General features: G+C 42.7%; 1 non-coding gene across 1 annotated transcript; it reads right to left on the reverse strand.

The window, feature by feature from the left end:
• Positions 1 to 25,995: 25,995 nt before the first annotated feature.
• TRNAC-ACA lies at positions 25,996 to 26,067 on the reverse strand. Its single transcript has one exon. It is a non-coding gene; the product is annotated as a tRNA-Cys (tRNA).
• Positions 26,068 to 72,089: the final 46,022 nt, after the last annotated feature.

Below are 72,089 nucleotides of genomic sequence, written 5' to 3' on the forward strand. Positions count from 1 at the left end.
GGACACAAGCTGAAAGCTTTGAAGTGCTAAGCATGTTTGCTGGTGTGCAAGATGAAAACCTGCCCTCTGCTCCACAAACTCTTGAGTAGACAGCACATTCCATCCCAACACCATTATGTTATGCGCATCGAGGTCTCAGCGAGCAAGAGCAGAACAGCACAAGGGGTCACATGACCAGCGATGCGGGCAGACTGGCATCCGGTTACAGAAGCAAAGCAAGAAGAGCCTGCAGATGAGTCCGCTCGAGTGCCTCGTGCCTTCTGCCCTGCTGTTCATTAAGGCGTTTTCCTCATCATTTGCAGCCACCAAACTGCGTCTACCCGCTTCATACATAGCACATGAACTTTAAACACATTTTTTAGAGAAGGCTTCTAATCCATTCTTTGCTACAGAATAAAGTTTCCTAAGATACATTCACAGAAAATGAGTCCTGTGGAACATGAACGGCTCATAGGTGAACAAAATACTCTATTCTGTGGTCGAAAAAATTTGGGAAATCTTAGGTTAAGTAGTCTCTTCACTATAGAACTTTCCAGAAGCTCTTTTAGGTTAAAATGTGGAAGGAGAGGGTGGGACAGATGAGACAGCAGCATTGACATTCACACACGGCCACGTGCAGAACAGCTGGTGGGAAACTGCCAGAGAACACAGGCAGCTCAGCTCGGCACTGCGTGGTGACCCAGGGGGCGCGATGGGGCGGGTGCGGCGAGAGCTTCACGGGCGAGCAGACGTATGCGTACTTAGAGCTCATTCACATCATAGTACAGTGGAAACCGTTGTAAAGCAATCATCCTCCATTTAAAACCAAATGTAAAAATTATACATACATTTTCTGTTGTGCAGAGGGTAGGTGCCTCTAATCACCATGTTATTCAAGTCAAGTGTTGTTTAAGACAGTGACGTTGCTATTTTCAGTCGCTAAGCTGTAGCTGACTCAGAGACTCCAGGGACCACAGCACGCCAGGCTCCCCTGTCTTTCACCATCTCCCGGAGTTTGCTCACACTCAAGCCCATTGAGTCGGTGGTGCCATCCAACCACCTCAGCCTCCACTGCTCTCTCTCCTCGTGCTTTGAATCTTCAATCTTTCCTCAAGGTCTTTCCCAGTGGATCAGTTCTTCACATTAGGTAGCCAAAGTATAGGAGCTTCAACTTCAGCATCAGTCCTTTCAATGAACATCAGGGTTGATTTCTTTTAGGATTGCCTAGTTGATCTCCTTGCTGTCCAAGATAGTGATGAGCGGAGAGTAATGTCATAAAATTCCTGAAACTTAAAAAAAAAAAAAAACTCCTAATACTTGCTTTTTTATGTTACTTTAAAAAATAATAATATATCCCTGATAGCTCAGCTGGTAAAGAATCTGCCTGCAATGCAGGAGACCCCAGTTCGATTGCTGGGTCTGGAAGATCTGCTGGAGATGGGATAGGCTACCCACTCCAGTATTCTTGGGTTTCCCTTGTGGCTCAGCTGGTAAAGAATCAGCCTACAATGTGGGAGACCTGGGTTTGATCCCTGGGTTGGGAAGATCTCCTGGAGGTGGAAAAGGCTACCCACTCCAGTATTCTGGCCTGGAGATTTCCATGAATTGTACAGAGGCAGACACTACTGAGTGATTTTCACTTTCAAGGATGAGAAAAAATATACATTGTGAATATCCTATAAAAGGCCACTGTGTGTGCAACACTTTCGTAATTTCTTTGACCACAGAATCCTTTTCTCTTACTATCTTATGGAAATGATATTGAGAGGAACCCTTTCTTAGAAACACTGCTTGAACAAAATCACATCACACATTCATATCTTTCAGCAGCAATAGCTAACACTTAATTTTCCTTCTCACATATAAGGAATCTGTAACTTAAATATATCAAGTAACTTGGCCAAGATAACAAGCGTATTCCTTGGCTTACAAGGAGCACTAAGTTTTCAAGCCTTCTTGTGAGATTTGAGATGTCTGCCCACAATACACTAGCCTAAAATGGGTTCCAAGGACAATAAAACATACTGATTCTAGACACATTAAGTCTCCAAAAACTTAGTACCTTCTGGAATTTATAGCTACCACCACCCTTTTAATTTCATACCACCGTGAACCAAAGGATCTTAAACACCTGCAATTTCCTTAGGTCAGAAAGCAGAGCTACAGGAAGGACAAGTAGTGGGTAACGATTTTGAAACTGAGAAGATCAAGTCATCTGGTGGAACTTGAACATCTTTGGGTTCAATCTTATTGAGGAGGAGGAAGACTGGTTGATAATAGACCCTGCCCCAGAGGTCTGCTGGGAAGCAGGAATGTCTGCAGAAACATGGCTTCTCACTGAGCTTGTGCACTTGGTTCTATTTTTTGCACTGCTGTACACACACATGCAGACATGCATGCATGCACACACACATGCAGACACACACACACACACTGCTCTGTGTATTCTTTCTCAGTCAGTTGATACTGGAGCCACTGCAAAGTATTAAAGATGCAACAAATGAATAAACATACCATGGAAGAAGAAATCATAGCTTTTAATAGATAGAGACTGATTCAGTTCCGTTCAGTCCAGCTGAGTCACTCTGTCCTGTCTGAGTCTTTACGACCCCATGGATTGCCGCACACCAGGCCTCCCTGTCCATCACAAACTCCTGGAGTTTACTCAGACTCATGTCCATTGAGTCAGTGATGCCATCCAACCATCTCATGTGCCATCCCCTTCTTCTCCCACCTTCAATCTTTCCCAGCATCAGAGTCTTTTCAAATGAGTCAGCTCTTCCCATCAGGTGGCCAAAGGATTGGAATTTCGGCTTCAGAATCAGTCCTCCCAATGAATATTCAAGACTGATTTCCCTTAGGATTGACTGGTTGGATCTCCTTGCAGTCCAAGGGACTCTCAAGAGTCTTCTCCAGCACCACAGTTCAAAAGCATCAATTCTTTGGCACTCAGTTTTCTTTATAGTCCAACTCTCACATCTGTATGTGACTACTGGAAAAACCATAGGTCTTTGATTAGGTCTGTCTTGACTAGACGAACCTTTGTTGGTAAATTAATGTCTCTGCTTTTTAATATGCTGTCTAAGTTGGTCATAGCTTTTCTTCCAAGGAGCAAGTATTTTTTTAATTTCATGGCTGCAGTCATCATCTATCTGCAGTGATTATGGAGCCCCCAAAAATAAAGTCTCTCACTGTTTCCATTGTTTCCCTGTCTATTTGCCATGAAGTGATGGGACCAGATGCCATGATCATAGTTTTCTGGATGTTTGAGTTTCAATTCAACTTTTTCACTCTCCACTTTCACTTTCATCAAGAGGATCTTAATTCTTCTTCACCTTCTGCCATAATGGTGATATCATCTGTGTATTTGAGGTTGTTGATATTTCTCCCAGCAATCCTGATTCCAGCTTGTGCTTCATCAGCCTGGCATTTCACATGATGTACTCTGCATATAAGTAAAATAAGCAGGGTGACAATATACAGCTTTGATGTACTCCTTTTCCAATTTGAAACCAGTCTTCTGTTCCATATCCAGTTCTAACTGTTGCTTCTTGACCTGCACACAGATTTCTCAGGAGGCAGGTCAGGTGGTCTGGTATTCCCATCTCTTTAAGAATTTTGAATAGTTGGTGATGATCCACACAGTCAAAGGCTTTGGCATAGTCAATAAAGCAGAACCTTCATGGACCTAACTCTGAATATCAACATTTGCCTATCCTAATTTAAGAAATTAAAATCCTAAATTAAAATCCTAAATCAAATCCTAAATTAAGAAATTAGGTCAAGTTAAAATAATCATATCTCAGGGTTCACAATATCATAGCCTGAAAAGTAAAGATGCTGAGGATGGTGAGGCCTGGCATACTTCGATCCAAGGGGTCACAAAGAGTCAGACACGACTTAGTGACTGAACCACAACAATGAGTTAAGACATTCACAAAAAGACTTTGAGATAATGTTTGGATGAGTTTTACTTCCATTTTCATGTGGAAAACGTTACCAAAATAAAGTTTTGACTGGCAGAGATAGTTGCTTGTCACTGAATTAATCAAGGAGCTTCTACCATATGCCACCCCTGGTGTGTGTGTGTGTGTGTGTGTGTAGGACTGGGCTACAGTGATGGTGGTGATGTTACATACAGTGGCTATCACAGTAGGTGCTCATAATATCCCACTCAAGAAAGGAATGTCTAGAAATTCCAGAACAGCCCTGCCTCAAGTACCTCCTGAGGGCCCACTGCATTCAGCAACACCTGAATCTCATCAGAAATGCAGCTCTTGAGTCCCGTCTGAGACTTGGAGAAGGAGAATTTCCAGGGCAGAGCCCAGGATTCGGTGCTGGCATCCATGAGTTCTCCTACCATGTACAATCAGGGTAAGTTATTGAAATATAAATTTATTTATTTTAATTGGAGGTTAATTACTTTACAATATTGTATTGGTTTTGCCATACATCCACATGATTTTTTTTAAGTTATTTTATATTGGAGTCTTGATTTACAGTGTTGTGTTCATTTCAGGTATGCTGCAAAGTGGTTCAGTTATAATTACACAGGGATCTCTTTTTCAAATTATTTTCCCGTTTAGGTTATTGCAGAACATTGAGCAGTCACCTGTGCTCTACAGCAGGCCCTTGTCGGCCATAAGTTTTATATGTAGCGCTGTGCACGTGTTGATGTCGAGCTCTCAGTTTATCCCTCACCTGACCTTTCCTTATGGCAACCATAAGTTTGCTTTCCAAGTCTGTGACTCTGCTTCTTTTTCATAAATAAGTTCATTTGTACCCTTCTTTTAAGATTCCACATGTACGGGATATCCTTTGATGCTTGTCTTTCTTTGTCTAATTATTTCACTTAATATGATGGTTTCCAGGCCCAACCATGCTGCTGCACATGGCATTATTCATTCTTCTTCATAGCTGAGTAACATTCGGTTGTGTATAGACACAACATATTGTTTTAAAATTGGGTAAAGCTGCTTACAAAGTTGTGTTGGCTCCTGCTGTACAATGAAGTGAGTCAGCTGTGTGAACACATGTATCTCATCCCTTGTGGTCCCCCTCCCACTCTTCCCCATCCCACCATCAAGGTCACCACACTGCACTGAGCTGAGGGCCCTGCGTGATACAGCAGCTTCCCAGTAACTATCTACTGTGCACTAATTATTAGAGAAATGTAGATCAAAGTCAGAACGGCCATCATCAGAAAATCTACAAATAATAAGTGCTACAGAGGGCATACAGGAAAGGAAACGCTCTTGCACTGTCGATGGGAATGTAAACGGGTGCAGCCATTATGGAGAACAGTATGGAGGTTCCATAAAAAAACCAAGACTGGAACTGGCATATGATCCAGCAATCCCACCAACAGGCATATACTCTGGGAAAACCATCGTTCAGAAAGACATGCACCCCAATGTTCACTGCAGCACTATTTACAATAGCCAGGATAGGAAAGCAACCTAAATGTCTATCAGCAGAGGAGCGGATAAAAAGGACGTGGTGCATATATACAGCGGAATAGCACTCAGCTACAAAATCTTCCTTATAACCACGTCTTTATGCATTCCTCTGTCAAGGGACGTTTAGTTTGCTTCCATACATTTTCCCAACCAAGGCTCATGTAAACCCAGACTCCCCCCAGCTTCGGAGGCGTCTAATTTCAGGCCTTATCTGTTGAGTATGCCCGATCTTTTTGTCTGACCACCTCCTTCCAGTGGCACCAGGCAGGTCTCTGTGAGTCCAGTTTGTAAGCAAACCTAGAAGCTTGGGACCCAATACCACGCTCTCCTCCTGCGCTTCCAGTCAGCACGTGGCAGTGATTCCCTGCCAACGCTAACCTCTGGGTTCTCACATCGTCCCCCGTTTGGCTTGGCACCACTGTCACTATATCTCATTCTCTGTCTTAGATTCTTCTGTTTGTAAATACCTGGCATGGTTTTCCTTCTTCCAGGCGTCACCAGTGGGTAAAGTGCTCGGTGATCTTTCTTCTTCTGGGCATCACCAGTGGGTAAAATTCTCTGTGGACTTTCTTCTTCCAGGCATCACCAGTGGATAATGTGCTCGGTGATCTTTCTTCTTCCGGGCGTCACCAGTGGATAAAGTGCTTGGTGATCTGTCTTCTTCTGGGCGTCACCAGTGGATAATGTTTCGATGGTTTTTCTTCCGGGCATCCCAGGCATCACCAGTGGATAATGTGCTCAGTGATCTTTCTTCTTCCAGGCGTCACCAGTGGGTAATGTGCTTGGTGATCTTTCTTCTTCTGGGCATCACCAGTGGGTAAAATTCTCTGTGGACTTTCTTCTTCCAGGCGTCACCAGTGGGTAATGTGCTTGGCTGTTTCCTATATTCTTTTCCATCTTGTCTGCTCTTCTGCTTAAGAATTTTTAAAAAGCTGGACGTCCATGTGGATCTTTTCGAATCCTGACTACCACTTCCTATCTGTGTGATATGTATCTACCTATGTTGTTTCTTTCTGAGCCAGTTTCTTTGACTGTCAAATAGGAATAACGTTTTCTGCATCTTAAGATGTACTAGTACAGTAGTTTAGCTCACCAAATTTATTAACACAGTGCAGAGTGCAAATCCTAGTTCCATCCATCCATTTCTAGCCATATGATTTAAGCAAGATATGTGTCAGCTTCAGTTTCCTGCATAAAACATGACTAATTAGTCATGATGGCGTGATCACTCACCTAGAGCCTGACATCCTGGAATGTGAAGTCAAGTGTGCTTTACAAAGCATCACTATGAACAAAGCTAGTGCAGGTGATGGAATTACAGTGGAGCTATTTCAATTCCTGAAAGATGATGCTGTGGAAGTGTTGTACTCAATATGCCAGCAAATTCGGAAAACTCAGCAGTGGCCACAGGACTGGAAAAGGTCAGTTTTCATTCCAATCCCAAAGAAAGCCAATACCAAAGAAAGCTCAAACTACCACACAGTTGCACTCATCTCACACGCTAGTAAAGTAATGCTCAAAATTCTCCAATCCAGGCTTCAGCAATACGTGAACCATGAATTTCCAGATGTTCAAGCTGGTTTTAGAAAAGGCAGAGGAACCAGAGATCAAATTGCCAACATCTGCTGGATCATGGAAAAAGCAAGAGAATTCCAGAAAAACATCTACTTCTGCTTTATTGACTATGCCAAAGCCTTTGACTATGTGGATCACAATAAACTGTAGAAAACTCTGAAAGAGATGGGAATACCAGACCACTTGACCTGCCTCTTGAGAAATCTGTATGCAGGTCAGGAAGCAACAGTTAGAACTGGACATGGAACAACAGACTGGTTCCAAATAGGAAAAGGAATACGTCAAGGCTGTATATTGTCACCCTGCTTGTTTAACTTATATGCAGAGTACATCATGAGAAATGCTGGGCTGGAAGAAGCACAAGCTGGAATCAAAATTGCTGGGAGAAATATCAATAACCTCAGATATGCAGATGACACCACCCTTATGGCAGAAAATGAAGAGGAACTAAAACGCCTCTTGATGAAAGTGAAAGAGGAGAGTGAAAAAGCTGGCTCAAAGCTCAACATTCAGAAAACAAAGATCATGGCATCTGGTCCCATCACTTCATAGGAAATAGATGGGGAAACAGTGGAAACAGGGGCAGACTTTATTTTATTTTTTTTTTCAGACTTTATTTTTTTAGGCTCCAAAATCACTGCAGATGGTGACTGCAGCCATGAAATTAAAAGACACTTACTCCTTGGAAGGAAAGTTATGACTAACCTAGATAGCAGATTAAAAAGCAGAGACATTACTTTGCCAACAAAGGCCCGTCTAGTCAAGGCTATGATTTTTCCAGTGGTCATGTATGGATGTGAGTGTTGGACTGTGGAGAAAGCTGATCACTGAAGAATTGATGCATTTGAACTGTGGTGTTGGAGAAGACTATTGAGAGTCCCTTGGACTGCAAGGAGATCCAACCAGTCCATCCTAAAGGAGATCAGTCCTGGGTGTTCATTGGAAGGACTGATGCTAAAGCTGAAACTCCAATACTTTGGCCTCCTGATGCGAAGAGTTGACTCATTGGAAAAGACTCTGATGCTGGGAGGGATTGGGGGCAGGAGAAGGGGAAGACAGAGAATGAGATGGCTGGATGGTATCACCGACTCGATGGACATGAGTTTGAGTGAAATCTGGGAGTTGATGATGGACTGGGAGGCCTGGTGTGCTGCGATTCATGGGGTTGCAAACAGTCAGACACGACTGAGTGAGTGAACTGAACTGAATTATTCTGAAACTGTCATAAGGCTGTTTAGATAACTAAATGAGAAAAATTCAAAACGTTTAAAAGTGAAAGTCACTAAGTTGTGTCCGACTCTTTGCGACCCCATAGACTATAGAGTCCATGGAATTCTCCAGGCCAGCAGAATACTGGAGGGGGTAGCCTTTCCCTTCTCCAAGGGATCTTCCCAATCCAGGGATCGATCCCAGGTCTCCAGCATTGCTGGGAGATTCTTTACCAGCCGAGCCACAGGGAAGCCCAAGAATACTGGGGTAGTAGCCTGTCCCTTCTCCAGCAGATATTCCCGACCCAGGATTCTAACCAGGGTCTCCTGCGTTGCAGGCGGACTCTTTACCAGAATACTCAGTAGTGTTGTCGCAGCCATCACAGTTTCTTTTTAATTTCTTTCTGTCAAGTATAATTGATTTACAATGGTGTGCTAATTTCTGCTGTAAAGCAAAGTGACTGAATTACACACACACACACACACACACACACACACATATATATTCTTTTTCATATTCTTTTCTATTAAGGTTTCTCAAGGGTGTTGAATATAGTTCGCTGTGCTTTTCAGCAGGACTTTGCTGTCTAACCACCCTATATAACACTTTGCATCTGTTAATCCCAAACGCCCAGTCCTCGCCTCCCCAGCCCCCTCTACCCTTTGGTAATCACAAGTTTGTTCTCTGTCTGTGAGTCTGTTTCTATTTCACAGATAGGTTTTATTTGTGTCATATTTTAGACTCCACGTGTAAGTGATATCACGTGATATTTGTCTCTGTCTGACTTACTTTGCTTCGTGTGATAACCTCTAAGTCCATCCATATTGCTGCAAATCCTTCATCTAGATTACTATCATAGTTGTCATAAGAATCGAAATCGGGGAGACCATTGCCCGCCTTTCCTCCTTTCTCTCTCCTTTTCACTTTTTAAAAAACATTTCCCTTCCCATTCCCACTTCCAAACTACTTGCAAACATTGTAACAAATTTGACATGCTTTTTTTTAAAACTTATTTCATAAAGCTCTTTTCATAAGATTTTTAAATTAGGCAAAGCAAAAGATAGCCTAGTAGTGTTCATAATGCCATTCATTATCCATAGTCCAAAGCAACACTTGTCACTGTAGGAAAAAAAAAAAAGATCAATGGTACATGAAACAGCAGTGAGAGACAGTGAAGCACAGCCACGCGCAACAACACGGAAAAGTCTCACGATCATAATGAAGAGCAGAGGAAACCAGATGCAGAGAAAGACACAGAGCGGAGTCCCTTCACCTAAACTCACAAACAGGCAAACGAGCCTGTGAGGTCAGAAGTCAGCAGAACAGTGGGGACTTGATGCCTAGAAAGGAGAGCAGATGGAGGCTGCGGGTGACTTCCAAGGTCAGCTTCTCCGTCTCTGTTTGCCTGTCTGCCCCACAGGTGCATTCGATGAAAATGCACGAAGCTGAACACGGATCTGTGTTTCTCCATGCATGTTTGAATTCATAAAGACACACAAAGACACACAAAGGGCAGGAAAACTGTTACTGCATCTAGTATTTCTTCTAGAAAAATGAACAACCTAACCAGGGCTCTTTTATTATGTTTATGACCTTCAGATTCTTTTCACTTCTGATATTCTCAGTAGTTACAAAACACACTTCTAACTTGACTACAGGGCTAGCACAGCTTTCCCTGGAGAAGGAAATGGCCACCCACTCCAGTATTCTTGTCTGGATAATCCCATGGACGGAGGAGTCTGGCGGGCTACAGTCCAGGGGGTCGCAAACAGTCGGGCACAACCGGCCACAGCACAGCAGTAATTCCTGCTTCCCCACTTCCTTTTGTAGCACGAAATGGGATCAGTAGCAACTTAGTAACCACACCTCACAGTTTCTGGGGAAAACACAAATGGTACAAAATGACTGGAGTATTGACCAAAGCGCCCAACCTCAAGATGGCAACACACACACACACAGTTTCTGGTCACAGTCCTTTTGCTTGTTCACTAAAAGTCTTGTGAGAAATCACAAAATCTCTCTGCACTTCATTTATAAAATAGGAATAATGATGTCACAAGGTCATTCACCCAGAGTTGCACACAGGAACAAATGAGCCCCTGTGGAAGCCTTTTGAAAGGCAAATAGGCTGTAGGGACCCAAACATTAACATAAGGAATAAACATAGGTAGGGCCCCTTATAATGTGTTGACATCAGTTTTTTTTTTTTTTTTTTTAAGGGAACACAGCTTAATGCTAACACTCCTGTTGCTCCCTAATCTTATTCATTTTACGTGTCTAATTGAAATACAACTTCCTCTCTGTGTTTTAACGAATTCCCCTCCCTACTCGGAGGAAGTGTTACCATCCTGAGTTCTTGGCCTCCCTCCTGTGTGTGCTCAGTTGCCTAGTCATGTCAACTCTTTGCAACCCCATGGACTGTAGCCCTCCAGGCTCCTCTGTCTGTAGGATTTTCTGGGCAAGAATACTGGTGTAGGTTGCCATTTCCTCCTCCAGGGAACTTCCCGATTCAGGGATCGAACTCCCATCTCTTGCGGCTCCTGCAGGGCAGGCAGATTCTTTACCACGGAGTCACCAGGCAAGCCCTTCTTGCCCTCCTAAATCAATAGAAATTGATCAGACGCCAGATAAATTCAGGCAAGGTTTTACTGGAGCCCCTGCTGCAGCAGTGGAGAGCAAAGACAGGTAACAAGTGGAGGCAGGGCAAGCTGGCTCCTTCTGGGGAGAGGGAGGGCGTGTCCAGGCGTCAGGCTGGAGGAGGGTAGGTGGTCCACCCGCCCCTTAGGTGGTGCCCTGTGCAGAGGGCGCGCGCTGCACCCTGCCTTGCTCTGTGCTCATCAGAAGTGGCTGTTGGTTTTTTGTCTGTAGCTTTTGTCCAGAATTTGCCCTAACTGCTCATGCACAGTTATTTTCAGTCTCATAACTTCTTTGCATTTTGTTGCTCAAGAAGAGGTGTGTGTCCAGGGCCAAGACTGGAGCACTGGCCCCAGGTCTCAGGTCAGTCTCAGGGGGCCATTTTCCATGTGTATCTACATTCTCTGAGCATCTTAGGTGCACTTCCATTCAGGAATGGATAACTTAATATAATCCATTTTTCATGACCTGTTCCTATGACTTTCCTGGCATAAGAACTCCAGTTTTTTATCCTAACAGACATCTAACAAAGCAAAAAACAGGGGGTTAATTATAAGTTGTATTGAGATGGTGTCAGAATTCCTCAGAGTATTACAAACACTTACCTGATTCAGCACATTCTAGTTTTTCTAATGCCCTCTCTGCTGGTTATGTGGTTTTAAAACATAGCAAATATCATGTATATTTCTTTTGCAGAAGGCATGGAATTGTGAACACTTGGCTCAACCTCAATAAACTCCCAAGGTGTTCATTAGGACGCAAGAAACCAAGTTGCCCCCACTGCACAAGCTTTTTGTTGAAGGGTAGAAAATGCTTGGAAACCCTTAGTTAGTGGAAATGTCATGGAAGTTATAATGCCCTTTGTAACAAAAAGAGTGAATCCAGTGGCATTTTGTAGCTTTCTTGAATTGTAATTGAATATTTTATTTCCTTTAAAAAATTATTTTGACCTTCATCTCCCAACTGTATGCCATATTTAGGGTTGAATGGTTTAGAGAAATTGCAGTTTCACTGAGACTTGACTTACACAGAATCAGAAACTCAAGAGTGTGGTCCCTTTGCTGAGATGGACCTGAGGTATAAACAGATGTCAGAGGCCAGTGCATAGGGTAGGCTGGAATAAAAGTGCTCATCTTGGATAACATAGCTATGAAATGGGCTCTACTGTATGTATAAATTGAGTGACTCGGCAGGCTACTGTTCAAGAACTTGGTTATGTAATGAAGGCAGGGACAGAGGGCTGGAATTCTATCCAGCTGTGATGCAAAGCCTGCACACATGTCCACTTCAGTCCAGTGAGCGCTTCAGCATCACTGTGGAAGGAGATTTGCATGATGACTCCAATTCGAGTAGCGGTTTTGACTGCCCTTTCCCTGTCTCCCTTGGGCTTCTCTGGGGGCTCAGACAGTAAAGTGTCTGCCTGCAATGCAGGAGCCCCGGGTTCAATTCCTGGGTCGGGAAGATCCCCTGGAGAAGGAAATGGCAATCCACTCCAGCACTCTTGCCTGGAAAATCCCATGGACAGAGGAGCATGATAGGCTACAGTCCATGGGGTCGCAAAGAGTCACTGAGCGACTTCACCTTCTTTCCCTTTCCTGTCTCCAGGAAGTTGCTTTGACCATGACAGGCTTATGACAGGGAATTAACTCAGAAGATTTCTGTCTCTGATTCTGCCAGCCTTGCAGTGACGGCTCTGATCAAATTCAATCCTGGACGGTGGATTCAAGGCAGGACACCCCAGTGGTGGGTTACTCCCTCAATGAAAACTGCATCATTCTCCAGAAAGAAAAGGTCTCCAGTGGTGGAAGGACAGTGCATGTAAGCTCTTGTATGTGGACTCCTGAAACTGAAGGACATACACCTTTTGGAGAAGAGATATTTTGAGATAAAACTTGATTCTTTGAAATTTTAAAGTTTTCACATAATTTGTAGTTGATTTGCATAAATATTTCAAGTGTGTGCTTCAAATAAAGGAGTGTTCTCCATTTCATGTTTTTAGTAATCTGTGTATGTTTATTATACCAGAATTATTAATTGTGCTGTTCACAGGCTCCATATTCTCACTGATCTTTTATCTGTTTGGTCTATTGATTACAAGAAAGGTGTGTTGCAGTCTCACTCTGAATTTACATCAGAGGTATAAAAATTATAAATTATTATATTTTTCTTGGTGAATTGAAGCTTTTATTAATAATTACTTTCTTTGTCATCAATAATTAGTTTAAAATCTATTTTGTCTGATAATCAGATACTTAAACCAGTTTCCTTCTGGTTAACATTTGCCTAATTTTAGTCCATTCTTTTTTTTTTTTCTCTGTAAACTTCCTTATGTTTTATGCATTTTAATCCCATTTATCTTTTAACTAGTAAGTCTATTTATGTCACTTTATATGTATACATTATTATTGCATATAATATAATACTACCCCACTCCAATACTCTTGCCTGGAAAATCCCATGGATGGAGGAGCCTGGTGGGCTGCAGTCCATGGGGTCACTAGGAGTTGGACACAACTGAGCAACTTCACTTTCACTTTTCACTTTCATGCATTGGAGAAGAAAATGGCAACCCACTCCAGTGTTCTTGCCTGGAGAATCCCAGTGATGGGGGAGCCTGGTGGGCTGCCATCTATGGGGTCTCAGAGTTGGACACAACTGAAGCAACTTAGCAGCAGCAGCAGCAGCATATACTATAAATATATTAATGTGTTAATATTTATTTTTCAAATTATTTTATTTTTATTATTTTTATTACTCTTTTTCTTTTCACTGTTTATATTTTTGCTTATTATCTTAATACTTAATTTACAAATTTAAGAAAAGGAAAATAATATGTGATAAAATAATAAATGTGAAGATACAATTAACTATTAAAAACTAAACAAAATATTGGCAATTATAATTAGATTCAAGGGCTGACTTTTAGAGGGAAAGAGGGTTGAACATATCTTTGATAAAACTCATCAAGAAAAAGAGAATTCATAAAAGGAATATAACAATAAATACAGAAGGAATTTAAAAGTACAAGGGAATAATACTCTCAAATAAAGCTAAAAGGATTTCCATGAAGTGCCGGGGTCCAGCCCCGGTGGATCCAGGGAATTTGAAGGTAGGGACGGTGTCAGCGTCCTTGGAAAAATACATATTTAATTACAGATATATAAAGAGGTTAGCAATGGATAGTGTAGTAGGAGAATTAGTGGAGAAAAGGAGGCTGAATCCAGATGGGAATTCAGCCAGAGAAACGGGAGCAAGAAAGAAGCGACACGGGGGACTCAGTCTTTCCGGAAACGGATCCGATTTCTTTATTTTTGGAGTTTGCTTATATACCTTTTGTTACACATAGGGATGAATACAGAGTCACGCGGGGGTCAGCAGTCCTGACCTTTATCAAAATCAGGTGCTTCACATAAATGTATAAAAAAAAGGTCTTAGGGATATTACATCATCTTCTGGCCATGAGTGAGACCTGCTGACATTTTATGATCCTTTCTTTCTGATAACCAAAAAGCTTATTTTTTCCAAGGGTGTTTTTTCTTAAACCAGGCACCACCCTCCAAATAAAGTTACATTCCTATAGGGTGAGGGTGTAATGAGTTACAATCAAGAAAGGAATTTATTTAACCCAAGGTTAACATGATTAATCTTAAAGGTTAATACTTATTTCTCCTATATGCTTAAAGGTTAATACTTATTTCTCATATATGTTAGTTATATTCATTATAAAGGCAGGGAATATGGAGATTTAGCAGCAAACATCAGCCCAACAAATGAAAATCCTTTCACCAATGTTACCCTTAAGATCTATCTAGTCTTAAGATAGTGATAAAGTTACATTTTTACATGGCAAGGACATGGGGATTTATAATAAAGTACAGTGATCTATTACAAAAGAGAAAGTTCATTAACTCAAAGAGTCTAGTATTGCTAACCTTAAAAACTACTATATTTCCTTTTCTATATTCCAAATACATTGATTAATATATTCCCAGATGCCTAAGGATATGGAGGCCTGGCAGCAATCATTGACTCAACAATGAGAAAAGCCCTATGCTAATTAAGACTCTCAAAATACTCCAAAACTCTCTGTGCTGTTTATGGTTGAGAGGTAGTAAACAGTCATGTGCTTAGTGGCAGGAGTATGGATAATCCTGTCACACAAGCTAGTCTGTCAGCAGAGAGGTCTGACCTGAAACACCCTTGTCACACCCAGGGTAGGGAATTAGCAGCAATTATTGGCACAACAAATGAAAAGCCCTTCACCAATATAATTCCTAACCAACCCACTATACTAATAATTTCTAACTCCCCAAAAGAATTTGCCTTTAGTAAGTCTAAAACATCTCGTGCCTCTCAGGTTGGGAGGCTGTAAACAATCACATGTGGCCGGACGAACCTATACAGGAGGGCTAGGTAACCTTCAGAGGAATTGTAAGCTGAAACACTCTTGTCACGCCCAGGAATTTTTATTGCCTTGGAGCTGCACATTTACTCCTTCTCCTGAGAGAAACGGTTATGGGGGAGAGCATAAAACAGACTCTGGTTTTGGGGTAGATGCTCAGGAACAGGGGGTTTCCTGAGGCTTGATCACGCCTTTGCGTATGCCAAGCCTCCTTCCTCATGACCTTTGCCATGGGCAGAGTTCCTCACGCTGGCCCCGGCAATGAAGTAGACAATTTCCTTAGAAAATATATCATTCTAAAATTATTCTAAAAGAAATAGTGCTCTGAAAAATTATTAGTAATATACTTAGAAACTGAAAAGTTGTAAAATAATTATCTCCAAATAAGCCTTTGGTATCAGATCATTTTGTACTGAGTTCTTTTGTATTTTAAAGGAAAAGCCAATTTAATGTAATGTAAAGTATATCAGCATATTTTAAAAGATAAAAAATATTAATTCATTTAATGTGATGGCATTATTTTGATGCCAAAATCCAGAAATAATAGCAAAATAAAAGAGAACTAACCCTTTGTCCAGCTCCCTTATAAACACAGGGGCAGAAAAACATTCAACAGGAAATATTAATAGAATTCAAAAATACTTTAAAATAAGTATTCATCCTGACCAAGCAAGATTTATTTTTAAAAAGGAAAGGCATTGTATTATTAAGAAATTTACTAAGAGAATACAATACATAAGAGAATATGCAGTATAAGGAATATAAAACAATTATCTCAACAGAGGGTAAAAAGACATCCTGTAAACTTTCATGGCAACCATGGAAAATAGCTTTATCTATTTGTGGAACTGCAAGCGTAATGACTGACAATAAGAACACAAGTTACTTTTGGAAGATGAAAGTAGAGAGGTAAGAAGGGTTCTGTATTAACAAAATCTTGATAGCCAGAGGGTACCAGGGAAGGGCACTAAGCATAGGTGTAATCTGATTAGACTGATATTTATCAGGCTGATTCCAGCAGCAGTGCAAGAGACAGACCACAAAGAAACCAACCAGAGGAAAACAAAAAGAAAACAAAACAATTCGGTATAAGGAACTCCCATTAATGCGCGGACAGAATGCCTGCATCTGAACTGAACTAGTGGCACTGGGAATGGCATCGATAGAGACAGTAAGAGAGATACGACAGTTGGATTCGCATGATGCTGTGATTTCATGGATGTGAAAAGTAACTGAGATGGAAGAATCTGGTTTCATCTACCATTGGGTAGAAAGTGGGGGCATTCACAGGGTTGGGAAAAATCAGGGGAGCTATGGTGGCAATTGGATGCCATTTGGGGCAATGTGGCAGCTCATTGGCAGGAGGAAAAGCTTGGGGGAAGCAGACATTTATGAGGAAAAGAGAAAGAGCTTGTAAGGATTTGGGAGGGAAACTAGCAAACATACAGATGCAGGCACGGACACACAAGACTGGATCATCAAATCTGCTGCTGCCGCCAAGTCGCTTCAGTCGTGTCCGACCCTGTGCAACCCCAGCGATGATAGCCTAACAGGCTCCGCCATCTCTGGGATTCTCCAGGCAAGAACACTGGAGTGGGGTGCCCTTTCCTTCTCCAATGCATGAAAGTGAAAAGTGAAAGGAAAGTCGCTCAGTCGTGCCTGACTCTCTGCGACCCCTTGGACTGCAGCCCACCAGGCTCCTCTGTCCATGGGATTTTCCAGGCAAGAGTGCTGGAGTGGGGTGCCACTGCCTTCTCCAGGATTATCAAATCTAGCTGACACCAGTTAGTGATTTTTCCCAAGATCAGGCTTTACAAATAATCTGAAGTTTCACTCCAAGAGGAGTCACAGGGAATGCAGGGAGACACCTGTAATAGTGAAGGTATCTCCATGGTTACGTCCTTCCCATGATGCACATCAGCTCCAAGAACTCCAAATGATTTATGAAGGTTATCTCACACAGTGTGCAAAGTTTAGATTATAAACATTCCCATTTTTTTAAATCTCAAACGGCCCACTAGTTATGTGATATTTTCCAGCTAGTCATCTATCTAGATTTTAAACTTGATCCATAGCAATTGCCAATCAGGAACATCCTGTTAAAAACATTTTATAAGTAAGGATTCTCTTCTTAGTAAATATCATTAGTCTATTTGACAAGCAGTCTGCTTATCATGTTTTCATGACTCGGCAAGTTCATCCACCTTATTTCCTTCCTGAGTATCCCATCTGCCTTCCTGGTAATGGAGAAAGGATGGAAGACAGGTAAAATGCTTTAATTTTTTCTTTTTCACTGAATAGGTCAATGGAAGGTAGTATCAACAAAGGAGGCAATTTAATAGTGCCATATGTTGTTCTTTTTAATTGAATAATAATTAGATTATTGGTTCCCTTAGCAACCTCAATTTCATAGTAAAATCCAGAAAACTTACAATCTGCTATGAATTGACATAAGCAGAAAATAAGAATACTGAAATATGGATTATTTTTTTAAGTCTGTTAAAAGAATGAGAAATAGGAACATAGAAGGGAAGGCAAAATCAATAAATCTTTTAGGTGGGTCAGATGCAAGTTTAGTTATTTTATGCTAAAAAATAAGGAATCTAGTAGAGAGGAAATTAGGAAGAGACAAGAAAAGAAAGGGATCATTATTACTTTGCATAAGAGAGTCATTCAAACATACAGTGAATGAGGAAATTGCTAGAGAAAAATTCATGAGTGTCTATGTTGGAGATCATCCGTTTCACCATAAACCTTTACTAGCCTGGGCAGCAGATAATTATACTTTTTAAAATATAGTATGTGTCAAGTAGGGCAAGTTAAGACACATACTTTGATTGACTTGAGACAGCCATGACAGCCCAGTTAGAAAATATTCCCAATTGACTCCTGTGTACAGTACTGAGCTCTGCAGACCACAGTCTCCTCATCTCACATTTCCAGTGTTTTTCTGAAACGCTTCTTTGTTTAAACTGTTCCAGAGTGACAAAGGTAGAAAACTTATAATCAATGAGTGGGCTTATCTAATAAATCAGTAAATTGTACAAATCTTGACTTCAAATCAGTTCAGTTCACTCGTTCAGTCATGTCTGACTCTTTGGGACCCCACGAATCGCAGCCCACCAGGGCTCCCTGTCCATCACCAACTCCCAGAACTTGCTCAAACTCATGCCTATCATCTTGGTGATGCCATCCAACATCTCATCCTCTGTCGTCACCTTCTGCTCCCACCTTCAATCTTTCCCAGCATCAGCATCTTTTGCAATGAGTCAGTTCTTCGCATCAGGTGGCCAGAGTATTGCAGTTTCAGCTTTACCATCAATCCTTCCAATTAACACCCAGGACTGATCTCCTTCAGAATGGACTGTTTGGATTTCCTTGCAGTACAAGGGACTCTCAAGAGTCTTCTCCAACACCACAGTTCAAAAGCATCGATTCCTTGGCATTCAGCTTTCTTTATAGTCCAACTTTCACATCTATACATGACTACTGGGAAAACCATAGCTTTGACTAGACGGATCTTTGTTGGCAAAATAATGTCTCTGCTTTCTAATATGCTGTCTAGGTTTGTCACAATTTTTCTTCCAAGAAGCATATGTCTTTTAATTTCATGGCTGCAGTCACCATCTGCAGTGATTTTGGAGCCCAAGAAAATAAAATCCGCCACTGTTTCCATTTTTTCCCCCATCTATGTGCCATGAAGTGATGGGACAAGATGCCATGATCTTCGTTTTTTGAATGTTGAGTCTTAAGCCAACTTTTAAACTCTCCTCTTTCACTTTCATCAAGAGGCTCTTTAGTTTTTCTTTGCTTTCTGCCATAAGGGTGGTGTCATCTGCATATCTGAGGTTATTGATATTTCTCCCAGCAACCTTGATTTCAGCTTGTGCTTCATTCAGCCTGGCATTTCACATGATGTACTCTGCATATAAGTTAAATAAGCAGGGTGACAATATACAGCCTTGATGTACTCATTTCACAATTTGGAACCATTCCATTGTTCTGTGTGCAGTTCTAACTGCTGCTGCTTGAGTTGCACACAGATTTCTCAGGAGGCTGGTAAGGTGGTCTGGAATTCCCATCTCTTTAAGAATTTTCCACAGTTTGTGGTGATCCGCACAGTCAAAGGCTTTGGCATAGTCAATAAAGCAGAAGATGTTATTCTGGAACTCTCTTGCCTTTTTGATTATCCAACAGATATTGGCCATTTGATTTCTGGTTCCTCTGCTTTTTCTAAATCCAGCTTGAACATCTGGCAGTTCTTGGTTTACGTACTGTTGAAGCCTGGCTTGTAGATTTTTGAGCATTACTTTACTTGTGTGTGAGATGAGTGCAATCGTGCAGTAGTTTGAACATTCTTTGGCATTGCCTTTTTTGAAGATTGGAATGAAAACTGACCTTTTCCAGTCCTGTGGCTACTGCTGAATTTTCAGTATCATATTCTATTTCCAGATACTCTATTTTAGTATGAATCTGAAATTGTGGTCACCATACATGTAATGTAGAATGAGAATATATTAAGTCATATGACTCCTAATTTCACTCCATTCTATTTCTGGTAAAATGTTGAGCATTCCATAAGAAACTGAGAGACTAATTTTTCAAACAATCCAGTTAATTCTTTAAAGATAGTTTAAACTTGTATGGCATTTTTTACCATACAAATCATTCCAAACTTGAAAGGAAACACAAAAGACTCCAAATAGCCAAAGCAACCTTAAGAAAGAAAGGCGAAACAGTAAATATTCACTCTCTCTGATTTCAAACTATTCTACAAAGCTGCTGTAACCAAAACAACATCGTTCTGACACAGAAACTGACAGACAGATCAGTGGAACAGAACAGAAAGCCAAGAAATAAACCCACACACTTTTGTGAACAATTAATCCACAACAGTGGAGGCAAGAGTAAACAACAGGGAAAAGAAACTCTCTACAGTAAATGGTGTTGAGAAAACTGGACAGCAACCTGCAAAAGAATCAACCTGGCCTAATTTCTTGCATCATAAAGAAGAATAAACTCAAAATGGTTAAATACTTAAATGTGAGACCTGAACCCATAAAACTCCTTAGAAGAAAACAGGCAGTGTGCTCCCTGACATCAGTCTCGGCAGTATCTAATAGATGTGTCTCCTCAGGCAGGGAGACAAAAGTGAAAGCAACAGGTGGGACTGCATCACACTACACAGGTTTCGCACAGTGAAGGACAATATCGGCAAAATAGAAAGGCTGCTAACTGAATGGGAGAAGATATTTGCAAACAATATGCCTGATCAGGGGTTAATATCCAAAATATACAAAGAACTCATGCAATTCAGCCCCAAAATGCCACCACCAACAAAACAACCCTCTTAAAAAATGGGCAGAGGTCCTGGAGAGACATTTTTCCAGAGAACATATACAGATGGCCAGCAAGCACATGAAAAGATACTCAGTATCGGTAATCATAAGGGAAATGCAAATCAAAACCCCAATGAAATATCACTTCACACATGTCAGAATGGTTATCATCAAAAAGACAAAGAATAAGAAGTGTTAATAAGGATGTGGGAAAAGGAGACTCTTATGTATTATTGGTGGGAATGTAAATTGGTGCAGCCATTATGGAAAATTGTATGGGTATTTCTCCAAAAACTAAAAACAGAACTATCATACAATCCCACAATTCCACTTCTGGGAATTTTTCTGAAGAAAATGAAAGCATTAATTCATAAATATAAATGCACACCTATATTCACTGCAACATTGTTTACAACAGCGAAGATATGGATGGAGGCAAACTAAGCGATGATATGGATGCAAACATATACAGATATATATCTCATATATATGTGTACATGTGTGTATCATATGTATGCCTATTATATATGCATGTATATATATCTATGTATATAATGAACTATTATTCAGTCATAAGAAAGAATGAAATATTGCATTTATGACAACATAGATGGAACTAGAGGGTATTATGCTAAGTGAATAAGACAGAGAAAGACAAATACCATATAATTTCACTTATATGTGGAATCTAAGAAACAAATCAAAAAATGAACAAACAAAAGCAACAGTCATAGATGCAGAGAACAGACAGGTAGTTCCAGAGGGCAAAGAGGTCAGGGGAGGAGAGAAATAGATGAAGGAGGTCCACAGGCACGAGTTTTTGGTTAGAAAATAAATGAACCACAGGGACGACGAGCACAGAGTGGAGAATATAGTCAATATTCGTGTAGTATCTTGGCACAGAGACAGATGACAGCTAGTGCTATGGGGATCATTTTGAAATGTGCAGAAATATTGAAACATTATGTTGGGTACCAGGAACTGACATTGTTTAGCAGGTCAATTATACTTTAAAAATACACAAACTTATAGGAAAAGAGATCCAAACTGTGGTTACTAGAGGTATGGGTGGGTAGGGTGCAAATTGGGTGGGGCAGTCATAATGTATAAATTCCAGTCATAAGATAAATAGGTATCAATACTAGGAACGTAATGTACAACATGATTAAGATAATTAAAACTGCTATGCATTATAAATGAAAGTTAAGAGAGTAAACCTTGAGTTTTCATCAAGAGGAAAAAAATGATTTTTTTATTTCTCTAATGTTGTGTTGGTGTGAGATGATGGATATTCATTAAACCCATTGTGGTCATCATTTCATGATGCATGTAAGTCAAACCATTATGCCATACACCTTTAGCTTATACAGTGCTCTATGTCATTTATATCTTAATAAAACTTGGGGGAAAGTGTTAACTAGAAATGTTGTCTTACCTGTTTTGCTCTCAAAGGGGCATAGATAAAAGGGGCACATAGTAGGTACTCAGTTTGTTAATTTATTTCCTTTAAAGTAATTCCAGATTTTCTGATTTTAAATACTGAGTATTTCCTGATTTCAGTACCACAAAGTCACAATTAAGATAAATCATCTAAATTATTCAACAAAGGAATCATGTCTTTATATTCAAGAAGTTGTGTTACATACCAGCAACAACCTCTTCCACAATATGACTGATAGGGAAATGTGCCATATGTTTGGACTACCCCACTGAAGATATCATTTTATCTTCAGTATATGACTAAATGCAGTCAGAGACATTTCACCAAGTTCAAACGCTAAGGACAGAATGGAAATAATGGGAAAAGAGCAGTAAGGAAAAACCTGTGCTCTTTTACACATTTGCAAGATGCATGGTCTCTTCTGCGACATGATAAAGCACTCAGAATCTTTCCTCCATCCATACTCTGCATCTTCTCATGTAGGAATCTTCTACACCTTCCAAATGTGGTACAGGTGTGAGAGCAGAAACACATTAAAAAAAAAAAAATTGTCACACCACATCGTTTCTGAAGAATATGTACTTTCCCAGAGTTAAGCTTCTCCAGTTGCTCATCTCATGGAAGATATAAGGAATGAAAACTAACATAACAGATTTGTTTCAATGCTAATTCAGTGAAGAGAAAATCTGTCTCCTTACATGGCAAACTATGACCCTGACTTTCAAATATGCTTATGAAAAGCGGTTAGGAAACTTCTGCTCTCTATCATTCCCGGTTCTCGAACAAAAGTGATAGTCAAATGAAGTGGTTTTGGTTTTGGCTGGGTGATTTGTGTTCGCCACACATGTGGTTCAAAGATATTTGATGGGCACTGCTGGTGCATCGTCCCTAGCCAATGTCGTGCCCTGCAAAGAGCACACCTAATCTGTGAGGGAAAGAACTGCAGAGTGTTTTGTGCTTCCATTTTATTTTCATTCCTTTTTTCAAATGTGAAACATGATAGGTTATTAAAGCTGTTACATATGACCAATGATACAATTCAAACGGATTGAGAAAAAGAAATCCTGCCGTTTACTTCTATGACAAGCAGAATTTTATTCTACTACTTACTTTCTCTCTGAGCTCTATGTAAGCTGGAAATCATGACCTACATGTACACTGTAAGATGCTCCATGCTGCTAAGACATATGGCACCGCAGAACAAGAGCTTTGACAGTCGAGTTTCTTGTAGATATATGACCTTGGCCAAGTGATTTGGCCTAAGACTGCATTCCCTCATCAGTTGAACTAAGAATCTGGGCAATAATTCCAAATCTTTCTCTTGTGCAATCTAGTCAAAAGCAGATTGATGCATTTCCTGAATCTCTTAAATTCTGTACATTTTCCTCCAACTCCTTTTTTGTTCCTATTCGCAATTTATTTGTTAAATAAACAAGCTCTAAGTTTTGCTGATCATATTCCTGTAGTGTTAATATGTCCGTCTGTCTTTGTATCTCCTGGCAAATGATAGATGTGGATTTGATTAAATTCAGATTTAATTTTTTGGCAAGGATATTTTGGAGGCAGTATTACTTTCTTCTCTTTGCAGGCACATGATAAATGACCGCTTTTCTTTTTGGGACATTAGCAATTGATAAACAATGCCGAATTCATAATTTCTGTAGAGATTTCTGAGTTTGTTTATGATGAAGAGTTTCAAAATATATGTTGACACTGTAAGAACCTATTTGTGTTTAACTTTATATAATTTTCTCTTCTGTTAAATAAAAACTGTAAGTTTTTATAAACTGTAGTAAATAAGTAGAAATGTCAATTCCTGCATAATTACCTGAGAAATTCAGTCTACTAGCCTTTCCAAAAAGCCCTGAGGAATTTTTTTTTTTTTTTTTGTATTGCAAATCTGAGTGACAATTTCTACCCTCAACACTATCAGGAAGAAAGAAATCTACCAGAGGTAGCGATGGCGTTAATGGGAAGACATCCTCCTGGTTAGATTCCCCAGAAAGATTCCCCAGAGGACAGAGCGCACAGAGATAAAGCACTACTCCGGGAGATTCTTGGCCCCGGGGGCACAGGAGAAGCCTCCTGACAAGCTCTCCTCGTGGTGGCGAGAGCCAGCCGTCTGCCTGGGAGGCGCGGAGGCCGCGGGCAGCCGGAGCACGGGTCTGAAGAAGGCAGGCTTGGTCATCCTGCAAGCCCAGCGTGCAGCACGGATCTGTGCACGACTCCGCAGACTGTGCCCGCTTATCTTCTGGCTGGAGGGTATGTTAGGGACAACGGGGAAGGAGCAATTTCAGCTGGGTGTCAAAGGAAGTCTGGACGGGAAGCACTGAAATGAACAATCACAGATGGGGCGGAGAACAGCACAGGTCTCAACAGAGGACTCACAGAAAGCTCTACCAGGAGAGCCCTGATAAGGAATAGAACAGCATGCCAATCTTGTGCTCCCGGGTTTATGTGAAAAAAGTGTCTGTAACTCTGAATACATTTCATCGTAGAAAGAAAGTTTCTTACCATGATGACGTTTTCGGGTAGCCCAGAAGTTGCGGCGTTAGAGAAAGGTGCTCTCCTTTCCTCCTCTCCCTCTCCCTTTCTTCTTCCTTTCCTTCCTTTCTTCCCCTTTCTCTCTCTCTCTCTTTTTTTTTTTTTGTTTCTCTCTCTCATCAAAAGTAGGATTTCCTACTATGTCTAAATACTGACGTTTGTTCATGATTAGTCAGTTCAGTCGTGTCCAACTCTTTGCGTCCCATGGACTGTAGCCCACCAGGCTCCTCTGCCCATGGGATTCTCCAGGCAAGAAAACTGGAGTGGGTTGCCATTTCCTCCTCCAGAGGATCTTGCTGACCCAGGGATCAAACCTCGGTCAGCTGCATGGGCAGGTGGATCCTTGACCCACGGAGCCACCAATATCAATTCCTAATTATGCAATAGTGAGACACCTAGGTACTGCCCAGTATCAGGTGTAATTATATTTTCCATCCATACTTCAATGAAAATGAACTATAACATACAGGGAAACAATGCTACGACGTTGGAAAACCACTCTTGGTGAACTGCTTCTGCATGGCTATCCATAAGTGGGAAAGGGAGGTTTGATGGCAGAAAGAGAGGCTTGGAGTCTGTGGTCATGTGCTGTTTGGTTGGGCTGAGGATCAGCAGAATGAGCTGTGGAAGGGCTAAGTAAAACTAGAAAGTGTCAACTTCCTGAATCTAGGAAGCAAGAGGTAATTTCTTCTTCTTGGTTCTCAAGACTCTGGAAGTGAATGGCCGTGAAAGTGAAAGTCGCTCAGTCGTGTCTGACTCTTTGTGACCCCATGAACCATACAGCCCATGGAATTCTCCAGAAAAGAATACTGGAGTGGTAGCCTTTCTCTTCTCCAGGGATCTTTCCAACCCAGGGATCAAACCCAGGTCTCCCGCATTGCAGGCAGATTCTTTACCAGCTGAGCCAGCAGGGAAGCCCAAGAATACTGCAGTGAGTAGCCTAGCCCTTCTTCAGAAGATCTTCCTGGCCCAGGAATTGAACCAGGGTCTCTTGAATTGCAGGCAGATTCTTTCCCAGCTGAGCTGTCAGGCAATGACCATGAATCTTTGAATAAAGTCACTTGTGAAGCAATGGACCAAGGAAACCAACAAACCTTCCACAGAGCAGCATTTGGGTTCCATGTGCTACTGATAACACACGGCTGCACTCACAACTGCAACTTTAGGGTGTGATGTTTTCACTCAGGACAGAATCACACTCATTCACAAAAACTCTTGCATACCCTTCCTGATATATATGTGTATATATATATGTATATATTATATATATATATATAGAAAGTGAAAGTGAAGTCGCTCAGTCATGGCCGACTCTTTGTTACCCCATGGACTGGAGCCTACCAGGCTTCTCCGTCATGGGATTTTCCAGGCAAGAGTACTGGAGTGGGTTGCCATTTCCTTCTCCAGGAGAGCTTCCCAACCCAGGGATTGAACCTGGGTCTCCTGCATTGTAGGCAGGCGCTTTACCATCTGAGCCACCAGGGAAGCCATATTATATATATATATATAAATGTCTTCTAGTTACGTAAGAGTTGCTTTTCATCTTCCTCTTCCTTGGAGAAGTGATAGGCATCAAACTGACTGAACAATTCAATAATGATTCCTTCACTATTGGATGTTAATGGTTTTTCAGTATTTTCACTGCCCACCTCACTATATCAGACCCCTTAACAAAGTCTCAGTTAGTCTGGTTCTGTCCAGTTTCCATTCACACTTTTCTCAGTAGCTCTTACCATTTCCAATTTTCCTCTTAATCTATGGGCTTTTCTAGGTCTCTTAGGCTGATCTACTTTCTTTAAGAGCATCTCCACCTGCTCATAAGATAGAATCACGTGAATATAGGAGAATAATAGTGATGATGTATGCTACATTTGAACAAGAACAAGACATTGAATTCTTTGAGAAAAACAACTAAATTAATTTCAATGCACTCTATATGATCTTATCTAGACCTCAGGTGTAACTTAAATGTTTGTAGTCATATACACATGCCTATTTGTTAAAATAGATTCTTGTGAGTGGTGAATAAATATCTAGAAAACTTTTCCATATTATTTATATCAAATTTTCAGAGGGAGAATTCAAAGTGCAAGGGAATATCTGTCCTTCACTGAGTCAGGCACAAAATGAGCCCTTTAAGTTACCCTGAACAGCTCAGAATCAGGCCTTTTTTAGTTTAGGATGTCATAACAGTGCTCATATGTCACTGCCAAAATCCATCCACAAAGCAACATAAACCAAAAAATTGATGAGCTGCCTTTATCATGAAAAACTCAGGTTCAAAGCAGTGGGCAACTATATGATGTTCATAGCAATAAACTAGCCAGCAACTGCTACACACACTAGACTTGGGGCCGCGACACACGCTGTGAGCCTATGCTGTATTAAACCATGATACGAAGGGTTTAAGTTCCCCAAGCAATGTGGGGAAAATGGAATTACTCTTTGTCATAATCACTATAATTTTAAAGATACTTAGTCTATTGAAATAATATATGAAAACATACCTTTTAAACAGTGATTTCCGTCTAAATACACAGAGTTGCTGTTATGGGCTAATTTGTGTCTCTCCCTAACCACTAGGACCTCAGAATGTGAATGTATTTGTCGATAGGCCATTTAAAAGGGTCATTAAGTTAAAATGAGACCACCAGAGTAGGTCCTAATTCAGTCTGATTGGTGTCCTTAAAAGAACAGATGAGGACCCACAAGGAGACGCCGAGAATGTGCATGCAGAGACCAGCCATGAATCTACAGGGAGACGCCGAGGGTGTGCATGCAGAGACCAGCCCGTGAATCTACAGGGAGACGCCGAGGGTGTGCATGCAGAGAGCAGCCCATGAATCTACAGGGAGACGCCGAGGGTGTGCATGCAGAGACCAGCCCGTGAATCTACAGATAGACGCCGAGGGTGTGCATGCGGAGACCAGCCCGTGAACAGACACCATCCGGGGAGAGAGACCTAAGAGAGACCCAGTGCAGCTGGCAACTTCGCCTTGGACCCTGAGCTCCAGAATGGAGAGGAGGGAAATTTATATTGTTTAAGTGACCCAGTCTGAGACATTCATATGGCAGCCTTAGGAATACAGTTACTATTATTAGTTAAGATTAAAAGAACGACTGGAGATTCGAGTCAATCCAAGCCCTATTGCTGTTGCCAGTCACTCGGGTGCAAGCTGACTCTTTTGTGACCTCATGGACTGTAGCTCAGCTGGACCCCTCTGTCCATGGGATGGATTTTCCAGGCAAGGATACTGGAGTGGGTTGCCATTTCCTTCTCTCGGGGATCTTTCCCACTCAGGGATCGAATCCACATCTCTTATACTTCAGCAGGCAGATTTTTATCACGGACTTCCCTGGTGGCTCAGCTGGTAAAGAATCTGCCCATAATGCGGGAGACCTGGGTTCAGTCCCTGGGTTGGGAAGATTCTCCTGGAGAAGGGAAAGGCTACCCACTATAGTATTCTGGCCTGGAGAATTCCATGGACTGTATAGTCCATGGGGTCACAAAGAGTCGGACATGACTGAGTGACTAACTTTTTTACCACTGAGCCACCAGAAAAGCCCCATAAGCTCTATTAAGCCAAAACAAACGTTTAATGCAACTAGTTATACATCTAATTGTTCCAAAAGGAGAAAGTTCTCCTAGAGGAGAAACCCTGATGAGCACGATTTCTTTTATATATAATGAGGGAGAGGTCATTTCTATGGGAACCAAGTCTCTGACCATGGAGAACTTCACAGGCATGCTTGGTAGCCAGGGGCTGCATAGTCTTCAAACCCTAATCTCTTAATAGATCTTCAGATGCCAGTGCTAATTTCAACAGATTTCAGAACAGGTAATTATTTCTTCAACGAATCCCATAAAAAGGCCATGGAGGAAGTTGTTTCTAAGGTGGTAAGATCATGTTAAGCTTTAGAATGAGGCTCAGGCCATAGAGGAAGTTGTTTCTAAGGGGATAAATCATGTTAAGCTTTAGAATGAGGCCCATGATGTTTACAGCCTGCTCCTTGGTTACTGAGTCACTGAACCGTTCATCTTCCAATCAACAGGCTTTTAAGGAGGGCCTGCCCTATAACTTGATAATTAAATAGTGCCTTAAAATAACTGATGGTTCATTTTCCAAGACAGATTGGGTGATAGAAATTATATTCTCTTCCAGCATATAATAACTACTTGCAGTAATTAAAGGACGTTTGCTCTGGATGTTTGTAACACACAGTATAGGGATGAGGCAGGAGGTAGATAGCCCCGCCCCCCACCAGGGGAAAGCAATTGGAGATTCATTCCCTGGGGACTGAAGCTCCAGGACAAGACTAGCAGGACAGTTAAGAGAGGAGCTGGGCCCTGCTCCGACCACATATTCCTCATTCTTGAAGTCAGGGGACCTCCCCAACCACACATGCTCAGAAAGGCTCCTTGGAGGTCAAAGGGAGTGATGAGTGATGTTAAGCTGCCCACAAGCCTTTGCAGTAGAATCCCTCTTGGCTAAGAGATGCATGTACACACAGGGGAGGCTCCACAGACTGTGACCCAGGCACCAAAATGACTGACTAAAGGAACCCAGCAGCAGTGTCCCATAAAAGTGATTTAGACCGCCACGAGGGTGTGACTTACTATCTGGGTCTGCCTGTGTGTTCATCCACACGCACTACGCTCTTTTTCCTCTTGGTATGTTACTTGCTTCACTACTTTCTTTGTGGAAATTCTTTTGCACAAATACAAAGGGCCAGGCTGCTGTTCATGGGGTCACTAAGAGTTGGACACGACTGAGCGACTCCCCTTTCACTTTTCACTTTCATGCATTGGAGAAAGAAATGGCAATCCACTCCAGTGTTCTTGCCTGGAGAATCCCAGGGATGGGGGAGCCTGGTGGGCTGCTGTCTATGGGGTCACACAGAGTCAGACACGACTGGAGCAACTTAGCAGCAGCAGCAGCAAAGGGACTGGGCCCTTGTCACTGAGCACCAGTCTAGCGGCCAGGATCTGGCGCTCTCACTGCTGCAAAGGGCCTTGGTCTCTGGGTGGGAGCGCAGGCCCACTCTGAGCCGTCGTTGAGGCCACCCGAGGTCAGGGGAACTAGAGCAAAGGAAGAGGGTTACCTCCGAGAAAAGTCAGCCCTGGGTCCTGCTAGCAAGACCCAAGGCAGGGCTTGTCGTCAATGACTTTGGTTCTATCCATTGTCATCTTCCAAACGTGGTAGTTTCTGCTCAGAGATCTGCCTTCTCTGAGATTGCTGAGGTTCAGGGCTCTTCACCTGCAAAGGACCCTCTTTCCAAGGAACCCTAGCAAAAGGAAAAAAAGTTTGATATTTTTTTGTTGTTAATGATAGTTGGCTTTCAAAAATTATGATTTGCTATGACTGCTTGATTATTCAAAGTATTCACATTTGTATCTAATTGTGTACTTCTAATTTTGTATGTGCCAAGTAAGTATCAGACAAGGAGATCCATAGATCACAGCTATTTCACAAATGATTTACTTTCGACTCAGAGAAGGTAAAGAAGTTCTCAAGCTGAGGAAGTTTTGCCTCCTGCCCAATATTCGGCAATACCATGAGACATTTTGGGCTTCCTTGATAGCTCAGTTGGTAAAGGATCCATCTGCAGTGCAGGAGACCCCAGTTTGATTCCTGGGTCAGGAAGATCCACTGGAGAAGGGATAGGCTACACACTCCAGTATTCTTGGGCTTCCCTTGTGGCTCAGCTGGTAAAGAATCTGCCTGCGATGCAGGAGACCTGGGTTCGATCCCTGGGTTGGGAAGATCTCCTGGAGAAGGGAAAGGCTACCAACTCCAGTATTCTGGCCTGGAGAATTCAATGTGTAATCCATGGGATCATGAAGAGTCGGACACAACTGAGCGAATTTCACTTCACTTCACCGAGATATTTTTGGTTTTTATTACCAAGGGGTGTGGCTACCAGCATCTTGTGGGTAGAAGACAAGGATGCTGCATACCGTCCTAAAATGCAGAGACCAGCCTCCCACATCCAAAAATTATCCCAACCAAAAATGCCAATAGAGTCCAGCCTGAGAGACTTTAAAATAAAATGTCCACTCTTTCAAAACTGCTGCTGCTGCAGCTAAGTCGCTTCAGTCGTGTCTGACTCTGTGCGAGCCCATAGACGGCAGCCCACCAGGCTCCCCCATCCCTGGGATTCTCCAGGCAAGAACACTGGAGTGGGTTGCCATTTCCTTCCCCAATGCATGAAGTGAAAAGTGAAAGTGAAGTCACCCAGTCTGTCCGACTCTTAGCGACCCCGTGGCCTGCAGCCCAGCAGGCTCGGGTGGTAAACCAGGATCTAGAACCAAATGTATGTACAACCAAGTAGATCACAGACCACAGAGCTCGTGTGGCGTCCTCTGTGTGACTCTGAAATGGGAAGCCATGCCCCACTCCTGGGGATCTTCCCAACCAGGGATCGAACCCAGGTCTCCTGCATCACAGGTGGGTTCTTTACCAGCTGAGCCGCCAGGGAAGCCCCCATGACTCGGTTGTAACAGTCGGACTCTTCTCCATCAGCAACATCGGCTTCCGTGCTCTGATGAAAATTAGTCTCAGTCGTACAGTACCTCGGTGGTCATTGAGTTTGCCTTCTTAATGTTTTGTAATTGAAAGTAACAGATGTATGTGGAGACGCACTGGTGTGAACAGAGGATGGTGGACAAGCAAGATGGCACCAGCCCTTTTCCAGTGCTACGGGTCCCCGTGAATGGCACCATCACGCACTCAGGGATACAGGCCATGCCCCAAAAGGCATCCCTATCTTTGTCCTCTCCCCTCATATTTAATCCACGATTTCATCTCTTAGAGCCCACTGCAAGTGATCTTCCACTTGGTGCACCCAGTCCACAACCCCGTCAGAGTGAGCCTTTTGAAATATGCATCTGAATATGATATCCACCTCGGTTCTGATCCTTGCACTAACTGCTCATCCCTCCATGACCCTGGGTTAAATCACACAACAAGTGCCCACTGGTCTTAGAGTAACAGCCCAGACCCCCACAGTGGCCAGCAAGGTCCTTGTCATCACACCTGTGAGTGTCATTGCAGAATCGCCTGCTGTCTTTCTCTCTCATCCCCGGTGGTCCAGTCACTGGCTCTTTTTTTTTTCTTTGACACACGCATGTCACTTTCCACTGAAAGGCCTTGCACTATGCTTAAAACACCCTGCTTCTCTGTCCTGCCTCTTTTTTATCTAATGCATTTAAATAAATCTCTCACTCCCTTGGATAGGCCACATTCTCACATTCTATGTTTCCATAGCACAACACAGATCTCTTTGTGAACATATCACAGCTATAGTTTTAAATTTACATGTGTGATCATGTTTTAAAAATGTAATTTGCACTATAAGCTTCATGAAAGTAGGTAAGGTGCTAAGTTTTGCTTGCAAAGCAAAGTATATTGAGAGTCTATCCTCAGTGTCTCCTAGAGAACGGGCACTTAATTAACAGGCAGTTAATGAGGTTCAATAAATACTTGTCGAATGAACTAGTGCACAAATAAATGGATTAATGCTTAGCTTAATAAATGCATTGTAAAGTATTTATTGTTTAGTCATGTCCTACTCTTTGCAATTCCTTGGGCTATAGTCTATCAGACTCCACTGTCCATGGAATTTTCCACCCAAAAATACTGGAGTGGGTAGCCATTTCCTCCTCCAGGGAATCTTTCCAACCCAGGGATCAAACCTGCATCTCCTGGGCATTGTATATTCTTTACTGTCGGAGCCGCCAGAAGGTCAATTCTTTGATTAATGAATGCATTATAGTAAAAAGTTAAGTAGACTTAGGGTAAATATAATCCTTAATGCTCAGTGTAACTAAGCTCTGGATTAGGTATGATACTAGGTAAATCAGAGCCAAAAAGATCTTAGGCAACTGGAGAATCTATGGCAGGACAGTCACTGTGACTAAGACAGATCAAGAGCTAAGTGGTGAACTGAGTTTTCGTATGAAATGAAGCTTTTGATTTGCACTTTCCTGTAAACCAGTTAATGATTTTTCCAGAGTGTAACATTTGATGCTTTGAATGATCATTACTAGCAAAAATAAGAATATATGACATTAATGATGATGATACCATTGGTTTCAATGGCAGGTGGCAACATAGAACAGCTTTCTCCAAAAGACCTCGCAGGGCTACCCTGAGGTGACGTCTCACGATCCAGCAGAGGAGACAGGGCTCTGGCATCAGAGCCATGCCAGGACCCTCACCTGCTCTGCCTGGAGCCGCAGGAAGCTCTGGTTCAGGTCAGGCTGAGGCTGGCTGTCCACTCCAGGTAAGAGAACAAAAGATCCAAAACTGCAACAGCATAATGCCTCCTGCGTCTTTGTGGAATCCAAGTTCAAATTCAGGAACATGCTCCCTCTGAATAGCATGTAAAATGCAAAGCTGGATTCTAAATTTGAGGCGTCAATAGTTTGTACTTGACTTCAGGACCTTTAATGTGTCTTTTTTTTTTTTTTCAATTATAGCCGTGCATTCACCAAATTGCAGGTTATCTCAACTTTGAATGACCTTTCTCTAAATCTGTCAAATATGGTCTCTTAAAAATGTTACATTAAGAATAAAAAGTGAGCCTTTGACCTAGATGAATATGCTAATATAAATGAGATTAAAATGTTTTAGCTGTAGTAGCATTCGTCTTAAAACAACTATAATTCAACAACCTAAAATTCCACTTTTCCTCTGGTTTTTGCAGTGACATTTTCCCATTCTTTACCATCATCCTGCCAACGACTGGCTATAAAACATCAAAATTGTGTTGGCTTTTGCCCAGCCTGCTCCAAAATAACTGACTCTGGGATCTGTCGGAGCCCAAAGGAAGGATATGTGGCCCCTTGATAGTTCTTGCTTTTAATTTATCTTTGTATAAATAAAACTTGTTGCCCCACCCTTTCTAAAGCTGAAAGTCAGCCTTAAATGCCTAAGTGAATGACTCAAGGCAGGACTTGACTCCCAGGAAGAGGAGAGGCTGCAATTAGAAGTGCTTATCGTTTTGCCTCACAAGCAGGCTCATCACACATTTCTCAAACACAAAGTGGGGACCACTTAACCTGACTGCCTCTGTCTCTTTGGGCAAAACAAAGGGAAAGTGGCTCTTCTGTCTCAGGTAATAGCAGCGACGGCAACATAATTGATATTCAAATGACACCTCTCACAGAAACTGCTGTGAGTCTCAACCTCGAAGACCAGCTCATCAGGAAAAATTCAAGTCAGCACTTGATTTGGACTAGGGTGGCTCAGTGTAAAGCACGTCTGAAGTGCTGGAACAGGCCTGTGTTCTTGGTACTTTCTGCATCACAGCCCCTCTTGAATAAAGACTATCAGCTTAAAAACAAATATAATTAGAAAGTAAAACAGAAAGGCAGGTATCACTATATTGACATGTGTCTTCAATAAATATTTGAGAGTCTATGCAAGATGCTGAGAGACATAAAATAACCGTGAAAAGTTCCACTCACTTTTAATAATGAGTGCTGTTTCTATGCTAGACATTGTGCTTTATAAACACTGTCTCATTTGATCCTTGTGAAAACCCTATGACATAAAGCAACGTCTAATCTCAATTATACACATGATGACATTGAGATTCAATGGTGGCTTTTGGCCAAATTCCTAAAACCCATAAATGCTGAGATAGGATTCATCCCCAGTTATGATGGCTACCTTTCATGAAATCTAATAGAAAAGAGATAAATTACCAGTTAACTTGATCACAAGGCAGGATGAAAGCTGACTTAATAAATGCTATTTTTAACTTGGGGTATATCTAAAGCTGAAAGTGAAAGTGAAAGAGAAAGTGAAGTCGTTCAGTCGTGTCCGACTCTTTGCGACCCCATGGACTGTAGCCCACCAGGCTTCTCCGTCCATGGGATTTTCCAGGCAAGAGGACTGGAGTGGGGTGCGTTTCCTTCTCCTTTAAAGCTGCAGGGGTGGATATTGTAACATTTATCTTCCTGTTTGCCTTCAGATCCACTATGGTCCTTCTCTTGCTTTACATCAGACAGGGCTGACCTCCCAGACTCTCTTTCTGCCTAGGTTGGGCTAAAGGGAAGTATCCGCTGGAGGCAATGTGGAATAAGGAGATGCAGGGTCTCTCTTTTGCTTCCTGTTCTCTGAGTTGTGTCTTAGTTCTCCAAGCAGTAGCACCTCTGACTTCACCGTTGTTCCAGCTCCCACCAGTCTGGCCCACGGCAGCTGCAGCTTCAGCCAGGAGGCTGTAACCCATGGTCGCCCCACCTTCCTCCTGTCTCTCCAGCTGATGACAGCCTCTGGTGCTGCTGGCCTCTGGGTTGTTCCTCCTTTCCCTGTGTGCTCTTTGGACACCTTGTCACCAACTTTCCATGCTGCATGTCTCCTGTTGGCTGACTTGACCTGGTGATCTTGACCTCCATGGGTACAGGTATCGTGGAATGTCGGCCGAACCAGAGAGGGCTGGGTAGATGACAAGGAAAGTTAGAAGCTGAGAAGCTCAGCAGCAGGTCTCAGCCTTGCCCTCTCTTTCTTATGCTCATGACTGTCATGGAAGTAGGGAACCCTTTTGAAGAAGGGACACACTGAGTTAGACCCTTTTCAGAGAGGCTTCTAAGCAGAAGGGGTCTTGGCAAGGTTCTTTCTCTCCCTGCTCAAGGATTATTAGTGCACACGGAAGAGGATTTTGTTTCCTCTTTAAAACAGGTGGTGAGTGCTGCTAAAGATGTGTATGGCACTGGAGTGTGACCCGGCTTCCGCATTTCCTACTTTTTGGCTCCTGAGCACCGTGTGTTGCAGGCAAATTGGACAACGGATACAAGGACACTCTGCAGTCAGAGCCTCAGTCTGTGGGAAAGATGCAGGTGGCCTGGCAAACGAGCCACGGACGCTCCATATTGGTCATGAGCAACAGGAGAGAAATACCCTGAAGCTGAAATATGCAGCAGCATGCAGACAAACCACAGTGGCAGCCCCGAGATTCAAAGCCACCTTACCCATCCAAACCAAAGGAGCGGCACAGGATGATGTATCATGCCCGATTTCATGGAGGTGGCAGGAAATGGACACCCTAAGTAGAGAATGAGACTGGCATACAATTATGGAGGAAAAAAAGCAGCTGGCATTTATAGAGTTGGATGGCATCACTGAATCAATGGACATGAGTTTGAGCAAACTCTTTGGGCTTCCCTAGTGACTCACAGGAAAGAATCTGCCTGCAGTGTGGGACACCCGGGTTCAATCCCTGGGTTGGGAAGACCCCCTGGAGAAGGAAATGGCAGCCCACTCCAGTCTTCTTGCCTGCAGAATCCCGTGGACAGAGGAGCAAGGCAGGTTACAGTCTACGGGGTTGCAAAGGGTCAGACAAGACTTAGCAACTGAACAACAACACTGAGTTCTCCTGAGGTTCGTTAGTAGAATGAACCCCATGTCCTAAGCCAGTGTGGCTTTCAGAGTGGAATCCCCAGTCATTGGCACCATGCTTACCTGGGCACGTGTTATAACTGCAAATTCTCAGCACCCCCACCCAGACTGTAGCACCAGAAATTGTAGTCATCATCTGCAGGTCATAGATTAAAAAAAGAAATAATAAACCGTGATGAGTATCGTGATTGTAGGGTTAGAATTCAAGTTGTTTGTATGGCGTCCTATGCTCTACTGTTCTGTACACACAGTCAACCTGAAGATAAGAATGGCCAAAGGGTGATTTTCCACCATGTTGGCCACTAGACAGATGTTTTGCAATGGGTGATATGTCACTGCTGCCTCCTCCTCACTCACCTAAGTGTCAAGAGTGAGTTCTCATGACCTCACAGCTATCAGACAAATGCCCCTGTGCTCTGGAGCCTGGAGCGTCCGGTGAGGCATCGGGCAAAGCCCAGCACTTCTGCCCTCCCTGCAGGCAGGGGCGCTGTGGGTGGGAGGAGGCACGGCCTTCAAAAGCAGGATTCGCCAGTCACTGAGTCAATTTTGGAAAAGTTTTTCAGCTTTCCGGGTCTCGGGTTTTTCATTTGTATAAATGGGGACATTAACATCTGCCTCAAAGGCTTGTGATGTGAATTACTCCCTTTTGTAAAAAAAGAAAGTTTATGTTTATTTTTATTTTTTCCATTTTTTTTCAAATTCTTTTCCCATTTAGGCTATTAGGGATATTGAAGCGTCCCCTGTGCTTTGCAGCAGGTCCCTGTTTTGCTGTGACTTGTGCACATTTGCTATATTTAAAATACATAATTCTTAGCTTCCTTCTTGCTCTTGTATTTTCCTTTGGGCCTCCTTCCCACCTCTGAGAAGATGGAGGTCACTCCATTGTCAGAGCATTTGTTTACAAAACCAGCCATGGAAAGTTTACATTTTGTTTTATTATGTACTACAGAGTTTCTCAACCTTTGCACCATTGACATCTGGGGACGGATAATTGTTACAAGGGGTATTTTGTGCCAGTGTAGGAAGCCAGGAGCAAACAATTCCCATCCCCTGATTTTGCCAACTGAGAAATGCCTCCAGCCCTGGCCAGTCTCCTGAGTGCAAATCCAATCCCTCCCATCCCTCAGTCACAAATCAGAAGTTGGTTTGAGGAGAATTGAATAAGAAGAGGGTTATTCTACCCAGTTGCACAAATCATCAGGGAAACTAGTTATTAAACCCTCACAGAGGATTTTCGCTAAATGGATTTATAACGATTCACATTTTGGCAGACCATTTGCTTTGACAAAGAATATATTTACACAGAAGAAGCCAGTTGGTGAACTGGGGCAAGTAATTTAATAATTGGGTGGAACAGAAGCCAACTAGTAAATAAACACTGGTGTTCTACGTCTGCCTTTCTATTTTGTCGATTTACCCATATTCTGCTATTAAATCCAACTAGCTCTACTCGGCACAACATAAGCCATCTGAGAAGTTCTTAACAGTTATTAAAAATGCCATTTTATTAATGTGTACTGTATTATAAGCATAATTAATAATCTAATTCTTCCCAGACACAATAGTCTGTGTTCACTGATCAATCCCTTAAAATAAAATACAAAGTGGTTCACATCTGTCCCTGCGAGAGACCAAGAAGCTCGTGCAAGTCTTAGAATAAATGAAAATATTTTGTCCAGCTATCCCAGTTGAGTCTTAGGGATTGGAAATACAAGAGGAAAGTATCTCGGTCCTTTCCCCTTCAGGGAACACCTTCGGTTGGACTAGCAGAGTCCCCCGGGATCCTGAGAGGTCAGGAGAAGGGACGGAAGCTGCTCTGTGGTCTGAGTGGAGAGAGCCCACACCCAGCTCACCGTGGGTGACAAGAGTGAGCCAGCGTCACGCAGCGTCTGGACGGTGTGTCTCAGCCATCCACCGAGCAGTGAGTGTGTCAGGGCTGCTGCTCAGTGCTTGGAAACACTGAGATAAGACAACCTGTCACGGGTTTAGACTAGTCTTATATAGCTGGTCCTTTCAGTAGAACTGAGTGGTCAGTTTGTCCTGAGCAGATACTCAGTCCACAGTGGAGAATATGACCGGGTCACAGTGTGGTGGGAGCATGTGCCCTCTCAGAGGCGACCCTTCTGGACTGGACCCTCTGCTTAGGGTTTCCAGTTTGGCCGAACCATCGTTTTGTCTAAGCTCCTGGTGTCCAAAGTCCTGGGGGTGCGCTCTGGACTGCATGGTTGACTCCCCCTGAAATTCATCTGCTGAAGCCCTAATATGATGACATTTGCAGATGGGCCTTTGGGAGGTGATTAGGTCATGAGGGGTGGGGGTGCCCGTGACGAGATTAGTGCCCTCATAAAAAGAGAGACCTCCCTCCATCAGTCTCTGCTCTCTGACCTGGGAGCCAGGAGAAGCCTTCCCTGAGCGAGAACCTCACCACGCTGGCCCTGACCTTGGACTTCAGCCTCCAGAACTGTGAGAAGGAACTGCGTGCGGTCCAACCATCCTCTGTGCTGCTGTTACGGCAGCACAGACAGGCTAAGGCAGGCTGTTTCTGCCACGCTCTGCTGTCCCAGCACTGCGGCTCGCTGTGATTTTCACGCATCACTGAGTACTTCTTAGTTACTGGTGTAGAAATCACACTGAAACTATAGTGAGCTTTTCTCAGATGGGAAGGCCACCAGAGATCAATTGAGTAGATATACTTCATCCAGATAGACCCAATAAAGATGTGTTCTTTTTTTTTAATATCCAAAATGATTTTTTTTGATCAAGGCTGGTAGATTTAGGTACAAAGCTGGATAACCATTTCCAAAACAAAAAAGAAAAAAAACCTCAAAACACTGCTTTGCTATTATCTGAAAGAAAAGTAAGCTCACCAAACAATACACTTCTGAATGAGAAACAAGAATCAAATGATATACAGCCTTCACCTTGCTGTTTACTTTTCTCTGCTCTTGTTCAAACAGTTATTTAGTGGATCAAATGTTCAAATGCCAACCTGGCAGGCACTCAAAAAAAATAAGCGGCCTCTTTTTAAAATTTTTATGTTGCTTCGTTCTTGTTTTTAAGACCAGAAGACCAAATGACACTGAACTGGTAGAGAAGAGCAGATGTCTGTAATTTATTTTCCTTGATTGGATTTTAATAGAATTTGCATAGGACCTTATTTATTTTCACTCTCCAATTAGGGAGTCTGGACTCAGGAATCCAACCGAGGGTCAGCACTTGTTCTGGCTGATGGATGATGGAGCTGTGAGATGGCGTTCATCTTAGGAAGTCTGATTCTGAGCAGAGACAGGGATATTCTAAAGCGGGAAACAGCTGCAGGTTCAGTTTCACAACTTTTCTCTAGGATCTCTAGGAAATATTCCTACTAAAATAATTGTTAGTAGCCTATAGTCCCGGAACATTCTACTAACACTCTACATGGAAAATCTAGTTTAATATATTTATCACTCTATGTGTGTAATACAATTCTACAACCAAACCCTTGTCCGAAATTCTGACATCTCATGAGCTGTAAAAACTACACAAAATAACTTTTCCCCACAAGTTTCTGGCAAACCTATTCATGGCAGAACATGAGCAGAACTGATCTGAAGCTATACCAGACTTATTTTTTTCACTTAAAAGAAATATTCGAGCATAGATGATTTACAGTGTTGTATGAGTTTCAGGTATACAGCAAAGTAATGCAGTTATGCATATACATATATTCATTATTTTTCAATTTATTTTCACATCTATATGCATGAGAATTATCACAAATATTGAGTGTAAGTCTTTGTTGGTGCTCTATTTGATATATAGTTGCGTGTGTATGTTAATCCCAAGCTCCTGACTTATCCCTCCTCACTATGCTTTCCCTTCGGTCACCACAAGCTTGTTTTCCATGCCGGTCAATCTGCTTCTGTTTTGTAAATAAATCCACTTGTATCATTTCTAAAACTCAGGTTCCATGTATGAGTGATATATGTATGATACGTCATATGATATTCGTCATCCTCTGACTTAGTTCACCCAGCATGATGCTCTCTAGGGCCACCCGTGCTGCTGCAAGCGGCACTGTCCCTCCTTTTCACGGCTGAGCAGCATCCGTGGTGCATGCATGCACTTCAGCTCCTCTCCCATGCCTCTCGTGATAGACACTTAGGTTGTCTCCAAGTCTTGGCATCTGCAGACTGTGCTTCAGTGAACATCTGGGCATGTGTTATCTTTTTGAATTCGTTTTCTCCAGATATATTCATTTTCTGCAGGATCATTTGGTAGTTCTAGTTTTAGTTTTTAAGGAACCTCCATACTGTTCTCCATCATGGCTGAACCACTTTGCTTTCCCACCAGAAGGGTAGGAGGGCTCCCTTTCCTCCACATCCTCTCAAGTATTTAATCTTTATGAACTTTTTGATGATAGTGATTCTGACCAGTGTGAGGTGATACCTCACTGTAGTTTTGATTAGCATTTCTTTAGTAGTTACTGATGTTGAGCATCCTTTCATGTACTTTTTTGGACACCTGTATGCCTTGAGAACCCCATGAACAGTATGAAAAGGCAAAATAATAGGATACTGAATGAGGAACTCCCCAGGTCAGTAGGTGTCCAATATGCTACTGGAGATCAGTGGAGAAATAACTCCAGAAAGAAAGAAGAGATGGAGCCAAAGCAAAACCAATACCCAGCTGTGGATGTGACTGGTGATAGAAACAAAGTCCGATGCTGTAAAAAGCAATACTGCATAGGAACCTGGAATGTCAGGTCCATGAATCAAGGCAAATTGGAAGTGGTCAAACAAGAGATGGCAAGAGTGAACATTGACATTCTAGGAAACAGCAAACCGAAATGGACTGGAATGGGTGAATTTAACTCAGATGACCATTATATCTACTACTGTGGGCAGGAATCCCTCAGAAGAAATGGAGTAGCCATCATGGTCAGCAAAAGAGTCTGAAATGCAATACTTGGATGCAATCTCAAAAACGACAGAATGATCTCTGTTCATTTCCAAGGCAAACCATTCAATATCACAGTTATTCAAGTCTATGCCCCAACCAGTAATGCTGAAGAAGCTGAAGTTGAACAGTTCTATGAAGACCTACAAGACCTTTTAGAACTAACACCCAAAAAAGATGTTCTTTTCATTACAGGGGACTGGAATGCAAAAGTAGGAAGTCAAGAAACACCTGGAGTAACAGGCAAATTTGGCCTTGGAATGCAGAATGAAGCAGGGCAAAGACTAATAGAGTTTTGCCAAGAAAATGCACTGGTCATAGCAAACACCCTCTTCCAACAACAAAAGAGAAGACTCTACACATGGACATCACCAGATGGTCAACACCAAAATCAGATTGATTATATTCCTTGCAGCCAAAAATGGAGAAGCTCTATACAGTCAACAAAAACAAAACCACGAGCTGACTGTGGCTCAGATCATGAACTCCTTATTGCCAAATTCAGACTTAAATTGAAGAAAGTAGGGAAAACTGCTAGACCATTCAGGTATGACCTAAATCAAATCCCTTACGATTATACAGGGGAAGTGAGAAATAGATTTAAGGGCCTAGATCTGATAGATAGAGTGCCTGATGAACTATGGAATGAAGTTCGTGATATTGTACAGGAGACAGGGATCAAGACTATCCCCATGGAAAAGAAATGCAAAAAAGCAAAACAGCTGTCTGTGGAGGCCTTACAAATAGCTGTGAAAAGAAGAGAGGCAAAAAGCAAAGGAGAAAAGGAAAGATAGAAGCATCAGAATGCAGAGTTCCAAAGAATAGCAAGAAGAGATAAGAAAGCCTTCTTCAGTGATCAATGCAAAGAAATAGAGGAAAACAACAGAATGGGAAAGACTAGAGATCTCTTCAAGAAAATTAGAGATACCAAGGGAACATTTCATGCAAAGATGGTCTCGATAAAGGACAGAAATGGTCTGAACCTAACAGAAGCAGAAGATATTAAGAAGAGGTGGCAAGAATACACAGAAGAACTGTACAAAAAAGATCTTCACGACCCAGGTAATCATGATGGTGTGATCACTCACCTAAAGCCAGACATCCTGGAATGTGGAGTCAAGTGGGCCTTAGAAAGCATCACTATGAACAAAGCTACTGAAGGTGATGGAATTCCAATGGCGCTATCTCAAATCCTGAAAGATGATGCTATGAAAGTGCTGCATTCAATATGCCAGCAAATTTGGAAAACTCAGCAGTGGCCACAGGACTGGAAAAGGTCAGTTTTCATTCCAATCCCAAAGAACGGCAATGCCAAAGAATGCTCAAACTATCGCACAATTGCACTCATCTCACATGCTAGTAAAGTAATGCTCAAAATTCTCCAAGCCAGACTTCAGCAATATGTGAACCGTGAACTTCCTGATGTTCAAGCTGGTTTTAGAAAAGGGAAAGGAACCAGAGATCAAATTGCCAACATCTGCTGGATCATGGAAAAAGCAAGAGAGTTCCAGAAAAACATCCATTTCTGCTTTATTGACTATGCCAAAGCCTTTGACTGTGTGGATCGCAATAAAATGGAAAATTCTGAAAGAGATGGGAATACCAGACCACCTGAACTGCCTCTTGAGAAATCTGTATGCAGGTCAGGAAGCAACAGTTAGAACTGGACATGGAACAACAGACTGGTTCCAAATAGGAAAAGGAGTACATCAAGGCTGTATATTGTCACCCTGCTTATTTAATTTATATGCAAAGTACATCATGAGAAACGCTGGACTAGAAGAAAGACAAGTTGGAATCAAGATTGCCGGGAGAAATATCAATAACCTCAGATATGCAGATGACACCACCCTTATGGCAGAAAATGAAGAGGAACTAAAAAGCTTCTTGATGAAAGTGAAAGAAGAGAGTGAAAAAGTTGGCTTAAAGCTCAACATTCAGAAAACAAAGATCATGGCATCCGGTCCTATCACTTCATGGGAAATAGATGGGGAAACAGTGGAAACAGTGTCAGACTTTAATTTTTTGGGCTCCAAAATCACTGCAGATGGTGACTGCAGCCATGAAATTAAAAGATGCTTACTCCTTGGAAGAAGTTATGACCAACCTAGATAGCATATTCAAAAGCAGAGACATTACTTTGCCGACTAAGGTCCGTCTAGTCAAGGCTATGGTTTTTCCTGTGGTCATTTATGGATGTGAGGGTTGGACTGTGAAGAAGGCTGAGCACTGAAGAACTGATGCTTTTGAACTGTGGTGTTGGAGAAGACTCTTGAGAGTCCCTTGGACTTCAAGGACATCCAACCAGGCCATTCTGAAGGAGATCAGCCCTGGGATTTCTTTGGAGGGAATGATGCTAAAGCTGAAGCTCCAGTACTTTGGCCACCTCATGTGAAGAGTTGACTCATTGGAAAAGATTCTGATGCTGGGAGGGATTGGGGGCAGGAGGAGAAGGGGACGACTAAGAATGAGATGGCTGGATGGCATCACAGACTCGATGGACGTGAGTCTGAGTGAACTCCGGGAGTTGGTGATGGACAGGGAGGCCTGGTGTGCTGCGATTCATGGGGTCGCAAAGAGTCAGACACGACTGAGCGACTGAACTGAACTGCACTGAACTGAACTGATGTCTCACTTAGATGTCTATTTAGGCCTGGCCATTCTTTGATTGAGTTGTTTATTTTTTTGACATAAAGCTGTTTGTGTATTTCACAGATTAATTCTCATCAGTCGTTTCAACAACAAACTTATTTATTCTACTTTATGTGAATATTCATACATTTGCTGCAGAAATAGAATTGTGATGATTAAAAGGTGCCATATATCCTGGGAAGGGAGGTACATAATTAATTATTTAAAATCTGAAAATAAAAACACTTTCTAAAATCTGGAAAATGCTTAATTTCCAAATCTGTCTTTCTCCAAGGTTTTTGGATAAGAGATTGTGAGCCTGTAATACTATTATCTGAACTTTAATGATAAGGAAATTGACTCACAGAGGTTAAATAGTCTATTCTTCAGCAGGTTTATGCAGGTGTGAGCAGCCTTGTCTGGGTGATACGCTGGCGTGCATGCAAAGTTATCTGAATTGTAAAAACATTTTTCAGCCTTTAGTTCAGTCACCAATTCCTCCCTGTGTCACCACCAGACAGAAACCCTTCCATCCCAGGAGTGACTATGGAGTTTACATCTAAACCAAGGCTCTTAAGAGAAGGAAGTCTCCACAATAGCAGTTTCACCAGGATGAGGAGCCCAGGGAAGGTCTGTCTGATGCAAACTAAGGCAAAACGACCCCTAGATAGGTAACACCTTTACCCAAATCTGGGCTCAGGATGGAAAACAAGGACTCACCCAATGGTGAGCACTGTTTAACTCCCACACTTTCTCTGTCACCATGACGACTCTCCCCAGAATGGCCCTGAGTTTTTGCTCTGCCAAACAGCCCTCCTGTCTGTGCCTGAAGACATCCTTTCTGCCTTGCAAGACAGTTCCCATGATGCCTCCTGCAGGATGTCTTCCCGAGTCTCCTCCTTTCCTCTGTGCCTCCATAGCTCCACGCTGGTTGCCACCATGACTGGGCATCTTGTATACTGCCTGGGGTTAGAGTTTGCTCAGGGGCATGTGCGTTAATGAGGCACCTGCTGTGTGAAGCTGCTGCTGGTTGGTAGGCATCCAGAAGCCCATGCTTCTCCAGCTCTCACTGTGCAGAGCTTCCTTGTTTTGCTAACTCTGATTGCACTGCAAGAAGCAAAGTGCACCTGTATCCATTAAGCTCCAAAGATGAGAGACAAGGCATGCTGATGGTCCCCGAGACTTCTATAAGGTCTCAGAATGAATGTTTTGCTCTAAGAGGAATGTTTCTGCACCATTCATTGCCCACTAAAACACTTTCTTTCCTGATGACATATCCAAGGCAGAAACAGGCATAATCTGGTTCTCCAAGGTTTGTCCTGCTCAAGAAATACCATGTCCAGTTGGTGCCCCCTCTAATTGTGGCTTTCTGGTGCACTGAAAAATAACTGCCATCCTTTCCTTGCCATAGAATTACTCATTATAATGGAAAATTATGGTTTCTAATGGGCCTGTCCTAGACCTTGTATTTAACCTAATATTCCTAAAATTGTGGCCTGCATATACTGTATCAAAGCTGCCTGGGGTGTTTGTTAAAAGGCCCATCCAAATCCTACTACTTTTAATTTGGGGGGGGCGCAAGGCTCATAATACTGCATTTTAAGAATGTTCTCCAGGTGATTAGGGGGTCACATGATAGTTGAAAAGCCACTGCTCTAAAGAAATTGAATAAAATTCAAAAGTTTAAATTTAATCCTTCGGTTCTGATGCAGTTTCCTTCCTTCCCCCCCTTTCTTTTCCCCCCTTCCTTTTCCCCCTTCCTTCTTCCCTTCTCCATTCATTAACGAAAAATTCAAGAAACACATGAATATGGCAACAGATAGAAGTTTTGGAAATGAAAATCTGGCTGCATGTGTCCTTCAGTCAGTGTCTGTCCTTTGATCGCATCCTTATGACATACTCTCCACCTCCAAGCGTCAGGGGTGAGGGGGGACCATGAGCAGCTGAGAGGAATGACTTTCAGGATTTTACTCACTTATTTAGTAAGCAATTCAGCTGATACTTTGATCTGATTCTCTAGACTATTTTTTAGATGATCATGAGTGCTGTCCACTATGGCGGCCACGGAGCGTTTGAAATGCCAGCAGAACCGAGATGTTCCTAACTATAAAATACACCCCGGTTTTCAAATACTTGTTACAAATCAAAGACTGTTAGTGATCTCATTAGCAATTTTTATGCTGATTATATAGTGAAATGACAATACTTTTGTTGTGTTGAACTATGTTAAATACACTATTAAAATTAATTTTACTTGTTTCCTTTTATTCTGCATAATTGTTTTACATACTACATATTCTACATACTTGTTTCTTTTTATTCTTCTGGGCTGCCCTGGTGGCTCAGTGGTAAAGAATCGGCCTGCCATGCAGGAGATGTGAATTCCATCCCTGTGTCAAGAAGATCCCCTGGAGAAGGAAATGGCAACCACTCCACATTCTTGCCTGGGAAATCCCACGGACAGAGGAGCCTGGCTACAGTCCATGGGGTCACAAAGAGTTGGACGTGACTTAGTGACTAAACAAAAGCAACAGTGTGGCTAGTAGAAAATGGGAAACCAGATATAAAGCTTACATCTGAGACTCACATTATGTTTCTCGGTGTTCTATAGTGTTGCTTTAGATGCTTGTAGCCTCTTACCTGGCTAAGTCCCTAACCTTGGGTGTCTCAAGCTAAAGAAGTAGGGAACCAGGGTCAGACAGAGGACAGCTCTGGAAACACAAGGGCCCTAGGAAGTACACAGCTCCTATGACCTGGGAGGGACCCAGAATCTTCAAATTAAAGAAGCTTCCCAGAGGATTCTAGTAGGACTTAACTCCATCACCTCTTTCCATCATACCCCATTTTAAATGATACTGCAGGTTACTGTATAGCAGAGGCAACTCTGCTCAGCATTTTGTAACAACCTGTATGAGAAAAGAATTTGAAAAAGAATAGACACACATATATATAACTGAATCACTTTATTGTACACCTGAAATGAAGAAAACGTTGTTAATGAACTATACTCTGGTATAAAATAAAATTTAATTTAAAAAGTAAATGGTATTTCGGGAGTCTATTTTCAAATACTATTTCTGTGTGTTTTTTTCCCCTTTTAAGTCACCCTCCTCCCATAAGCTAATTCTAAAAGAGTGGGGTTTTATCCTTCCCATTTAAGGGCTGAGTAAGGGAGTCATGATAGGCAAAGTGTGATGTCATCAAACAGTTATTTGTTTTTGCTTAGTTTTCCCAGAAGCCCACTTGATACACGTGTTGGAGCAGCAAAAAGAACGGTCACCGATCATGCCCTCATCTCAAGCTTCATGCCTCCCAAACTGCCATATTCTGCCTGCTTTTCAGCCACAGGTAACTTGGCCTTCTGAGAAGCACCTCCTTTGTCTCTTACCAGCTTGAACACCTTCTGTCAGGGTGATATTCGAGGAGCAGAACCTCCAGGGGCCTCTTGGAATCTGAGGTCAGAGCACAATTTTCCCCCCTGGCTGAAGCAGATATTGGATATAAGGTTTCCTCAAGCAGTGAATCTCATCCGGAATATTCTAGAAAACTGCCTATTGCATGTCTTCTTTACAGAGATTGGGATGGTGACCAAAGTGAGCGGGTGTTTGGGGGGACTTCAGACCAAGGAAGAGGAAGTTAGGTGTCAAAAACATTACTAAAGCTGTGGATAGCAATATTATTCATAATAAATAGTCCTGTGATGTCCATCAATAGTAGAATGGATAAATGAATTATGGTGTATTCACACCAGGAGTGATACATAGCAGTGAACACAAACAATCGTACAAAACCAGGGATGAACCTCATAACATTGAACAAAAGACACAGAGTATTACTGTGGGTTCCTACTTAATAAAGTACCAAACCAGGCAAAATGTTGGAAGTAAGGATGGTGATTACCCTTGAGGATGGGGTAATAGTGACAAAAGAAGCGTGAGGAGGGCTTCCTGGGTGCTACTTGAACGCATGTGTTGTCTATGAATAGTCACTGAGCCCTGCACTTACGATGCATGCATGCTTGCTAAGTCACTTCACTCGTGTCTGACTCTTTGCGACCCCATGGACTGTAGCCCGCCAGGCTCCTCTGTCCATGGGATTCTCCCAGCAAGAATACTGGAGTGGGTTGCCAAGCCCTCCTCCAGAGGATCTTCCTGACCCAGGGATCGAACCCACATCTCTTACATCTGCTACATTGGCAGGCGAGATTTTTACCACTAGCACCACCTGGGAAGCCCACACTTACGATGTACACAACTCTTTGCATGCATGTTATACTACAATAAGCAAAGAAGAAGGAACAGCCGAAAGAGGAAGGGGAGGATGGGAGCAACAAAGTTTTCATCTCAGAGACTCCTGCATACTGTCCAAAGACTCCAGAAATGGCCCTGTCCACACCAACGGAGAGGAGAGCTCAGCCAACTATTGTTCCCTTTAGTAAACCTTCCAATCTCATCTCATAAACTATATGTTTTCTAAGGGAGGCGGAAGGAGACTTCCAAGTATGTCTAATTCCATTCATCTTCTTTGTCATCTCAGGCCCTTTGCCATAAATACTCCCACCTTACGGCCTGAAGCTGCAGATTGCATCAGTAAGCGGGCTGCTGTCAGGGAGTTCAGAGGCAACAGTGGCAACCCAAGTCTCCTTCACAGCCACTGCAGCACTAGGGAAGAGATGGCAGGGGCACCGCTGCGCTGCTGCAGGCACTCAGAGCCCGAGAGAGCCCAGGGAGGACAGGCGGGCATTGTCAGAGCTCCCCACCACCGCCGAGCCACCAGACTGCGCTCTGCCTAATCATCAACCTCTCCTGTGGCTATTCCGCCAGACACAGCTTCTGTGGAATGAAGAGTGCATTTATCCATGCATTCAGTACATTTTGATTGAACACCTAAAGGTCAAGTGCTATGTTAGAGGCTGACAGTATAAGACGGAGTTGTTGTTTCTGATTTTCTTAGGGTGCTATAGATTAATGAGAGCACAGACTAGTGGAGAGTCCTGGTATAGTGCAGTATAATGTAGAAGGAGCAGAGTATTAAAACAGCAGCAATGCAGAAGTGCCTCCTCTGTGAGGCTGTCTAACAGGTGATGGGGGATTATTTGCTTTCATGATAAAAATCTCTCATGCTAGCTTGCTTGCTGGATAGCTCAGCTGGTAAAGAATCCACCTGCAATGCAGGAGACCCTGGTTAGATTCCTGGGTTGGGACGTTCTCTTGGAGAAGCGATCGGCTGCCCCCTCCAGTACTCTTGGGCTTCCCTGGTGGCTCAGTTGGTAAATAATCCACCTGCAATGTGGGAGACTTGGGTTCAACCCCTGGGTTGGGAAGATCCCCTGGAGGAGGGCATGGCAACCTACTCCAGTATTCTTGCCTGGAGACTCCCATGGACACAGGAGCCTGGCAGGCTACAGTCCATGGGGTCACAAAGAGTTGAACACAACTGAGTGACTAAGCACAGCACACAGCTTGAACAAAATAGAGACATTCTTGAATGCGTAGAGGTACATTTTATGAAACTGGGAGCGAAAGTGCAGCAACTGCAGAGGCATTGGACTGTGCTCCGAAAGGTCACCGAGAATGAAAGAAGCAGATCTCTCCCTCTCCTGGACTCTTCCCTCTTGGTTCCCTCTACTCACCTAGCTTCAGCTGTTTCTCCAAGCTGGCTTTGTTCTGTCCCTGTGGGTCACTTTACTCCATGTGTCTGCGGTCGAGCAAGCACGGCCTTCTGTGCTCTGGTTTCATGCCACCGCTCAATCCCAACAGGGATTATGACCCAATTTCAAGTTTCCAGGAAACTTGCCTCCTAGTGAGGCAGGGTGGGTGTTCATTTATGGTGTAGGCATCAGAGCAAAGGTGAACACTCTCCCTGTAGAGCCTCACAGAAAAAGCGATGTTTTAGTTGAGTTTTGAAATTCAGGCAGAACTTTGCCAGCAAATGAGAAAGGTCTTGACATTCCAGATAAACAGTGCAAAGTACACAAATGCAAAAAGGCATGAGTTGCTCCAGAAATGGTTTTAGAAAAGTCTCAAAACTGTTATGACACATACAGGTTAGGAGTGCCCCTGAAGAGTAGAAAAATCATTTTGGGAAAAGCAAATGTAAAGGAAGTCATTGCTAAGTAACATTCTCTAATTATCCACATCTGCAAATACTAGCTGCTAAGGGAGCATTTATCTGAAATGGATTAAGAGAGAATTGGTTTATAAAGATGCAAGAGCCTTTTGAAGATCATAAACAAATTCTATTTAACTTACAGTCAATGATGATAATAAAAACAAACAAAAATTTCTTATCCTACAAACAGGCTAGTATCTTTCAAATAAAATGCATGTATTCAAAAGTCACACTTCAAATACCAACCCCTAAGGATTTGGTGAACTTTCATCGTGGTATTTGTAACCTCTCAACTTCCTATTTAGTAAATATGAGTCATGATAGTGATTCCCAAGTGTCTCCAGGGGCAACGATGGTCTGAATAAACCAGATGCACCCCTGGCGCAATAACATGGATGGCAAGTACTTTCCTTTCTCTGCATGTGTGTTTATGTTAACATTTATTTACAGTTTCTGTTTCTAATATTTTCAAAGTTGTATTCTTAGTGAAGCATAACACCTCCTTTAATTAGACAGTATATTTTGTCTTTTAAAAATGGATTCATCAAAATGTTTTAGCCAATTCTTAAACATCAATTTTCTCAATTTCAACCAATAGAAGATTGCATACTTGCCCCTCATCAATTATTTTTTTTATTTTACTCAAGGTAGCATGTTTGATTTTTTAATTAAAATGTGAATATGTTGCTGTTTAGAAGATTTAAGCAGTTCATTTGCTTTCAACTTTTCTCCTTGTTGAAAACCTATGGAAATCAACAGCTTCAAGTTAAGCATAAATGGAGTATTCACAATAACTGCTGTTAAAAGGATGTTCTTGAGATCACTGACACCTGACCTTCTTGGTCTTGGCTGCTGCGTTTCTCCCTTGGATTTAGCTTCCTTTCCAATATTTTATATCGGAGCAGAGTTGATTCATGATGCTGTATTAGTTTCGGATGTACAGCAAAGTGATTCACTTTTACATACACATGTCTATTATTTTTCAAATTCCTTTTCCATTTATGTTATTGCAGAATAATGGGCAGAATTCCCTGTACTATACAATATTCTTTGTTGGTTATTTATTTTATGTATAGTAGTGTGTGCATCAGAGAAGGCAATGGCACCCCACTCCAGTACTCTTGCCTGGAAAATCCCGTGGACAGAGGAGCCTGGTGGGCTGCAGTCCATGGGGTCGTGAAGAGTCGGACAGGACTGAGCGACTTCACTTTGACTTTTCACTTTCATGTATTGGAGGAGGTAATGGCAACCCACTCCAGCGTTCTTGCCTGGAGAATCCCGGGGACGGGGGAGCCTGGTGGGCTGCAGTCCATGGGGTTGCTAGGAGTCAGTCACAACTAAGCGACTTCACTTTCACTTTTCACTCTCATGCATGGGAGAAGGAAATGGCAGCCCACTCCAGTGTTCTTGCCTGGAGAATCCCAGGGACAGGGGAGCCTGGTGGGCTGCCATCTATGGGGTCGCACAGGCTCGGACACGACTGAAGCGACTCAGCAGCCGCAGCAGTGTGTGCACGTGGGCATGCGCGCACACATAATGGTGTGTATCTCAATTCCAACTCCCAATTCACCTCTCCCCTCAGCACTCCCCTTCTGGTAACCATAAGTTTGTTTTCAAAGTCTGGGAATCAGTTTTGGCTTTGTAATTAAAGTTCATGTGTATCCTATTTTTAGATTCCACATACAAGTGATATCATCTGGTATTTGTCTTTCTCTGTCTGATTTCTTCACCTAGCATGATAATCCCTCATCGTATCCATGTTGCTGCAAATGATACTATTTCTTTTTTATGGCTGAGTAATATTCCACTGTGGCTCAGACATGAGACAATGGGTTTGATCCCTGGGTCAGGACGATCCCCTGGAGAAGGAAATGGCAACCCACTCCAGTATTCTTGCCTGGAGAATCCCATGGACAGAGAAGCCTGGCGTGCTACAGTCCATGGGGTCACAAAGAGTTGGATATGACTGAGCTACTAAACACAACCCACTATTCCATTGTATAATGTAGCACATCTTCTTCACCCACTTGTCCTAATAAATGTCTCTATGGGAGGATGTTATACTCACTGAGGAAGGAGCTACAAAACCCTGCTGATCTCCATGTATAATTCAACATGGAAAGATGTGGGCAGTGTTCAAAGTGCCCTTGATCCTGACTTCAAAATCTCCCTAGACTTCCCACTATCTACAAAACAATAACCACTCCTTGCTCACCAAGGACGGTGTTTCATTTGGAAACAGCAGAGCTTTCCAGCATCGTGAGTCTGAAACCATGTCTGGGTGATGGGGGGCTCTACCTAGTTGCTTTACCAAAGGAATCAAATATTTACCAGGTTTTGATATTGAGGTTTTGAGAAAGATATTAGCTAAACAAAGGCTTTCTCTCAAATTGCTGGAAACCCCTGAACCTAACTGAGGCCTCCGTTTCTTTTTCTTTCCCCAGGTCTGCAGCCATGGGAAAGAGCACAGGAGCAGTGGGCTTCTTTCTCGTCTAATGGCGAACGTTGTGATTGTACTGCTAGGCCCAAAGAAAGAACAAAACCCATCAGGAATGGTCTACATGATGCCAAACTCAAGACTGAAAATCTCTCTGGGGTCCTTGGCTGAAGGGTCTAACCATGAACATTCTAGAGCTGAGATAAACTAGACGAGGTAGGGCAGACAGCCCCTGAAGTATGACTGAGAGAGCTCTGTTCACCACTCCACCTATAGATGGATTCCTGTTTGCATGAGGCTTCTCTGGATTCACACTCTAATTACTTGAGGTACTGCTATTCACTTGTCTGAAGTTCTCTATATATAATTGAAATTATTACTGAAAAAAAGCCATTGTTAAACCACTTATATTTCTGTTGATCTCTCCTCCAAAGAAAAAGCCAGTGCTTTGCCCAGTGGTCTGTGAACCGGTGGTTCTGAAAGTGTGGGGCCAGGGCCAGGAGCGTTTGCATCCCTGGCACGAGGGGCAGTGAGGCCCAGCACGCCGAAACCCTCTTGCCCCTTCAGGTCCCGCTGGTCTTCAGCACTTCCCCTTGGCTGTCCTTCACAGGTATCCCCGATCTTGTAAAATAAAGACACACCCAAACTTTCATAGAAAGCTAATGTGTGTGCTTCTGCAAAGCTTTCATGCCACCTAGAACAGAAATTTTAAGCAAGATTTCTGGCTCCAGTATTAGCTGGTTACTAGCTAGCTGCCTGCTACCATTTTCAAGGAGGTGAAAATATTCTTTATTTGCTCTCCTGATTGGCAGTAGCCTGGGGTTTTAAACAACACTTTCTTTTGAAAGGTAGTGCTATTAGAATGATGGGGACAGAATTATTTTGGGTATGTGTCATACATAATCTGTTCACAAAATGCTATGAGACATTTGGATAAAAGGCAGCATTTGGCTACATAAAAGACATTTTAGTGGGCAAATTTACATACTGAGACAATGTTTTTGTGATTATTTACCATTTATGATCATGTTCTATATGCCAGCTTACAGAATTCATGAAAGACAGTTCATGGCTTAATCCATATTCTAAAAACCTTTGAGATATTGTGGGAGAAAGGGATTTTCTTGAAAGAAAAACCTTAATAATAGCTCCTTACCTGTTCATTTTGCTTTGTGGTTTAACAAAAGTCTTCATACATTAACAATAACTTTGTAGAGTAGATAAGATGGGCATAATTATTCCATTTATATACACAGAAATTGAAGTTCATGAAAGAGGTCTTGCCAAAGTAACACAGCTGGTGAATGGAAGAGTTATGTCCTGAGACAGAAGGGCACCATTCATTCCTGCTTCTTGGAAGAAATAAAATTTGAAAAGAGAGACAGAAATGCCATGAGAATGACTCAGATAAACAAGTGTCTCTACTTTCCCAAGTGCTTGAATCCTTCCCCACTGGCTAGTTTGAGCTACCTTGGACTCATCCTACCTTGCTCTCCACAGAGTAACTCTTTTGAGCTACACAGAAGTCTTGAAAACCAATTTCTCTTTCATGTCAGAACACAGTCAGACTTGGATATGGTAACAGACCAAAGGGATGATGGTAATTAAGATCAGTTACAGGAGAAAAACAGGATCCAATAACTATCAATTTAGGGTTTACTACTTTTCAATAAAAAATCCATCCTGAATGTCATTATGAACAATATTTTTTAAAAAATCTTCCAACAGGTACATTTGAAGATTAGTAGTCAAAATGTCCAGTAGGGTTTAGAAGAAATATAGATCGAAGACATGGCTTCACTTCAAACCTCCATTCATGAACTTTAAGCAATTTATGCCTTGTGTGACTCACTGTAAGAAGAAGGAAACGAAACAGGCGCTGAATGCCTGCATGCATGCTCGGTCACTCAGTCGTGCCTGAGTCTCTGCGACCCCGTGGACCGTAGCCCGGCAGGCTACTCTGCCCGTGGAATTTCCCTGGCAAGGATACTGGAGCGGGTTGTCATTTCCTTCTCCAGGGGAGCCTCCCAACCCAGGAGCTGAGCTGGAGCTTCCTGTGTCTCCTGCATTGGCAGGCAGGTTCTTTAGCACTGAGCCACCTGGGAATCCCACTGAATGTCTGCCAGGTGATAAAGGTGAATCCGGTCACTTTAGCAGATATATCGTTGAAGTTTCATGATGAAACTTTGAGGTAGGCATTATGACTTCCACATTGCAGGTCTATTCTCTCAACTGACACTTATTGAACTACTACTGTGTGTTAATCTTTGATGAAAAATCTTTGACATCAGAATCTGTACCTCAAATCACTCATCCTCTGATGCAGGAGAAATATGGGCGGCGATGAAATAATTACTCAGTGCAATGAAAGAAAATAAGCCAATGAAAGAAAATAAGCCAATGATACCATGCGACTTGAGAAAGGGACGCTAACTGAGTTGAGACTTAAATAGTAAGATAAGCAAAGAAAAAGGAGAGGAAAATTATAGGGATAAATACAGACTCCCAAAAAATGGAGACAAGAAATTACAGAGTATCTAAAAGAAATATTAAAAAGAAAGGGGAAACACTTTAAAAAGTGTGTAAAGTGGGAGAAATGGCTGGCAAGTGGGGTAAGCTGTGCTGAGAAATTTGACTTTGTCTGAGGATGATGGAGACCCATGGAAAAGAGAGACAGAACATGGTGAGGTTAGGTCCATCCAAGCCTCTGCAAATGGCATGAGTTCATTCCTTTCTATGAACAATATTCCCCTGTATATGTGCTCCACATTTTTTATCCATCCATCTGCTGATAAACATTTAGGTTGTTTCTGTGTCCTGTCTATTGTAAATATTGCTGCTGTGAATGCAGGGTACATATATGAGGGGTATTTCTATGAACAATATTCCACTGTATATGCGCTCCACATTTTTTTATCCATCCATCTGCTGATAAACATTTAGATTGTTTCTGTGTCCTGGCTATTGTAAATATTGCTGCTGTGAGCACAGGGGTGCATATATGAGGGGGTATTTGAGTATGTGTGGCTGATTCACTCTATTGTACACCAGAAACTAATAGGACACTGTAAAGCAACTGTACTCAATAAAGTTTAGTTTTAGGAAAAGAACACAGTGAGATTAGACTCCTCAGTTGACCACTCTCTGCAGGACGGAAGACAGAATGAGTAGGAGCAAGCCAGGGCAGAGAATCTGTTAGAACCTTGTGTCTGGACAAGAGATGACGAAGAGTGGAAATTTCACTGTGGAATGAGGGGTGGAAATAAAGACAAAGATTTAAGAAAAATTGGGAATACACAAAAAAGAAATGTCAGTAGTTAATGGTTAAAAATAGAAGAAGAAATAAGCTCTATCAAATTCAACACTTTCCTCAAGGAAACAGCACCAGGATGGGGTGAGGGCTGGATTCCAGCCTGAGACGGAGCAGAAGTAATCAGGCCCCTCTCGTGTAGGCTGCAGACTTGGCAACTGGACATGTAACAACCCACCAGATTCAGCGCCACATGTGTACATTCATGACTACATAGCTTGCTTTCCCCAAATTTTACATGTATGTTAACAAACCAGACCCCAGCATTGGGAATGGGGACTCACAGTAAGAAAGAAATGCTTTAGATTTCTCTGGTGGTGGTTTCGTCACTAAGTGTGTCTGACTCTTGCAACCCCAAGGCCTGTAGCCCACCAGGCTCTTCTGTCCAATTCTCCAGACAAGAATGCTGGAGTGGGTTGCCATCTCCTTCTGCAGGGGATCTTCCCAGCCCAGGGACTGAACCTGAGTCTTCTGCACTGCAGACCGATTCTTTAGCCCTGAGCCACCAGGGAAGCCCTTAGATTTGTCTAGAGAAACCTAAATTGAAAGGTATTTTTGGAACCGTATGTTAAAGCAGAAATGGAACACTAATAGAATGACTCAAAAATAGAACAAAAACAGCAAAAAAGAAGAAAAAAAAAGTTTGCTCGTAGAGCAGAAGTCTTCACAGAGAGCAACTTACAGGTTTCTTTCATTGAAATATGTGCTAATATTTTTTGTCTACAGGAATGTCTTCTACTTGGGCACCTTCTTTGAGTCACCCAAGAAGAGTGGAGTCACAGCGTCTCGGGAGATAAGTGGGAGCAGAGCAGACACCACCTCCGTGGGGGAAGGGGCAGACTCCCAGCCTACTTGGAGCCCAGAGACTCCGGGAGAGAGGTGCACGCAGGGCGGAGGGGCGTGGACCCAGCTGAGGGGCAACTGCGGGAGAACCCGCTCAGAGAACCGGTGGCGGTGGAGTCTCCTCCCGGCCCTTGGCTGAAAAGGCCTCGTCCCCATCTCACCTCTGACGTGCTTTGGCCTCAGGCACAGCCCTGAGCCCCCAGGACGGCACGCAGGCCGCCTGTGGAGCCCATTTGGACCTTGCACGGTGCCCAGGCAAACAGTGGCTCTGCCCATGAGCGCAGAGCGCAAAGGTCTGTCACCTTGGTCGTCCAAGGGTGGGCGCCACTGCAGCTCGGGCGAGGGTCTGCGCGGCTAAGGCATTACTGCAGCGGAGGTCGCTCCCTGGGGCTTGCAAGAGGCTTTTCCAACAGTGACCCCACGTCGCAGCAGCAGCAGAAGTGGCAGCCACGGACAGGGAGTAGGTGCAAGGCTGAATCAGCGACTAAAGTTTATGCCACATTTGAGAGCCGAGCAGGTAGGAGGGTTTCAAGCATCCGGTTATTTGGCAGTGGAATCTGAGAACTCAAGTAATTAATTGAGATAATAAAAGGATCTGAACCTATCTGTGCTTCCGGCTGGTGAAAGTGAATATACTTCCTTAATTATATCTTTTAAACATTTTTCTACATTATTTCTTTATCTTTTATCTTTATTAACTTTACTTTTATTTTACGTATTGTTTTAAAAAGCACTTTGTCATCAATCAGACAAGGGATCTTCACAGTAACATTATAGTGAGTCTAAAAAGCATTCTGGAATACCCAGTTTACAGAGGAGAGGGAAAAAACGACAGAGCTGAGACTAGGTCTCCACCCTGGCGTTTCAACTCTGGTCCAAGGTGCTCCAGGCATATTTTCTTCCCACTTCCACTCCTGCCTTTGAAAGCTCCAATCTGCATGGCTGTTTGTAAATTGAAACAGAAGGCCCAATTAAAAAGGAGAGGAGGCAAGTGGAATCTGACAGTAATATTAATCCCTCTGAAATCACCAGTCTTTTCAATTAACAGCCTCTTTCTGAGACGCTTATTGCTCTTGGCTTGAACTGAGGACATTGAAACACTCATGGAAAAAAGCACTGATGAGCAGGTTATGGAAAAGCCGCTTAAACACTCTCTCCAAGGTTCCGGGTCCCACTTCCACTTTGCATAGATTCAGAGGGAAGGAGCAATCAAATGGGCCCCGGGCTGCCGTGGCTTTACGACCCGAGTTCACCACCCTGTGCAGAATTCACCCTTGGAAATACTCTATCATCCCAAAGAGAAGCCTGTACACTTTATTCCAAATGTGGGTCTGGAAAAAAAAAAAGGAAATATATAAATTAACTCTCTAGGTATGACATTAACCTCAATGTGATTTTGCTTATCCACCTAAAAGGAGTCTGGCGTAAAAGGCACGCTACCTGGTGAGATGAATCACGGGAGCTTTATTAACCTGCACTGGATTAGCCTCTCACACTAGAATATTTTACAGCGTTACTTTATTGGCAGTCAGTGTCACCAAATAAACCACAGAGTAGTGACTGATGTAGTAGAAACAGACAGCTTGATGGATCTAGATTACTTGTAAAAGAAGTATTTTGCCAAGCGCTGCTACAATAAAGCAATTCTGATGCTCATAAAAGGAGATAACGGATAGTGGCAAATCTCAGTTGATCCAGGGCCTGGGGAGATTACCTGGTGAGGATAAAACTGACATCAGAAGCCTTGCTATTTTCAAATGCATGAGTTTGCCTTTGTTTCTATTTTGTTTACTTTTATGTCTTAGAAGGCAATAATATTCTGAACACATTGTATTTTATCTCTGTGGTCTAACACATCAGGCACTCATTACACACTTATATTTGGGAGAAAAATAACCAGACCACAAGACAGTAAGCTGCTCAGGTTGAATGTGAAGGATTTGCACACCCCCAAAATGAATGATTCTCGTCTTTTCCCCTAAACATTCTGACTGAACCCTTTATTCATCGAGAAAAGACTAACTGAAATTTTTCCCAGAAGGAAGGGGATGACATATCAAACAATCTCAGAGGTAATAGAAGTTGGAGCTTTTAAGACTCTGATGTAATTTACCACTGTTTAATAATGGGAAGAGTTTATTCATCCTATGAAGGAGAACCTCCAGTCTCTTGAGCATTTTTTTTTAAAGGATGGGCTACCTAAAGACTATGTCCTGAATTGTATGAAAAGAAGGGATTTCAAAGTGTAAGAGGGTAAACAGGGTTACATGTGCCTGCCCATTGCATCTGGCAGACTTACCTTTCCAAAACGACATCTGATGATTTCACCCACCTGGATCAAAGCTTTTAAATACAGCAGAAAACCCCAACCATTTTAGCTGACCCACTTGACCTTTGCTATTGGCTCCCAGCTACTTTTCCAACTTTCTGTCCCGTCTTTCACTCTGGAACATCCAGCTCCATGGTTTGAGGTCTTTTCATTCTTTAATCTTTATCACACGACTTTTCTCCGCCAGGAATACCAGCACCTTCTCTGCCTGTTCATTCTCCAGCATCATTTTCTCTGCTCTGGTTCTTCCATGATTTACCTAACTCTTCAAACAGATATCGCAACCCTTACTGGAAGATTTTGTTTATGACCTACCTCTCCCAGTGGATGATAAAACGGGCATGGATTTGACCCATTAGACTTCTGTGAATCCATTCACAGATTTGCCCATGCCTTGCACAGGTTCTAGAACATAAGAGGCACTTCATAAATTGTGAATCAACTAAACTTAATTTTTAAATTATGCTTATGTTCATTCTCTTCACTACTTAGAGATCTGTAGATGGCTAGGATTCTCTTTTGTTTATCATACTATTCCTAAGTCAAGTGTCTAGCAGAATGCTCGATGCATAAAAGATACTTGTTAATTAATTTTTCACTGAATAAAGAAAATAAGCATGGGTGCTGTTCAGATACACATATCTAGATTTTAATCTAGGCTTCCACTTACTAATTAATGCTAGAACCAGTTCCTTACTTCCCTTATCTATAAAATGATAATAAAAGTATCTGCCTTACAGAATTATGGTAAAGATCAGTGATGCTGCTGCTGCTGCTGCTAAGTCGCTCAGTCGTGTCTGACTCTTCGTGACCCCATGGCCTGCAGCCCACCAGGCTCTTCCATCCATGGGATTTTTCAGGCAAGAGCACTGGGGGGGGGGTGCCATTGCCTCCTCCGGAAGATCAGTGACAGTGATATACATATGGATGAGCCCAGTGTTAGACATATATACACAGCCAATAACTGTTGATTTCACAAGGGCTCAATTTCCATAATATACTGTTTGTGTATTGCTGTGTACAGCTCACACAACTCAATAACAAAAAAACAATTCAGCCAAAAAATGTTCAGAAGACCTAAACTGGCTTTTCTCCAAGGAAGACATACAGATGGCCAACAGGTACTTGAGAAGATGCTCAACATTGCTAATTTTTAGCAAAATCAAAACTACAATGGGGTGTCACCTCACCCCCATAAACATAGCTATCATGAAAAAAATCTACAAACAAAACGTTCTGGAGAGGGTATGAAGAGGAGAGAACCCTCCTGTACCACTGGCAGGAGTATTGATTCGTGCAGCTGCTGTGGAGTTTCCTTAAAAAATTAAGTCTAACACCACACACAAAAATAAACTCGAAATGGACTAAAGGTTTAAACATAAGACCAGAAACTCTAAAAATCCTAGAGGAAAGACATAGGCAAAACACTCTCTGACATAAATCACAGCAGTATCCTCTATGACCCACCTCCCCGAGTAATGGAAATAAAAGCAAAAATAAATAAATGGGACCTAATAATACTTAAAGGCTTTTGCACAACAAAGAAAACTATAAGCAAGGTGAAAAGACAGCCTTCAGAATGGGAGAAAATAATAGCAAACGAAGCAAAGAATTGATCTCAAAAACATACAAGCAGCTCATGTAGCTCAATACCAGAAAAATAAACGACCCAATCGAAAAATGGGCCAAAGAACTAAACAGACATTTCTCCAAAGAAGACATACAGATGGTAACAAACACATGAAAAGATGCTCAACATCACTCATTATCAGAGAAATGCAAATCAAAACCACAACGAGGTACCATCTCACACTGGTCAGAATGGCTGCTATAAAAAGTCTACAAACAATAAATGCTGGAGAGGGTGTGGAGAAAAGGGAACCCTCTTACACTGTTGTTGGGAAACTAAAACAGCCGCTATGGAGAACAGTGTGGAGATTTCTTAAAAAACTGGAAAAAGGACTGCCATACGACCAAGCAATCCTACTGCTGGGCATACACACCAAGGACACCAGAATTGAAAGAGACACATGTACCCCACTGTTCATCACAGCACTGTTTACAATTGCTAGGACATGGAAGCAACCTCGATGCCCATCAGCAGATGAATGAACAGGAAAGCTGTGGTACATATTCACAATGGAATATTACTCAGCTATTAAAAAGAATGTATTTGAGTCAGTTCTAATGAGGTGGATGAAACTAGAGCCTTTTATACAGAGTGAAGTAAATCAGAAAGAAAAACACCAATACAGTATATTAATGCATATATATATGGAACTTAGAAAGATGGTAACGATGACCCTATATGCGAGACAGCAAAAGAGATACAGATGTAAAGAACAGACTTTTGGACTCTGTGGGAGAGGGAGAGGGTGGGATGATTTGAGAGAATAACATTGAAACCTGTATATTATCATATGTGTAACAGATCGCCAGTCCAGGTTCAATGCATGAGACAGGGTGCTCAGGGCTGGTGCACTGGGACGACCCTGAGGGAGAGGATGGGAAGGGAGGTGGGAGGGGGGTTCAGGATGGGGGACGCATGTACACCCATGGCTGATTCATGTGAATGTATGGCAAAAACCACTGCAATATTGTAAAGTAATTAGCCTCCAAATAAAGTAAATTAATTAGTTAATTTAAAAAAATTAAGAACAGAACTACCATGTGATCCAGCAAGCCTAATCCTGCGTATGTATCCAGAGAAAACCATAATTCAAAAAATACATGCACCTCAATGTCCATCACAGCACTATTACAACAGCCAGTACGTGAAAGCAAACTAAATGTCTATGGATGGAGGAACGCGTAGAGAAGATGTGGTAGGTGACACAGCGGAGCCTTACTCAGCCGTAAGAAGCGTGAAACAACGCCTTCTGCAGCAGTATGCAGGGACCCAGAGATTGCCACGCCAAGTGCAGTGAGTCAGAAAGAGAAAGACAGATGGCATGATGTCCTTCTATGAGGAATCTAAAATATGATACAGTCAACGCATTTAGGAAATAGAGACACTCACAGGCACAGAAAACAGACTCACGGCTACCAAAGGGGACGAGGTGGGGGAAGGGTAATTGGGAGTTGGAGGTTCACAGACACAAACCGCCATACACAACACAGATAAATATGGGAGTTTGAGGTTCACAGAAGCACACTGCCATATATAACACAGGTAAACATGGGAGTTTGAGGTTCACAGACACATACCTCCATGTATAACACAGATAAGCAAGATCCTACCACGGGGACTTCCCTGGTGGTGCAGTGGTTAAGAATCCACCTGCCAATGCAGGCAGCCTGGGCTTGATCCCTGGTCCTGGAGGAGCCCACCCGCTGCAGGGGACCCAGCCTGTGCAGCACCACCGCTGAAGCGCACACACTAGAGCCTGGGCTCCCCAACCAGAGGACTCACTGGAACGAGAAGCCCATCCCCCATCCCCTGCTCTCTGCAGCTAGAGGAAGCCGGTGTACAGCCCTGGAGACCAAGTGCAGCCAAAACTTAAAAACAAGTAAGAAGAAGGGCCTACTGTAGCGCGCAGGGAACCAGATACAGTGTTGTGAACAGGCATGCCGCTGTACCCCTGAAACTGACAGAGCCCTGTAACCACCTATGCTTCAACAACGACTATAAAATGGTCCATTCCCTCCTCCTGCCATGTCTGTTTCAGTGAGCAATATTCCTAGCTGCAAGTGACAGAGACACCCCATGCACAGTGCCTTGAACAAATGTTGGCCTACAGGCAGAAGTGGGTGACTGTTTCCTAAATCCACTGACTGGGCCTGGGAGGAGACCCTGCAGCTCTCTGTCTGAGGCTCTGAACAGGGCCATCCCTTCCTCTCTCCCTGCATCAGCCTCAACAGGCAGGAGGGAGCCCCTAGGATTCCGCTCACTCTCAGCAAGCCCTCCCCACCCAAATGTTCCCCTACACCATCTGCCTTGTGGCTACAGGGGGTAATTTAATCATGCACTTTAAAAAAATATGAATTTATTTATTTTAATTGGAGGTTAATTACTTTACAATATTGTATTGGTTTTGCCATATATCAACATGAATCCGCCACAGGTATACACGTGTTCCCCATCCTGAACCGCCCTCCCTCCTGCCTCTCTGTACTATCCCTCTGGGTCATCTCAGTGCGCCAGCCCCGAGCATCCAATATCCTGCACTCTTAATTTATACTGCAGAACCAGAAAGGAAGACATCCCTCACTTTCTAGATTCTGACTCCCACACGCATCTTTCAGCGGTGAAACCTGCTCCTAGCCTAGCACTTTGTCGCCCTGTCTTCTCCCTGCTTTATTTTTCTCTTTAGGATGTAGTTTTTAACTTTTTATTTTGTATAGGAGTATAGCAGATTAACAATGTTTTGACAGTTTTGGGTGGACAGCAGAGAGACCCAGCCAAACATACACACGTCTCCGTTCTCCGCCAGACCCCCTTCCCATTCAGGCAGGATGCATTTTTTATTACTTTGACATACCATACACACAGAGACACCTATAAACCTGTTTTCTGTCTTGCTTCTCACCTTAGAATGTAAGATACATGAGAGCAGGATTTTCTGTCTGTTGTTTTCATTGTGACATCTTCAAAATCTAAAAGACAATATTGAGGACATCAATATTTGATCAACATTTGGTGTAAGTGGAATAACGAGCTGAAGCATTGACTCACATGTTCATGGGTGACATCAAGACTTGCGTCCTTTCCATATTTTAACTCCATTATATTTAGCATTTTGAGTTGTAGAATGGTTTGTTCCACACTTAGCATTAGTCACATTTCAGAAAGGAAGAAAATGGTAGGCTAAAATCTTCACAGGGCTTTTTATCCTTCTCTCTTTTTCTATTTTTAAAAATGTATGTTTCCCCAAAGGCTTCTGGCAGACTTCTACTAATGATTTATTAATCAGCCATGTTATGTGACACCCTTAGCTTCAGGAGAGTCTGTCAGTTTGGTTTAAATTTCTTAGTAAGCAAAGAAAGAGAGGAGGGATTGAAAATGGATTTTGAGTTAACCAATATATAGTTTATGTCTCAAATTTCTCTGTAATCTTGACTATCATTTATACTTAATGAATGAATTTTAATTTAAAGAACTGTGTATTACATCAAAACAGCAGGTAAGGAGTCTTAAATGTAGTATAATTTCATCTCTTAGAAGAGAATGTAGATATATAATTTTACATCACTGAAAGAGAGTAGGATTATTGGCAGTCTAAAACTGTAGGGAGTACAAACCCACCATTTACATTTGGCTGTGGAAGTGTCTTGATTTTCTGTTTGCATAAGATAAAGCTCCCTTGCTCAGGCTGATTCAGGCTCACCTTCTATAATACAACTGCAACTTTTTAAAAGTGAGATGCGCATCAATTGCAAGTGGCCTAAAAAGACAGGTACCAACCACCCTTTGAGTGTCTGCATTTACTCTAGGTACTTTGCATACACTGAATCTTTGAACCCGTGATACAGAAATCCTGCAAGAAAAGGATTATTATCTTGATGTAGATGCATTGTCATCAACTATTCTAGAGTTGATCAAGGAAACTGAGGTTCAGAAATTTCTTTCTTTTTTTATTTATTTATTTGGAGGAAAATTGTTTTACAATGTTGTGTTGGTTTCTGCCATGGTGGTGGTGGTACTTCCCTTGTTAAGGCATGTCCGACTCTTGCAACCCCATGGACTGTAGCCTGCCAGGCTTCTCTGTCCATGGGGTTCACCAGACAAGAATATTGGAGTGGGTCGCCATTTCCTTCTCCAGGTTTCTGCCATACAACAATCCGAATCAGCCGTGATTATGCATATATGCCTCCTCTCTGGAGCCTCCCTCCCCTGCCCTCGTCCCATCCCTCCAGGTCACCACAGAGTGCCAGACTGGGCTCCCTGTGTGACAAGCAGCTTCCCACGTGACAGTGTATGAATGCCTAGTTTTGGGAAATGAGAGAGCCAGAATTTGAAATAAGCGTGGTTGGACTCCAGAGTGCAGCTGTTTAACTGTTTTGTGTTCTTCCTCACACAGGAGGGCTAATTTGATATATATTGATCAAAAGTTGTACACTGCAATATAACTTCATTTTCTCTCCCTAATACATAGCTGAGTGCTGAAGAATTGATGCTTTTGAACTGTAGTGTTGGAGAAGACTCTTGAGAGTCCCTTGGACTGCAAGGAGATCCAACCAGTCCATTCTGAAGGAGATCAACCCTGGGATTTCTTTGGAAGGAATGATGCTAAAGCTGAAGCTCCAGTACTTTGGACACCTCATGCAAAGACTTGACTCATTGGAAAAGACTCTGATGCTGGGAGGGATTGGGGGCAGGAGGAGAAGGGGACGACAGAGGATGAGATGGCTGGATGGCACCACTGACTCAATGGATGTGAGTCTGAGTGAACTCCGGGAGTTGGTGATGGACAGGGAGGCCTGGCGTGCTGCGATTCGTGGGGTCGCAAAGAGTTGGACACGACTGAGTGACTGAACTGAACTGAACTGAATACACAGATCCATCCTAGATGAACCACAAGCCCCCAGATGATTCAAGGCTGACCTTCCCCAGCTTTTCTGGGGTCAAAGAGGAAACAGGAAATGACTAGATTGCAAAGACTCTTTTTCAAATAAAAAATAAAGTTCAGGGAGTTGAGATGTCAACCAGACTATCAGATGAAGTCTGATAGACATTCCACACCCTTGTCAACAGAGCAAGTCCCTAAGCAGAAGAGTCGTGTTGTGTTTAGCTGCTCAATCATGTCTGACTCTGTGCGACCCCACGGACTATAGCCCGCCAGGCTCCTCTGTCCGTGGGATTCTCCAGGCAAGAATATTGGAGTGGGTCGCCATGCCCTCCTCCAGGGGATCTTCCTGCCCCAGGCATCAAGCCCAGGCCTCCCACACTGCAGGTGGACTCTTCACCGCTGAGCCACCAGGGCAGCCCAAGCAATGGAGACGCTGTCACCAAAGCTAAAAGGGTAGATTGTGCAATGGCCGGAGTGCAGGCATGTGTCCATTTCCATTTGCTCTGGTGCTTTCTGGAAGGACTTCTGTGAAGAGCATTCTTGATGATGGTGAGGGCAGCCCTCAGAAGTGACTGTGTAACACCACCAGGCCCCGTCCCCTTTACACACCACAGCTATGCAGTTAGCTCTCAGGGAGTGGGGCAGGGGGAGCACTGCTGGGTGGCTGTTGCCTATTCCTGCCCTGGGCTATTTTGTGTCAGCTCCAAAACCATAAAACAAGAACAGTTAATTAACCAACAAGGAAAAATAGTCCTTCTTTATAAAAGTTTGTGGTCTAACTACAATAAGACCTACTCTCAGTTCAGTTCAGTTACCCAGTCGTGTCCAACTCTTTGCGACCCTTGAATTGCAGCACGCTAGGCCTCCCTGTCCATCACCAACTCCTGGAGCCTACCCAAACTCATGCCTATCTAGTCAGTGATGCCATCAAGCCATCTCATCCTCTGTCGTCCCCTTCTCCTCCCACCCCTAACCCCTCCCAGCATCAGGGTCTTTTCCAGTGAGTCAACTCTCTGCATGAGGTGGCCAAAGTACTGGAGTTTCAGCTTCAGCATCAGTCCTTCCAATGAACACCCAGGACTGATCTCCTTCAGGAGATTCAACGAGGCAATCCTAAAGGAGACCTACTCTAGGCATCTCCAAAACCAAAAAAAAAAAAAAAAAAAGGGACTGAGACAAGTTTTTAAAAGTTGGAAGAAAAATAATTCACAATTTTGCCAGATAATTTACTTACATTATTGATCTGAATCCTCATAGCAATATTGTAAGACATGTATTATTTTCATTATTTTATGGGTGAAGAAACAGGCTCAGAGTTGTATGTATGATGCCATCATGTAACCACACTCAAATTTTTTCTTAAACTTTCACAAGGTGCAGCAACTTTTTTTTTTATTATTAGAGTGTAGTTGGTTTACAATATTGTTTTAGTTTCTGGTGTTCAGAAAGGTGATTCAGTTACACACACACACACATATGCATACACACATACATATAGGCTTCCCAGGTGGAGCTAATGGGTAAAAACAAACAAACAAACACACAAAAACTTGCCTGCCAGTGCAGAAGACGCAAGACGTGTGTTCAACCCTCGAGTCAGGAAGAACCCTGGAGGAAGGAATGGCAACCCACCCCAGTATTCTAGCCTGGGAAATCCTACTGACAGAGGATTTTGTGACCCTCTGGTTACAGTCCATAGGGTCACAAAAAGTTGGATGCAACTTAGCACGCACACACATATATTTTTTCCTCAGATTCTTTTCCATTACAGGTTAGTATAAGATAGTGAATACAGTTCCCTGTGCTGTACAAGAGGACCTTGCTGCTTATCTATTTTACCTATAGTATGTGTCTCTGCTAATCCCTAACCCTAACATATCCGCACCCCACCTCCTTTCCCCTTTGGTAACCATAACCTTGCTTCTGGTATCTGTGAGTCTGACTCTACTTTGTAGATACGTTCATTTGCGTCATATTTGTGATTCCACATCTAAGTGACACTGTAGGAAACTATACAGTAGGCGAGTAAGTGAAAGGCAGGCAGTTCTGCTCTCCCTGGTGGCAGACACTCAGCTTTCTTTAGACACATAGACTTTAAAGTGCTGGCTTCCTCCTCCTGGCTGTAGCCAACTCATCAGCAGCATCGTTGGAGCTTAGACCAGACAATGAAAAAGAGGACGCAGGGCTACCTGCCTTACCTCCTTGCTTTTTAGAGATGCGGTGAGTAAGTTGCCTGAATTACTTACACTCAGAACTCACTGGCCAGACTTTAATGAAGAGCCACGGCAGGGCACAAGGAGTCTCCAGCCAGGTGGTTGCAGGCAATGCGGTTCCCGAGGCTGAAATTGTCCAAAAAATGAATGTGACACCAGGGAAAAGGGAAGAAGAAGAACAGCACTTTCAGAACAGGACGCTCTTCCCTTGGTTAAGCTGGATTAATCTGGAAACCCTCACACAATATCATCTTCTTATTAAAGTGATGTATACATAGACATAGGGGCTTCCCTGGCGGCTCAGCTGGTAAAGAGTCTGCTTGCAGTGTGGGAGACCCGGGTTTGATCCCTGGGTCGGGAAGATCCCCTGGAGAAGGGAATGGCAACTGACTCCAGTATTTTGGCCTGGAGACTCCCATGGGCGGAGGAGTCTGGTGGGCTACAGTCCACGGGGTTGCAAAGAGGAAGACATGACCGAGCAACTAACCCCCCAACATACACCGATGTATAGAATATACACGTGTGTGATATGTAAATAGATAATATGTAGCATACCTATAGTCTGTCCACATAACTGAAAGAGCTGTTTTCCAAACACAAATTACTTTGAGCCCTTTTCAAAGTCAGAGTCGTGGCATGGGGTGGCTGACGGTCAGCAAAGTCTCGGTGGAATACTACTGTCTTTAATTAATATTAACGCCCATGGCCTAAAGACCTGTTATCCTTACCCAGCATCCCTCCCAGGCACAGCTGTGAGTGACCAGCTGAAGCACGGCAGCCAAAGGCAGCTCGGCCAGCACTGCTTTCCCCTGGGCTCCATGGGTTACTCTCCCGCAGAGAGGGCTGTGGGTTATACAGGGACATAAAACAGCCCTCATTTCCCCAAAGGAGTGATGGAAGAGCTTCTGAAAGTGTCCCAGGCAGAGAACAGGTGGGTACATCAAGCCGTATCCAGGGCTGTGCCAGGCCCCTCACGGAAGTCCAGGTTCGATGCATGAATCTTCAATTCTTAATGATTCCTCTGCAAGAGCTCAAGATCTAAACAATAAAAGAAGCAGCAGCTAAATATTCAGATAATACCAGAAATCTGACTAAAAACCGCATGGACTATGGTAATGTTCTTGCCCAGGAAATTCCAGTATGGTAATTACATGGAGTACAGAGGTTGTAGGAAGATGAATTCTACAAGAATAAATCGAAAGCGTTAAAGAGTCCTTTGCTGGTGCTGAAACAACCACGCCCTCAGTCTGCTATGTGGACCACAAGGGGACCAGGGATCAGGGAACTCAGTGAGCAGAGCGCGGTGCTGATGGCTTATGCCCTCAACCCCTCTAACTGTGGTTACAATCTTGGTGGTATGACTTCCAAGCATGTTTCAGAAAGAAGGGAGGCTAAAACCAATTCAAAGGCATTCGCTATATAGTTCAGTCATTCATTCGTTCAAGAAATGTTTGTTTTCTGGTGCCTACTGGGTGTCAGATAAGTTGAACAGCCCCCAGACTGAAGCAGTGGCAGAAGGAATGGAGATCAGCGAACAGACTGACGGGCTCTTTTGATTTTAAAAAGAGCACTGGCTTCTTTCTAAGCAAATAGAGATCTCATTATGTCATTCTCTCTCCCTGGGATCTCCTTAATGGACTTGCTAAAGCCTCCTTTCTGCGGGAGTCGACTTTCTACTAGCAATTTCACACCATGGGGTCAGCTTGGTAGCCATCAATATGGGGAAACTTGAATAAATTATCAGTAAATTCAGTGTGATAACTCTACTTCCTTTACTGCAAGTATACACAGATGGTTTCGATTACAAGACTGAAGTTAAAGAAAATATGGGAAAACCTCAGAACTATGGTATGAATAGGGTGTGGAAGATAGAGTGCCAATTTCAGAGCTGAAAGACTTGAAAAAAAAATTTTTTTGGTTCAGTTCTACATCAAATTGGAAAAGCCTATAGTCATGGAAATTCTCCATTGGTCAAATGGGGATGTCATGGCTGTGCTGTCTATCTTATGGACATGTTTAGATGACATCAACTCAAAGTACTTTCTGTATGAAAGTGGTTTGCAGGCAATTCTCCTGGCGAAGCAAAAGTCTGGATCACTCAACTTTCCTAGCACATATTTTATGCCCATAAAGAAGATTAAAATTAATGCTGAGAGCTCCCCAGGAATGACATTGGAGAGGCAGTCCAAGTGTCTTTACCAGATAGTTATGTGGATGAATATCTATATCAGTTCAGTTTAGTTGCTCAGTTGTGTCCAATTCTGTGCGACCCCATGGACTGCAGCACGCCAGGCCTCCCTGTCCATCACCAACTCCCGGAGCTGACTCACACTCATGTCTATCGAGTCGGTGATGCCATCCAACCATCTCATCCTCTGCTGTCCCCTTCTCCTCCCACCTTCAATCTTTCCCAGCATCAGGGTCTTTTCCAATGAGTCAGTTCTTTGCATCAGGTGGCCAAAGTACTGGAGTTTCAGCTTCAGCATCAGTCCTTCCAGTGAATATTCAGGACTGATTTCCTTTAGGATGCACTGGTTGGATTTCCTTGCATTATGGCTACCATAATGACATATTTTTTACACCAAGAACCCAGTCACCCAGCCTGCCGGCTCAGTCACCACTCTGCTTCCCATAATGCCTGACAGGATGAGAGAGAGGAACCCAAATCCCCACAGTGGTGTAGGTGTGAGAGTCTCCACAGGCTATTTCCTGTGCGGGTTCAGATGTTGACTGAATGACTGTAAGACTTTAATGCTGTAAGACCTGAATTGACAAAAATTATGTGAAGAAGGTTGTATCTCTAATATTTCAACTTGAATGCTGAACAAAGGAGGTCAAACAAATGAGTAAAGTTTCTTTTGTCCCTAGTATTTTAAAAAGTGTTGGTGGTTCCTTAGTTTAGTATTTCCCAAGTCTACCAAAAAATTTAATGTCCTCATGTCTAATATTGGGAAATCTCAAAAACATGAGAAATCATTCCTCAGCATAAATGTTCTCATGATTTAACTGAAAATGGGGTTTGTTTTTGTTTATTTATAATATCACTTATATGTAGAATCTAGAAAAAATGGTACAGATGAACTTATTTGGAAAGCAGAAACAGAGTCAAGATGTAGAAAACAGATTTATGGTGACCAAGGGGAGAAGAGAGGGGGCGAATGGGGAGATTGGGGCTGGAGATTGGGGTTGGAGATTGGGGTTGGAAATTGAGGCTGGAGATTGGGGTTGGAGATTGAGGCTGCAGATTGGGGTTGGAGATTGGGGCTGGAGATTGGGGTTGGAGATTGGGGCTGGAGATTGGGGTTGGAGATTGGGGTTGGAGATTGGGGTTGGAGATTGGGGTTGGAGATTGGGATTGGAGATTGGGATTGGAGATTGGGGCTGGAGATTGGGGTTGGAGATTGGGGTTGGAGATTGGGATTGGAGATTGGGGTTGGAGATTGAGGTTGACACTTATTCACCATTGATGCTATATATGTTGTTGTTGCTCAGATACTCAGTCATGTCTGACTCTTTGTAAACCATGGGCTGCAGCACACCAGGCTTCCCTGTCCTTCAGCATCTCCTGGAGTTTATTCAAGCTCATGTCCATTGAGTTGGTCATGCTATTTAACCATCTCATCCTCGCTGCTCTCTTCTCCTCTTACCTTCAGTCTTTCCCAGCATCAGGGTCTTTTCTAATGAGTCAGTTCTTCACATCAGGTGACCAAAGTACTAGAGTGTTAGCTGCAGCATTAGCCCTTCCAATGAATATTCAGGGTTGATTTCCTTTAGGATGGACTGGTTTGATTTCCTTGCCCCTGACCATTTGGTGATATCCATCACCAAAACATTATGGACATCACCAACTGGTGATACTATGTGTAAAATAGATAACTAATGAGAACTTCATATATAGCTCCAGGAACTCTACTGAATGAGCTGTAGTGACCTAAAGGGGACAGGAATCTAGAACATAATGGATGTATGTACACACACAGCTGAGGCACTTCACTATGCAGGTGAAACTAACACAACATTGTAAAGCAACTATACTCCAGTAAAGAATAGATTTAAAAAATAAAAATGCATCTCACCCCTCCCACCAAGAGCAAAAGGGTTTCTGAATTCCACCCCACTCCTCAGTCTTCACTTTGCTTTGCTGGGTCTGTGCAAGGGCCTAGGAATCCACATGCTCACGTTAGCTCCATTGGGGCAGAGACGCCAGACAACCCATGGCTTACCTGTTTCATCTGTGACTACTTCAGTCATCACTAAACACAGTCATTCACAGTGTGGACATACATGAAATGAGGAGAGAAAAACAAGTGACTTACCCCAAATATTAGCACATAAGTTGAGAATCAAGATAAGATTTCCTTCATTCTTTTGCAGATTTTGGAAGACCACATTTTTAAAATTAATATCTACTCACTATTTGGCACTATATGAACCCTAAGGCACTCATTGTCTTGCACGTTAATAGTTTATCATACTTATCTTTTAGTTTAAGAGTAAAAAAAATAAGTTTTTATTAACACTTATGACTACTCTCTCATCCCCCATCAGAAAAACACATCTTTCTAGTTTTCTCTATTTAACAATTAATAGAATAGACCGTTCAACTTCTTTTGGATGAAAAAAGTAGTATATATACTGACATCTATTTAATTTTTGATTCTACAGACCACACAGTTCATAGCACAATGGATTTGCCCAGCACTGAAAATCCATTTTCAGAAGATAAAACATTTATTTTTAAACAGAAGACTATACATTTATCTTTAAACAGAAGAGTATAC

Source organism: Oryx dammah, unplaced genomic scaffold (genome assembly GCF_014754425.2).
Source record: "Oryx dammah isolate SB20612 unplaced genomic scaffold, SCBI_Odam_1.1 HiC_scaffold_7, whole genome shotgun sequence".
Lineage (NCBI taxonomy): Eukaryota > Metazoa > Chordata > Mammalia > Artiodactyla > Bovidae > Oryx > Oryx dammah.